At 43.4% G+C, this 72,089-nt stretch overlaps 1 protein-coding gene and 2 long non-coding RNA genes across 4 annotated transcripts; all 3 read left to right on the top strand.

Annotated features, from left to right (window-relative positions):
* Nucleotides 1–7,732: 7,732 nt before the first annotated feature.
* Nucleotides 7,733–10,745, top strand: LOC119338187. Its single transcript, XR_005163826.1, has 5 exons — nt 7,733–8,019; nt 8,996–9,406; nt 9,529–9,712; nt 9,791–9,879; nt 10,427–10,745. It is a non-coding gene; the product is annotated as an uncharacterized LOC119338187 (long non-coding RNA).
* A 22,839-nt stretch (nt 10,746–33,584) lies between these two features.
* Nucleotides 33,585–36,025, top strand: LOC119338842. Of its 2 annotated transcripts, none has more exons than XR_005164116.1 (6): nt 33,585–34,083; nt 34,198–34,249; nt 34,320–34,689; nt 34,782–35,067; nt 35,160–35,228; nt 35,638–36,025. It is a non-coding gene; the product is annotated as an uncharacterized LOC119338842 (long non-coding RNA). The 2 variants fall into 2 exon arrangements; XR_005164115.1 differs by having other exon boundaries at nt 35,160–35,222.
* A 1,447-nt stretch (nt 36,026–37,472) lies between these two features.
* LOC119340064 (heat shock 70 kDa protein BIP5-like) lies at nt 37,473–39,502 on the top strand. Its single transcript, XM_037611977.1, has one exon. It carries the CDS (start codon nt 37,473–37,475, stop codon nt 39,453–39,455), a length of 1,983 nt encoding a protein of 660 aa, XP_037467874.1. The 3' UTR covers nt 39,456–39,502.
* Nucleotides 39,503–72,089: the final 32,587 nt, after the last annotated feature.

Genomic DNA, 72,089 nt, shown 5'->3' on the forward strand with positions numbered 1-72,089 from the left:
GAAGCTTATACCAAAAACTTGTCCAAATGTGGCCAATTTTTTTACCACAGCATATTGGTGGCATGAAATGACACCATGCCAAGTTTCATGATTTTCAGGCGAGTTTTGAATTTCCAGGAATTTAAAAACCAAGTTTCTCAATGTTCCCGGCCGAGCCACGACGCTAGACGTTTGAATTTCATCCCATTTCTTGCATGGGACCTATAAATTCACCCAAGACACACATGTGGATTTTTCAACAAATTTTGGTGCACTAGAGCATGTGCTTGTAATTCAAATTTGAATTATGCACATTAAATGCCTGGAAACTCAATTAATGCATAAAAATGACAAATGAACCCGAAATAATTCCAAAATTAAAAACTACACTCATGTAGTTGCATGTTCACTGTACATAAATGTTCTGGCATACACTTCACCATCCTTTCCCTCTGTAACACCATTTTGTCTTTCAAAACATAATGAAAAAATCAGGTATACCACAAACAGTTTACTAGAAAGAATCGTGTGGGATGCGATATAAAATATCTTGGCGCACCGTCTTGTCTGGCTTACGCAGGAAGCTTCGTCATCTACAGTCCACCGCCCCCGCTTGAATCACACTTGCGCGCCAGTTTCTCGCGGCACCGAGCAAAATTTTTCTGCCACCGCAGAAATATCTATCTCCCCGCCCCTCCCTCCCACCAAAAGCCACATTTCCACTGTTCCTCCTTGCTTTCTAGTTCAAACCTTCACCGATGCTTACTGGTAGCTCAGCCTCCTCGTCGGCGACCCGTCTTCTTGCATCACTGCCTCCTCGCCGGCGACACTTCTTCTTGCAGTGCCACCTCCTCGTCGGCGACCCTTCTTCTTGCTGCATGACCTCCTCGCCACCGACCCTTCTTATTGCTGCGCGGCCTCGTTGATATGGTCACGTAATACACACCCGAACCACACCATCCTCCTCCTTCCCCGTCCCACATGCCCCGACTGACGGCGCGACACCTTCCGCCGAAATCACTGTCCCCCTCCTCCAATTAAGCGCCGCCCACAACCATTTTGCACACAGTATAATGTGGAGCTCAGAACATCTGGCAGCGGAGAAGCATCGCGGCTGCACACGCGCATGAGGTCGCTATGGCTGCCATGCGTGCCGACCGCCAGATCTTGAAGGAGCACCTCGTCTTTCAGGCCACCGTCGACACCGCCATGCGGTTGTCTACTTTAAAATACAATTTGTGTTGTTTTCTTGAGGCCACCGCTAGTGCCTTCTAGTGATTTGTCCTCTGTAATGTTAATATGCAATCTGATGTTCAGTTAACAGTTTGGTCCTCTAAAATGTAATGTTCAGTTAATAGTTTGGTTCAACAATTGCTACATTTCATAGTACTGTTCTCAAGCATTCTTTGTTTTGTTAATTGTCTTATCTTCTAGTACATGTTTCTATTCTGCAATGTCGTGCTCGATTAACTATTTTTGTTCATTTCGTCTGCTGTCCATTTAACTGTTTGGTTCAATTTTGCAATTTGATTTTCATTTGTTGTGGGTACAATTTTGTATTATTATGCATGTGAAATAAATCGAACTCAATACATATTCTACTGATAGTATGGCAACTCTCAGTTAACCTGATCAAGATCTTCCTTATGTGTGTTGCAGGGAAACAATGGGAGACAATGCGGTTTACCATCGAGGTTTGCTCATGCATGGTCCTTTCGCTAATAGCACATTATTGTGCACTTGCAGGGATCATTCTAATATTTAGGTTTCTTACAATTTGGTCTTGCACATGTAGGTCCTGCTGTCAGAGGCTTAGACCCACTGTTCGACCCATTTTGCATATGGGGAAATGAGATGTCCATGAATATGAGTCAAGCTAAGAAACTCAGAAGATTGTTAGTATGAAGAAACTTGCGATGAATAGCAGCAAGATCTTTGTTTGCACAATGAAAAAGACATCAGTCAACTATAGGATGATACTAACTCTTTTACCTTGTTTTCACCCCTTGCACCATTTCAAAATTTATAACAGCGATTTATGCATATCTTTGTTTTCAGTACTTTTCAAAGCAATTCACCGATGATTACCTCTCAAACCACCTGCATGGTCAAGAGGCGAGGAAGTTATCCATTCAACACCCATGGTACAAAATTGAAGTCTTCCTGAAGAGAACGAAGGTTGGGCGGGCAATTATCCATAGCCACTGGCCTAAAGTTGCAAGGACATTCAACATCGCTGAAGTCTCAATATTTGCCTTCCGATTCTGTAGTTTCCCAGATGAGATTCATCTGTCTATTTACTGTGAATGATGCTACTTTCCAAAGGTTTTCGATGTTGCATGTGAAACTTGGTGTTGTTGTGTAATGACGTAACTGAGTGCCGAGGCTATCTGATGTAATTTGATTATGAAATCCTGGTTGCCGTTATATGGATATGACATATCTGGTGTGTTTTATAAGAAATATCAATTTGATTACTACATGAATTATAAATAATAGGCTAATTACCCTGCTTATCAAGGTTTTCTATTGCAGACGGTTACTCAGACAGCACCATGGGTGATGAACTCAAACAACCCACACGGTTTCTAGAAAGTAGGCGTGTTCGATGAACTAACAATCACACATGGCTTGCTGCAGAGAACTGTTTGTGTTAGGCCACCTTGCACAAACGTCTCCACACAAAAAAACTATGTGTGACATACATACGAACGAAAATGTTTTTCTGGGATTCACCGTGTGGGATGTACATACGAACGGAAACGATTGGGTTTTGATGCCTGGCCAGATCGCACACAAGCTCATTTTGCTGCAGCCTGTTTGCTAGGAGGGCCCATCCCCGATGGTTTCTGGGTCGTGTGGGAAGGACCCCCCTATCGCCAACACTCACTTGGCGACAGTTCCAAACAACGTCGCAGAAAGGGGTTAAAAACCTTTTGTATAGCAGGTCTTTGCACCAGTGGGCGTCACATAGTCATATTTAGATAGTATAAGACGTGTAATATATACTCTGACAGAGCGCATGAATCTCGAGGAAACTAGACGGATGGCGGATGGTGTGCTGATACCTACCGCCACCGATTAAATTACTTATTCAACCATCACAACTTGTGAAGAAGGTTGCGGGAGCGATGCACAAAGGCTACTTTTGGTCCTGCGGGTTAATTAGTGAAAATGGCAGGGGGTATCTACAAAATGTTCAGCAACAACTGGACTGGGCCAGTTGGCACCACTTGGCCGCCTATGATTGGCTCAGGACTAAATTTGCACATTGTGTGCAAGTTCTAGGACTACGTAGTTCACTTTTGCCAGTTCTAGGACTAAACCATCACATGTTAGACAAGTTCTAGGACCTGTAGTGCCTTTTCCTCCTTTTCTATATTTACAACATGTATATCGTTGTATCATGACTCGTGGTTGTATGCCATTGAATATTTGGTGCATTTATCTATGATTAATAACGATATATAGCCTCCCTAGAGTGATCTTAGATATGCCTTTGCAGGTTTTGCTTTACGATCCAAGTAAGAGATTTGACAAGAACTGGTATTTTTCAATCAGAGAGGATTCTTCATCAATTTTGTGGAAAGTACAATATTTAACAGATGTTTGTTTAGTTATGTTTCCAACCAATGTATCATCGAGCAGTTTCTATTCCAAAACCATTGTAGTTTTCCCTTGAAAAAAGAACAGTTATACTTAATCAACAACAATGGTCACAGAGTAGCATTCAAAGATGTTCTTTCCTTTTAGGTTTTGACAAATATCTTCAGAATTGTACAGTCACTTCAAAAAAAAATTGTACAATCACTCACCTTATTAATCTTTTGATCTCCATAGATGCTATGTTTATCACCCAGTTTAATCTCAGACTACTATTTATTAAGTCGCCATTCATTGGCCCATGCTTTGTTGATCAATTCAGATAAAGTCCGTTGTTTGCTTGAATTTGTTATGTGAGAAGCTACAAAACTAGACAAGTTCTTCTTAATCAATTTGAACTGAAAATCAACCCCCATAATTCAGAGGGGAAAACTAGAATAAGTCGTCATTAGTATCGAGGTACTGCTCCATATGTCAATACTCTGATACCCTATTTTGTTGCAATTCACATATATCAAATCATGTGACACTAAGAATTGGTCATACAATACGATCGAATATTGATATCTATACTCTAGCCATGCACCCACAAGACCCTGCGTACTACTCTCTCTGTCCAAAAAAGCTTGTCCCTCAAATGAATGTATCTACCACCAAGTTAGTGATAGATACATCCATTTTGAGGGACAAACTTGGACAATCTTTTTCGGACGGAGGGAGTACCAGTGAAGAACCTATTCTCTTTGCTATTAGATTCTTGACCTTGGATATTTTAGTGTCGATTTGGGGTCCTATTTCATTTCAATGCTACTTTAATTGACTACAAAGAGATCCTGCAGCAACTCGCGAGGTGTCATCTAGTTATATGCACTTACTTTTTTTAGGGAAGAGCCATCATGGCAGTTTATATTTCATGTGAAAAAAGGGCTACATCGTTTGAAAGTACATCGAGCAAAAAGTCAGGAGCCTCATTCCAAACAATTGCTCGTGAGGGCTCCGACTTAGTAGCCAACAAATCTGCCGCCATATTGGCCTCCCTAGGACAATGATGAAAACTAATAGAAGTAAAATTACGACAAAGAAAGTAACATTCCTCATATATTGCTACTCCTGGGCCAAGAGAGTTTCCATCGTTGTTCATGATTTCGATCACCTCCATACAATCAACTTCGATCTCCAGCTTGTTGCAACCAACATTACTTGCCAGTATGAGTCCATCCTTCAATCCTCGAGCTTCAGTCGTTGCTGCATCCTCTACAAAGGGGATATTACTGCATGAAGCCGCACTGAAAGCACCATATTCATCTCGGATAATAGCACCCGAACCCCCTGTACCGTTGTCTACATCAAAGGATGCATCAATGTTGAGTTTGACAAAACTGCTTAGCGGTCTCTTCCATCCATATCTTCTGATCCAGCATGTACCCATCTGTTTTGCTCGCGCAATTTTTTTTGTTAGAATTGCAATAGCTTTTGCAGAACTTGCGGGCTCTTATTGTAACATTTCCCCATGAGTAAATCTCCTCCTTTCCCACCATATGTACCACACAGCCACTGCTATCAAATCCTTCCTGTTAACATTAGGTAGTGATGGAATATTGGTGCACGACATTAGCAACAGGTCACCAAGGACCGAAGCACCTTCCCTCTCAGTATTGCACAACTCAAAAAATGTGTCAGCCATATCCAATTTTTCCCATATGAGTTGGACACGCGGGCATTTAAAAAAGGCGTGATGTATACTTTCACAATCTGTAGAGCATGCAAAGTGGGCATTGCGAACTGGTAATCATGTGTCTGTTCGCAAGGATGCCACGGCAAGGAATTACACCATATAGCGCCCTCCATACGTGAATCTTAACTTTGGCCGGCACTCGAAGTCTCCAAAGAATCCTACAAACTAGACTAGTACTTGAGGACAACATCAAGTTTATTTGCCTCAACTTTCGTCCATGTTGGTAATCCCACTCCATATGATAAGCCGTTTTGACTGAAAAAATTCCACTTCTTTCGTAGTGCCATGAAACAAAATCCTCCATCATCCCCATAGCTAAGGGAATGTTTAGAATTCTTTGCGCGTCAATAGGCCAAAAAATATCTCTAATGAGCTGCTCATCCCACTGTCTTTCGTCTACATTGATTAACTCAGAGACCCTAGTAGTGACTATATTACCTCTGGGGTCATCACCTTCCTGCTTGGGCTACTAGGAACCCAGGGATCATCCCATATGCTAATTTGTGTGCCATCCCCTACTCTCCAAATATGGCCTCTCTTGAAAGTTTGAATACCACTCCACAAACTTTGCCACGTATAGGAGCTACCTTTCTTGAGAGGACAATTTAGGAGGTTACCATCAGCAAAGTATTTTTTTTGACAGAAAGACTGTAAGGGAACCCCCTACAGTATAATTGGTGCAACAAACCCAAATTAGAAGTACCATGCCTTGAACCTGGGTGGGTGGGAAGGCATCAGCCCCTTCCCACCACTAGGCTATGCCTTAGTCTGCATCAGCAAAGTATTTTGCTTTTAAAACTCTTGCACATAAAGAATCTGGCTCTGCTAAGTCTCCGGCATTGTTTAGCAAGTAAAGCCATATTAAAACGGTGCAAATCACTGACACTCATACCTCTTTGCTCTTTGGGACACACATTTTCCACCATGCAAACCAATGCATATGCTTCTTCATATCCTCATCACCCCACTAGTTATTGAGACATAGCAGTAGTTATCCCATTACATACTTGTTTGGGTAATTTGAATACTGACATGGCATACGACGGTAGGGCTTGAACAATGGCCTTTAATAATATTTCCTTTCCTCCAAAAGAGAGCATTTTTTCCTTCCATCCTCTAATTCTTTTCAGAACTCTATCCACCAAGTGCTGAAAACTGTCAGGTCTGTCCACCCCAACTAGGGGGGGGGGGGTAGACCCAAATACTTGTCTGTAATTGCCTCCACCCTAATACTCAGGGTTGTGCAAACTTCGGCCCTCACCTCCACAGGGTTACATGGACAAAAAAAGATACTTGATTTTGCCTCACTCACCAGTTGGCCCGAAGCTGCACAATAATCATCTAGTGCATGGCGAAGGCTAGTGGTGTTGGAGACGTCCGCTCTCATTAGGATGAGAGAATCATCAGCGAACAGAAGATGGGAAATCGATGGTGCATCCCTACATACTTTAACGCCCACCAAATTGCACGTTTCATCCTCATGGACAAGTAAGCTTGAGAGTCCTTCCGCACATAGTAAAAACAAATATGATGAGAGCGGGTCGTCAAAGACCCCGTGTAGGCAAGAAATAATCTGTAAGTGAATTATTAATCCGCACTTGGTATCTTACAGACTGAGCACACTCCATAATTAGAGCAACCCAATCAACAGAGAAGCCTAGTCGAAGCAGGATCCTCTCCAAAGAAAAAACCACTCGACCCTACCATAAGCCTTGTGCATATCCAGTTTTACCGCACAAGTACCATATTTACCTTTACTCTTCCTCTTAATAGCATGATAAGACTCAGAAGCCACCAGAAAATTATCTGTAATCAAGTGCCCCGGGACAAAAGCGCTTTGATTTGGTGATATGATTTCTGGTAAGAAATACTTGAGACGATTGGCCAATAATTTTGAAATTACCTTATAAGCCACGTTACACAAACCTATTGGCCGAAACTGTGTTATAACTTCTGGGCTGACAACCTTTTGGATAAGAACAATAGTCGTGTCGTTCCACCCTTCTGGAACTTTTCGGTTGTTTACCGCCAGCAACACTTCATCAATTAAATCCTCTCCTATGATATGCCATAACCTCTTATAAAACACAACATGTAGTCCATCAGGCCCCGGTGCATACATTAGCAAAAATACTTAAAACAAGAGAATGCACTGAAAATAAAATAAAAGCCCACAAAACCATTTTTGCCCAAAACTCGTAGCCGGCCTATTGGAAAGAAAACGCCCACTGCGTTTAAGCAAAACACCTTTCATCAGGCGGAAATAGCCCGTGAGGGGATGGGGCCCAATAATAGCCCGAAGGTCCATGTCGATCAGCTCTGCAGAGAGCCGTCCGATCAGATCAACGGGTCAGATGCAAGGCACCCGGAACAAAACAACCGAGCGGCCAGCCACACCCACACTGGCTATTTCCCCGATTCTCAGCAACGAGAGCCGACCTCGTGACGGCGCCGGCCAGCCAGGATCCATAGCGACGCGGTGGCGCCGTTCGCCGGAGTAGCGCGCCTCGACAAGAGGCCGCGCGCTGCTCCTTCGAACGGCGCTGAGCCCAGCGCAGAGGCGGGGTGTCGTCTTCCTCCGTAAGTACGGCACATCGGCGTCAACTTCCCGTGCGTCGTCCCGAGAGACCACGACATCCTGGTCCTCGTGCGGCGTCGTCGCGCGGGATCCCGGACGTGAGGCACCAACGCGGCGCCATCAGGTGAGGCCGAATCTTTTCCATTTGGGGATTTTCATGCAAGGGTTAGTGTTGGGCATTTCTAAGGTTATTAGGGTTTCGGTGATTTGGGGAAATTGGATAGTTCTTAAACAAACATCCACCATATTCTTCTAATTGCTACCCGATGCAGTATTGTCCTTATTAAACACCAATTTAACTTGAACCATCAACATTATCACATTAACCGTAGCTAATTAAAACATGGTCATCATTAATTAGCACTAACCCGATGCAATTAGGATAAGACGAGATCATTAGTTCACTAGTAAGGTCGTTAACCTGAAAGATCATTAACCTTGAACATGGATAATTAAGACTTACAAAACCATTGACATGTTAGCATGGATGATTAACAACCGAGGCATGTAAATACGATCTTGATCTCAGATTAGAACGTCCCAAACAAAAGCATTAGATGTCCCTTGCTGCCCGACAGTGAGCCCCCAGCCATATGTGAAGTTCCGACAGGGGAGAGGCAACAGTGGGGGTCCTAGTGGTGCAGGACGCCACAGGCACTGTCCCAGGATGGCCAGTGGTGGTAATCAGTCTTGGAATCCCCATGGCACCTTTTTAGGATCAGTTGTTATTGGTGGAACCTGCCCCTCCTTTTCCTTAATTACTAGGCGCTGGGACATGGGCAGGGAGTTGTTGGATCGGTGCCCCTGATCAGGGCGCACACGTGGGAGCTGAGCTCTGCCTTTTCTCTTGGCTTATTTGGACAGATGTCAATTCCAATACCTGTGACTCAAAACAGGCGAGTTACTCCCGCAATGCGCATGCCTCCTCTGTTGTGTTACTTGTTGGCTGATTCCCTTATTCACATTTTCTTTAATCTTAGTGAAGCGTAGTATTTAATTGTTTTCCCCGAATGAAGTATGGATACTCGTCTAATTTGTCTTTCCATCTTAGGATGTTTGGTCCTATCTGACAACCTTTATTTCCACTGAAACTTTTGCAGTTTCATCTTTAAATCTTGAGTTCATCAACTGAAGGAGATGTCTGTGGTTAGGTTACAAGGCGGCAGTCCAGAGCATTTGGGCAGTGGTTTCGTTGCTTACTGCAACGGATGTTCATGTCTAGTAATGACATCTTACCATGTTGTTAAATCAGCCTTCATTAATGGTCTTATGATTACGGTTATCTTTCCTGGTGGACAACCGCGCTTTCAAGCCGATGTACAAAATTTATCCGAGCCTGGGGATCTTGCTATACTTCAGTTTGATTGTGAGGGCTATATGTTTGAACCTCTGCTGTTCGCTGAAATATCTACCAATCCTGATTTATTTCCATGGACGGTTTATTTGCATGGATATTACAATGGTAAACGTGGACAACTTATCAGACCTTCGACATTACCTGGCCAAATTGAGTACGTAATGACGGTTAAATCTTACTTTTTGTGCATTTGCTGACTAATTTTTATTTGAACTGTGTTTTTTTTTGTGGTGGTTAAAATACATATTTGCTGGAACTAATTTGTTTGTATCTCAGCGGTATGTACGTAAATCAAGAAACTGGTGTTCATATGCTTTATGCAAATTACACCAGTAACCCTGGAATGTCTGGTGGACCAATTATTATGGGAGGTAGAGTCTTGGAGTCAACAAAGGGGCTGAGGCAGGAACGAGACTTGCTGTTTCAGTCCTGGGTGTACACCATGCTAGAGGATTGGACTGTAAGAGTTCCAGACTTCGTTTTTGTTGTTTTCTAAACTGTCTATAGGCAATTTTTAATCATGTGTAGTATTTGTCAGGGCGGAGCAGAAACAATTGCTGAGATGCTTGAAATGCTTGAAGAGCTTGACTATTAAAATAATCAATCTTGCAGCACCAAGTATTAAAGGTACTTCCTCCATTTTAATATATTTTTCATCAGTCAATCATCAATCACTATGTCCAATTCACTCCATTTCTTAACTTTTCTTGCATATCCAATTGTGTCCTTCATTGAGTTTATTTTCTTAAAATTCGAACTTGCTATATCTAAACAAAAACTGTGGGCGTGCTATCTCAATTAGTATGTGTGTATGCCAACAGTAGAAATTTCTTTTCTTAGATCATCACACGTACTGTACCAGTCTTGTATGCTTTGGAAGGAATTATATATCCTTCCTCACATTCACATCGACATTTAAACTTCTATGGCTGCTAATCAGTCACAAACATAACTTCACCACTCATTCAATCCTACCTGTAGAATGTTAATTCTATGGTTATTTATGTACCTTGATATAATTAGCATGGAGAGATAATTGAGTTTGTGAGTTCATAGTCGACCGCACTTTATGTTTGTGGTGTTTGAGGTCATAAATGTGTCTTTTGATGCTTGGTCTATATTTGTATTACTCTTATCATGTGTTCCTCACACTTTTTTTTTGTCAATTCTGAAGCCTTCAATGAAGTATCAGTTACTTGGAGTGAATGTTTGATACGCTGCTGGAGCCTCAGGGTGGAGTGAAAGATGGTTTATTGCTTCCATACATTAAGCCGTCGTTTATTTTGGAAGTTGTCTGAGTGCGATGTGTAATTTGTATCTCTATACGGTTGTTATTTAAGTTATTCTTGTCCGAGTGACTACATCAGACTATCAAGGATTGTTATTTGTTATGTACCAATGTGGAGTCACATAGGTTATTTGTGCCTGTAGAGTAAGAATTATATTAATGTGATGGACTCCTGTCTATAAGATTCGTAATGCTTGTTGGTGTATTTTTCTTTATATACCGTGAAATACTTACTGAAAAATGCAACTGCTGATATGTCTTGCTGACACCCAGATAGAAACGTCTGCGGTTAGGCTTTGGCCCATGCTGATTTTTGGGGTATACTCAACCTGTAAAAACTAAAAACAAAACTCAATAATGGTTTGTCTATTTCTAACATGATGAGAAAAGTTCTTATATCGAAGTCTCTAAATGTGCTACTTATCCATATTCGACTTTGATATTTAGAAAATCTTGATCAACTTTTCCAGAGCTATGTAATGAAAAGAGAACCAAGGGAGGTATTGATCAAGGAGAGGGTGTAAGGTTTATAAGCACCTGTTTGGCGTGTTAGAGCATCTCCAATAGATGTAGATGCAAAAATACCTACTTTCGCATCTCTTGAGGACCAAAACCTCTCTCCAACAGATGATGTAGATAAAAAAATGTACATCTCCGTCTCTTGAAGATGTAAACTATAAGACCTCACGGTGCAAAATAAAACTGATTGCTGCGCGTCAACTGCCTTTCATTTCATTTCCCTTCTCCCATTCCTCTTCCTCCTGGTCATTGAACGCACTGACGCCGCCATCTGACAACCACAACGCCACACCGCCGCCGCCCCACGCCACCTTCGGCCCCCCTCGTCGCTCCGACTCCTCTTACCCGTCGCCACTTCGCCTCTCGCCGTCGCCTCGATCCCCACCATCGTCGCCCTATTTTCACTGTAGTCGTCCCCTGATTCGCCACCCCGCCTCCCGCCGCTGCCTCGACTCCTTGCTGCGACCACCCCACTCCGCCTCCCCCACTGCCGCCTTGAGTCTCCTCCGGCCTTGCTCCGCCTCCGCCGCCGCTGCCCCAACTCTCCTCTGGCCTCGCTCCACCTCTCGCCGTCGCCCAGCTCCGCCTACCACGGCACCTCGACTCGCCTCCGGCCCCGCTCCACCTCCGTTGCCCCAACTCTCCTCCGGCCTCGCTCCACCTCCTGTCGTCGCTATGATCCCCACTGTTGCCGCCCAGCTCCGCCTCCCATGTCACCCGACTCGCCTCCGGCCCCGCTCAACCTTTGTCGTCGCTGCCCCGACTCTCCTCCGACCTCGCTCCGCCTCTGCCACCACCTCGATCCCCACTGCCGCCGCCAATATACATCTCAAATATACATCTTCTGTTAGAGTTGCTCTTTTGCATCTTCGTTTTGCATCGTCTGTTGGAGTTGACACTTTTTTGGAGATGCAAAAAGCATTTTTTGAAGATGTAAAGTTTTACGTCTCCTGTTTTACATCTCCAAATTTGCATCTTCTCTTGAAGATGCTCTTAGAAGAAAGATTGAGAGGAAGTAAAAAAATGAAAACCAGCAGTTCAAATCTTTATTGATGGTGTTCCTCCTTTGTCTGGCTACCTCCTCCTCCTTCAAGAAAGAAAGTTAGGGTTCGTGCCTCTCGCCGGCGCCGACGTAGGTCCGCCTCGTCTCCAGTGGCCCTCGGGCCATGGAGGCGCGGTGGATCCTGGCAAGGGCCGACGGGAGGACTCCGTTTTTAGTTGTTTTTTACAATATTGCTAGGGTTTGTGTCCTGCTCAGGAAGGCGAGACGACGGCGACTCCCTAAAGATGGAATAAAGGTCTCCCCGCCTAGCCCCCATTCCGGCGGTGCGTCTAGCATCATTGGTGGGCGTGTGGAGGTGTGTCACTGGCAGATCTATCTTTGGTGGATTTGCTCGGATCTCGTCGTCGTTCGTCTACGTTCGTGTGCTTTCGTTTGGATCCTTTCGATCTACGTTATTTTTCATCGGTGGTGGTTGCTGTTCTGGGGTGCTAGTCCCATGGGGCCTTAGCACGACGACTTCCCGACTGTCTACTACAAAAAGTTGTGCCCGACTCCGGTGATGGAGGGGCGATGACGGCGGCGCGTCTTCGGCTCGCTTCAGTACTTGTAGTCGTCGCTAGGTGGTCTACGAATCTGGGTGTAATTTTTATTTCTGGTGTTCGTTGTACTGCCATGATTGAAGATGAATAGATTGGAAGTTTTCCCAAAAAAAACTTTATTGATGATGTCTATATATAGTGTTACAACGGACGCATGCATAGGACGCAACGGTTGCTAATTGCCAAATGCCAACTGACATAGTACTCCCTCCGTTTCTAAATATAAGTCTTTTTAAAGATTTCATTATAGACTACATACGGAGCAAAATGAGTGAATCTACACTCTAAAATATGTCTATATACATCCGTATGTAGTTTGTAGTGGAATCTCTAAAAGACTTACATTTAGGAACAGAGGGAGTACTATTTAATTACAAAAGTGGGGAAAACGTTTTTTAGACAAACTCGCAAAGCTTTATTATTGACCCGTCACACTTACATGGACGAAAGAAAGTTCTCCCGGGTGGCCTAACCAAACATGGCGACTGGTCCCGAGAGTTAAAACATGCTTTGCTAGTTTGTGTGCTTCGACATTCGAAGTTCTAAATTCATGTTTAAATAAACAGGAAGTAAAACTACTAGAGTGTTCCTTGATCTCCCTCACTACTGCACCATATGCCAAAGATGTTCCTCGCTGGATCGCTTCAACTGCTGACTTGCAATCAGAGGCCACTTGAATTTTTTGGATATACATATCGTCAGCAAGAGCTAGAGACTCTCTAATGGCAAGGCTTTCGAGGATCTCCGGCTGGTCAATGTTTCTAAAAACAACGGCGGATGCACCCAAGAACATTCCGGTGGCATCTCTACAAATCGCTCCCACTGCACCAAAACCTCCTGCCCTAGGCACTGCTGCATCCACATTAAGCTTGGAGTGCCCCTCCTGAGGAGGTAGCCAGGTCGTTGGCTTCAGTTGAGCCTCAGCCCGTCCCCTGCTGGGAGCCTTGAAGGTGAGTTGAAGATCACAGAGGTAGCTTCTGATGAAAGCTTGTGTGGAAAAAGGAGTTTGGAAAATCCCTTCATGTATCAGCTTCCGGCGAGCGTGCCATATTGCCCAAAGTGTAATAACTAACGTGGAAAACTCTTCCTGTGGTAGCGACTCACTCATGACGAATGCTGACCCACAAATATAGGGGATCTATCGTAGTCCTTTCAATAAGTAAGAGTGTCGAACCCAACGAGGAGCAGAAGGAAATGATAAGCGGTTTTCAGTAAGGTTTTCTCTGCAAGCACTGAAATAGTAGGTAATAGATAGTTTTGTGATAAGATAAATAGTAACGAGCAAAAGTAAATAAAGTAAATAAAGTGCAGCAAGGTGGCCCAATCCTTTATGTACAAAGGATAAGCCTGGATAAACTCTAATAATGAAAAAGAAGCTCCCGAGGACACATTCGGAATTATCGTCAAGCTAGTTTTCATCACGTTCATAAGATTCACGTTCGGTACTTTGATAATTTGATATGTGGGCGGACCGGCACTTGGGTACTGCCCTAACATGGACAAGCATCCCACTTATGATTAACCCCTATTGCAAGCATCCGCAACTACAAAAAGGAGTATTAAGGTAAACCTAACCACAACATTAAACGTATGAATCCATATCAACCCCTAACGAAGCAAAGCATAAACTAGGGTTTAAGCTTCTGTCACTCTAGCAACCCATCATATACTTATTACTTCCCTATGCCTTCCTCTAGGCCCAAATAATGGTGAAGTGTCATGTAGTCGACGTTCACATAACACCACTAGAGGAAAGACAGCATACATCTCATCAAAATATCGAACGAATACCAAATTCACATGACTACTAATAGCAAGACTTCACCCATGTCCTCAGGAACAAACGTAACTACTCACAAAGCATATTCATGTTCATAATCAGAGGAGTAATAATATGCATAAAGGATCTGAACATATGATCTTCCACCAAGTAAACCAAATAGCATCAACTACAAGGAGTAATCAACACTACTAGCAACCCACAGGTACCAATTTGTGGTTTTGATACAAGATTGGATACAAGAGATGAACTAGGGTTTTGAGATGAGATGGTGCTGGTGAAGATGTTGATGGAGATTGACCCCCTCCCGATGAGAGGATCGTTGGTGATGACATTGGTGATGATTTCCCCCTCCCGGAGGAAAGTGTCCCCGGCAGAACAGCTCTGCCAGAGCCCTAGATTGATTCCGCCAAGGTTCCGCCTCGTGGCGGCGGAGTTTCGTCCCGTAAGCTTGCCCACGATTTTTTTCAGGACAAAACCCTTCATATAGCAGAAGATGGCAGCCGGAAGCCCACCAAGGGGCCCAAGAGATAGGGGGCGCGCCCTACAGGGGGGCGCCCCCCTGTCTCCTGGACAGGGTGTGGCCCCCCTGGCCTATTTCTTTTGCCCAAAAATTCTTATTAAATTTGAAAAGTTGTTTCGTGGAGTCTCAGGTCTTTTGGAGTTGTGAAGAATAGGTTTCCAATGTTTGCTCCTTTTCCAGCCAGAATTCCAGCTGTCGGCATTCCCCCTCTTCATGGTAAACCTTGTAAAATAAGAGAGAATAGCCATAAGTATTGAGATATAATGTGTAATAACAACCCATAATGCAATAAATATTGATATAAAAGCATGATGCAAAATGGACGTATCAGCGAACAACCAGCCCTTGGCACTGTCATCCATGTTCATGCACATGTGTTCCACAAGATCTGCGCTTGACAGTGCCCACATGCTCCTCGACATGGTGCAGTCTAGCATGGAATGACGCCAGTTGTCGGCTACACCACAAATAGCACATTCACTCATTGTAGACATGTTCCGATGCTGCAAGATGTCACTTGTTGGAAGAGAACGTTGTGCGAGGTGCCAAACAAACACCTTCAGTTTTGATGGCACTTGCATGCCCCAAACCGATGACCATCCTTTGTGTTCAGCGCTACTGTTGGATATATCTTCTAGTTCCTCTAGCCAAGCTTCTCTACCAGTCTATATACGAACAATCATGTTGTTGTTGGGGAACGTAGTAATTTCAAAAAATTTCCTACGCACACGCAAGATCATGGTGATGCATAGTAACAAGAGGGAAGAGTGTTGTCTACGTACCCTCGTAGACCGAAGCGGAAGAGTTGACACAACGTAGAGGAAGTAGTCGTACGTCTTCCCGGTCTAACCGATCCAAGCACCGTTACTCCGGCACCTCCGAGTTCTTGACACACCTACAACTCGATGACGCACCCCGGGCTCCGATCCAGCAGAGGTACGGGGAGGAGTTTTGTCAGCACGATGGCGTGGTGACGATCTTGATGTTCAACTGTCGCAGGGCTTCGCCTAAGCACCGCTACAATATGACCGAGGTGTAATATCGTGGAGGGGGGCACCGCACACGGCTAAGGAACGATCACGAAGATCAACTTGTGTGTCCTAGGGTGCCCCCCTACCCCCGTATATAAAGGAGGGAGGGAGGAGGTGGCCGGCCTCAAGGGGGCGCGCCATAGGGAGGGGGAAACCTACTCCAAGTAGGTTTCCCTCTCTTTTCCTTATCTTATTTGGAGGGGGAAGGAAGGAGTACTAGTATTAGGAAGTAGTACTAGTAGTAGGAAGGAAGAGAGGGGGGAGGAGAAAGGAAAGGGGGGGCCGGCCCCCCTCCCCAATTCGGATTGGGCTTGGGGGGGCGCGCCCCCCTCCCTTGCTCCTTCTCTCTTCCTCCTACATGGGCCCAATAAGGCCCATATACCTCCCGGGGGGTTCCGGTAACCTCCCGGAGCTCCAAACTTCTCCGGAACCTTTCCGGTGTCCAAATATATCCGTCCAATATATCAATCTTTATGTCTCGACCATTTCGAGACTCCTCGTCATGTCCGTGATCATATCCGGGACTCCGAACAACCTTCGGTACATCAAAATACATAAACTCATAATATAACTGTCATCGAAACCTTAAGTGTGCGGACCCTACGGTTCGAGAACAATGTAGACATGACCGAGACATGTCTCCGGTCAATAACCAATAGCGGGACCTGGATGCCCATATTGGTTCCTACATATTCTACGAAGATCTTTATCGGTCAAACCGCACAACAACATACGTTGTTCCCTTTGTCATTGGTATGTTACTTGCCCGAGATTCGATCGTCGATATCCAATACCTAGTTCAATCTCGTTACCGGCAAGCCTCTTTACTCGTTCCGTAATGCATCATCTCACAACTAACTCATTAGTTGAAATGCTTGCAAGGCTTAAGTGATGTGTATTACCGAGAGGGCCCAGAGATACCTCTCCGACATTCGGAGTGACAAATCCTAATCTCGAAATACGCCAACTCAACAAGTACCTTCGGAGACACCTGTAGAGCACCTTTATAATCACCCAGTTACGTTGTGACGTTTGGTAGCACACAAAGTGTTCCTCCGGTAAACGGGAGTTGCATAATCTCATAGTCATAGGAACATGTATAAGTCATGAAGGAAGCAATAGCAACATACTAAACGATCGTGTGCTAAGCTAACGGAATGGGTCATGTCAATCAGATCATTCAACTAATGATGTGACCTTGTTAATCAAATAACAACTCCTTGTTCATGGTTAGGAAACATAACCATCTTTGATTAACAAGCTAGTCAAGTAGAGGCATACTAGTGACACTCTGTTTGTCTATATATTCACACATGTATTATGTTTCCGGTTAATACAATTCTAGCATGAATAATAAACATTTATCATGATATGAGGAAATAAATAATAACTTTATTATTGCCTCTAGGGCATATTTCCTTTAGTCTCCCACTTGCACTAGAGTCAATAATCTAGATTACACAGTAATGATTCTAACACCCATGGAGTCTTGGTGTTGATCATGTTTTGCTCGTGGAAGAGGCTTAGTCAACGTGTCTGCAACATTCAGATCCGTATGTATCTTGCAAATCTCTATGTCTCCCACCTGGACTAGATCCCGGATGGAATTGAAGCGTCTCTTGATGTGCTTGGTTCTCTTGTGAAATCTGGATTCCTTCGCTAAGGCAATCGCTCCAGTATTGTCACAAAAGATTTTCATTGGACCCGATGCACTAGGTATGAACTCCTTCATCCAGACTCCTTCATTGGCTGCTTCCGAAGCAGCTATGTATTCCGCTTCACATGTAGATCCCGCCACGACGCTTTGCTTTGAACTGCACCAACTGACAGCTCCACCGTTTAATGTAAACACGTATCCGGTTTGCGATTTAGAATCGTCCGGATCAGTGTCAAAGCTTGCATCAACGTAACCATTTACGATGAGCTCTTTGTCACCTCCATATACGAGAAACATATCCTTAGTCCTTTTCAGGTATTTCAGGATGTTCTTGACCGCTGTCCAGTGATCCACTCCTGGATTACTTTGGTACCTCCCTGCTAGACTTATAGCAAGGCACACATCAGGTCTGGTACACAGCATTGCATACATGATAGAGCCTATGGCTGAAGCATAGGGAACACTTTTCATTTTCTCTCTATCTTCTGCAGTGGTCGGGCTTTGAGTCTTACTCAACTTCACACCTTGCAATACAGGCAAGAACCCTTTCTTTGCTTGATCCATTTTGAACTTCTTCAAAACTTTGTCAAGGTATGTGCTTTGTGAAAGTCCAATTAAGCGTCTTGATCTATCTCTATAGATCTTAATGCCCAATATGTAAGCAGCTTCACCGAGGTCTTTCATTGAAAAACTTTTATTCAAGTATCCCTTTATGCTATCCAGAAATTCTATATCATTTCCAATCAATAATATGTCATCCACATATAATATTAGAAATGCTACAGAGCTCCCACTCACTTTCTTGTAAATACAGGCTTCTCCAAAAGTCTGTATAAAACCAAATGCTTTGATCACACTATCAAAACGTTTATTCCAACTCCGAGAGGCTTGCACCAGTCCATAAATGGAACGTTGGAGCTTGCACACTTTGTTAGCTCCCTTTGGATCGATAAAACCTTCTGGTTGCATCATATACAACTCTTCTTCCAGAAATCCATTCAGGAATGCAGTTTTTACATCCATTTGCCAAATTTCATAATCATAAAATGCGGCAATTGCTAACATGATTCGGACAGACTTAAGCATCGCTACAGGTGAGAAGGTCTCATCGTAGTCAACCCCTTGAACTTGTCGAAAACCTTTTGCAACAAGTCGAGCTTTGTAGACAGTAACATTACCGTCAGCGTCAGTCTTCTTCTTGAAGATCCATTTATTCTCAATTGCTTGCCGACCATCGGGCAAGTCAACCAAAGTCCATACTTTGTTCTCATACATGGATCCCATCTCAGATTTCATGGCTTCAAGCCATTTTGCGGAATCTGGGCTCACCATTGCTTCTTCATAGTTCGTAGGTTCATCATGATCTAGTAGCATGACTTCCAGAATAGGATTACCGTACCACTCTGGTGCGGATCTTACTCTGTTTGACCTACGTGGTTCTGTATTAACTTGATCTGAAGTTCTATGATCATTATCATCAACTTCCTCACTAGTTGGTTTTGACGTCACAGAAACCGGTTCCTGTGATGTATTATTTTCCAACAAGGGAGTAGGTACAGTTACCTCATCAAGTTCTACTTTCCTCCCACTCACTTCTTTCGAGAGAAACTCCTTCTCTAGAAAGGATCCATTCTTAGCAACGAATGTCTTGCCTTCGGATCTGTGATAGAAGGTGTACCCAACTGTCTCCTTTGGGTATCCTATGAAGACACATTTCTCCGATTTGGGTTCGAGCTTATCAGGTTGAAGCTTTTTCACATAAGCATCGCAACCCCAAACTTTAAGAAACGACAACTTTGGTTTCTTGCCAAACCATAGTTCATAAGGTGTCGTCTCAACGGATTTCGACGGTGCCCTATTTAACGTGAATGTGGCTGTCTCTAGAGCATAACCCCAAAACGATAGCGGTAAATCTGTAAGAGACATCATAGACCGCACCATATCAAGTAAAGTACGATTACGACATTCGGACACACCATTACGCTATGGTGTTCCGGGTGGTGTGAGTTGTGAAACTATTCCACATTGTTTTCAGTGTAAACCAAACTCGTAACTCAAATATTCTCCTCCACGATCAGATCGTAGAAACTTTATTTTCTTGTTACGATGATTTTCAACTTCACTCTAAAATTCTTTGAACTTTTCAAATGTTTCAGACTTATGCTTCATTAAGTAGATATACCCATATCTTCTTAAATCATCTGTGAAGGTGAGAAAATAACAATATCCGCCACGAGCCTCAACATTCATTGGACCACATACATCTGTATGTATGATTTCCAACAAATCTGTTGCTCTCTCCATAGTACCGGAGAACGGCGTTTTGGTCATCTTGCCCATGAGGCACGGTTCGCAAGTACCAAGTGATTCATAATCAAGTGGTTCCAAAAGTCCATCAGTATGGAGTTTCTTCATGCGCTTTATACCGATATGACCCAAACGGCAGTGACACAAATAAGTTGCACTATCATTATCAACTTTGCATCTTTTGGCTTCAACACTATGAATATGTGTATCACTACTATCGAGATTCATCAAAAATAGACCACTCTTCAGGGGTGCATGACCATAAAAGATATTACTCATATAAATAGAACAACCATTATTCTCTGATTTAAATGAATAACCGTCTCGCATCAAACAAGATCCAGATATAATGTTCATGCTCAACGCTGGCACCAAATAACAATTATTTAGGTCTAATACTAATCCCGAAGGTAGATGTAGAGGTAGCGTGCTGACCGCGATCACATCGACTTTGGAACCATTTCCCACGCGCATCGTCACCTCGTCCTTTGCCAGTGTTCGCTTAATCCGTAGTCCCTGTTTCGAGTTGCAAATATTAGCAACAGAACCAGTATCAAATACCCAGGTGCTACTGCGAGCTCTAGTAAGGTACACATCAATAACATGTATATCACATATACCTTTGTTCACTTTGCCATCCTTCTTATCCGCCAAATACTTGGGGCAGTTCCGCTTCCAGTGACCAGTCTGCTTGCAGTAGAAGCACTCAGTTTCAGGCTTAGGTCCAGACTTGGGTTTCTTCTCTTGAGCAGCAACTTGTTTGCTGTTCTTCTTGAAGTTCCCCTTCTTCTTCCCTTTGCCCTTTTTCTTGAAACTAGTGGTCTTGTTAACCATCAACACTTGATGCTCCTTCTTGATTTCTACCTCCGCAGCCTTTAGCATTGCGAAGAGCTCGGGAATCGTCTTATCCATCCCTTGCATATTATAGTTCATCACGAAGCTCTTGTAGCTTGGTGGAAGTGATTGGAGAATTCTGTCAATGACGCTATCATCCGGAAGAGTAACTCCCAGTTGAATCAAGTGATTACAATACCCAGACATCTTGAGTATGTGCTCACTGACAGAACTATTCTCCTCCATCTTGCAGCTATAGAACTTATTGGAGACTTCATATCTCTCAATCCGGGCATTCTTCTGGAATATCAACTTCAACTCCTGAAACATCTCATATGCTCCATGACGTTCAAAACGTCGTTGAAGTCCCGGTTCTAAGCCGTAAAGCATGGCACATTGAACTATCGAGTAGTCATCAGCTTTGCTCTGCCAGACGTTCTTAACGTCGTCAGTTGCATCAGCAGCAGGCCTGGCACCCAGCGGTGCTTCCAGGACGTAATTTTTCTGTGCAGCAATGAGGATAATCCTCAAGTTACGGACCCAGTCCGCGTAGTTGCTACCATCATCTTTCAACTTAGCTTTCTCAAGGAACGCATTAAAATTCAACGGAACAACAGCACGGGCCATCTATCTACAAACAACATAGACAAGCAAGATACTATCAGGTACTAAGTTCATGATAAATTTTAGTTCAATTAATCATATTACTTAAGAACTCCCACTTAGACAGACATCTCTCTAGTCATCTAAGTGATCACGTGATCCAAATCAACTAAACCATAACCGATCATCACGTGAGATGGAGTAGTTTTCAATGGTGAACATCTTATGTTGATCATATCTACTATATGATTCACGCTCGACCTTTCGGTCTCCGTGTTCCGAGGCCATATCTGCATATGCTAGGCTCGTCAAGTTTAACCTGAGTATTCTGCGTGTGCAAAACTGGCTTGCACCCGTTGTAGATGGACGTAGAGCTTATCACACCCGATCATCACGTGATGTCTGGGCACGACGAACTTTGGCAACGGTGCATACTCAGGGAGAACACTACTTGATAATTTTTTTAGTGAGAGATCATCTTAAAATGCTACCGTCAATCAAAGCAAGATAAGATGCATAAAGGATAAACATCACATGCAATCAATATAAGTGATATGATATGGCCATCATCTTCTTGTGCTTGTGATCTCCATCTCCAAAGCTCCATCATGATCACCATCGTCACCGGCGCGACACCTTGATCTCCATCGTAGCATCGTTGTCGTTTACGCCATCTATTGCTTCTACGACTATCGCTACCGCTTAGTGATAAAGTAAAGCAATTACAGGGCGTTTGCATTTCATACAATAAAGCGACAACCATATGGCTCCTGCCAGTTGCCGATAACTTCGGTTACAAAACATGATCATCTCATACAATAAAATATAGCATCATGTCTTGGCCATATCACATCACAACATGCCCTGCAAAAACAAGTTAGACGTCCTCTACTTTGTTGTTGCAAGTTTTATGTGGCTGCTACGGGCTTAAGCAAGAACCAATCTCACCTACGCATCAAAACCACAACGATAGTTTGTCAAGTTGATGCTGTTTTAACCTTCGCAAGGACCGGGCGTAGCCACACTCGGTTCAACTAAAGTTGGAGAAACTGACACCCGCTAGTCACCTGTGTGCAAAGCACGGCGGTAAAACCAGTCTCGCGTAAGCGTACGCGTAATGTCGGTCCGGGCCGCTTCATCCAACAATACCGCTGAACCAAAGTATGACATGCTGGTAAGCAGTATGACTTATATCGCCCACAACTCACTTGTGTTCTACTCGTGCATATAACATCAAACCATAAAAACCTAGGCTCGGATGCCACTGTTGGGGAACGTAGTAATTTCAAAAAATTTCCTACGCACACGCAAGATCATGGTGATGCATAGCAACAAGAGGGAAGAGTGTTGTCTACGTACCCTCGTAGACCGAAGCGGAAGCGTTGACGCAACGTAGAGGAAGTAGTCGTACGTCTTCCCGGTCTAACCGATCCAAGCACCGTTACTCCGGCACCTCCGAGTTCTTGACACACGTACAGCTCGATGACGCACCCCGGGCTCCGATCCAGCAGAGGTACGGGGAGGAGTTTTGTCAGCACGACGGCGTGGTGACGATCTTGATGTTCAACTGTCGCAAGGCTTCGCCTAAGCACTGCTACAATATGACCGAGGTGTAATATCGTGGAGGGGGGCACCGCACACGGCTAAGGAACGATCACGAGGATCAACTTGTGTGTCCTAGGGTGCCCCCTACCCTCGTATATAAAGGAGGGAGGGAGGAGGTGGCCGGCCTCAAGGGGGGCGCGCCATAGGGAGGGGGAAACCTACTCCAAGTAGGTTTCCCTCTCTTTTCCTTATCTTATTTGGAGGGGGAAGGAAGGAGTACTAGTATTAGGAAGTAGTACTAGTAGTAGGAAGGAAGAGAGGGGGAAGGAGAAAGGAAAGGGGGGGCCGGCCCCCCTCCCCAATTCGGATTGGGCTTGGGGGGGGGCGCGCCCCCCTCCCTTGCTCCTTCTCTCTTCCTCTTACATGGGCCCAATAAGGCCTATATACCTCCCGGGGGGTTCCGGTAACCTCTCGGAGCTCCAAACTTCTCCGGAACCTTTCCGGTGTCCAAATATATCCGTCCAATATATCAATCTTTATGTCTCGACCATTTCGAGACTCCTCGTCATGTCCGTGATCATATCCGGGACTCCGAACAACCTTCGGTACATCAAAATACATAAACTCATAATATAACTGTCATCGAAACCTTAAGCGTGCGGACCCTACGATTCGAGAACAATGTAGACATGACCGAGACATGTCTCCGGTCAATAACCAATAGCGGGACCTGGATGCCCATATTGGTTCCTACATATTCTACGAAGATCTTTATCGGTCAAACCGCACAACAACATACGTTGTTCCCTTTGTCATTGGTATGTTACTTGCCCGAGATTCGATCGTCGGTATCCAATACCTAGTTCAATCTCGTCACCGGCAAGTCTCTTTACTCGTTCCGTAATGCATCATCTCACAACTAACTCATTAGTTGAAATGCTTGCAAGGCTTAAGTGATGTGTATTACCGAGAGGGCCCAGAGATACCTTTCCGACATTCGGAGTGACAAATCCTAATCTCGAAATACGCCAACTCAACAAGTACCTTCGGAGACACCTGTAGAGCACCTTTATAATCACCCAGTTACGTTGTGACGTTTGGTAGCACACAAAGTGTTCCTCCGGTAAACGGGAGTTGCATAATCTCATAGTCATAGGAACATGTATAAGTCATGAAGGAAGCAATAGCAACATACTAAACGATCGTGTGCTAAGCTAACGGAATGGGTCATGTCAATCAGATCATTCAACTAATGATTTGACCTTGTTAATCAAATAACAACTCCTTGTTCATGGTTAGGAAACATAACCATCTTTGATTAACAAGCTAGTCAAGTAGAGGCATACTAGTGACACTCTGTTTGTCTATATATTCACACATGTATTATGTTTCCGGTTAATACAATTCTAGCATGAATAATAAACATTTATCATGATATGAGGAAATAAATAATAACTTTATTATTGCCTCTAGGGCATATTTCCTTCAGTTGTATGCTGATCGAACAGAGTACCGGCCTGTACCGGCCTTTTGGGTCTTCCGCCCACACCCAGAAGTCCTGAACTAGCCTCGTGCAGATCGGTATTTTTAAGATGGCCTCAGCGTCTATAGGGATGAAAACCCGCCGGACCAAATCTTCCTTGTCCAACATCAACTCTTTTAGCATGTCATACTTAATGAGTGCTTCACAGTCATAAAAGGTGTCCAAGATAATATATTTATATGTGAACCCCTCCTTCCTTATCACTTCCTATTAATTGCAACGATGACCAAGGCTACATTCATCAACTCTCAACAATTTTTATGCCTCATACTTTCTATGTGTGAAGTTATCACTATCCATAAGATCAATATGAACTCTTTTATTCTTTCTACTTTCTCAAGATCATAGCAACATAGCAAAGCCCTTGACTCAACACTAATCTTTATTATAGATAGCTCACGGACTCGATTACAAAAAGAGATCACAATGCAAAGCTCCAAACTACTTGATATCAAAACTTCAAACTACTAGATCAAGATACTACTAAAAGGATCGAACTAAATAAAGCGGTAAAGATAGGAGGGTGATGGTGATACGATACCGGGGCACCTCCCGCAAGCTTGGCAGTTGCCAAGGGGAGTGCCCATTATTTCTTCAGAGGTGACGGAGGTGGTGATGATGACGGTGGATAATCGCACATCAAGCGTAAAAGCTCCTCCAACTTGCAGATAATGCCCTTGAGCCCAACAATATGATCTTTCAACAAAATATTCTCCTCTGTGAGGTACTTGTTCTGTATGCGGGCTAACTCAATCATATTGAAAGCTTTAATCTCTGTTGGAGTGAAAAGGTTAGGTAAAGGTTGAGGGATGTCTTCTTCTTTCACCACCGGAGCTTGAGCCTCCATGGCCTTCTTGATCCCTTCATCCTTGTTGATCTCTTCTGGTTCCTCTCTTTTCCACTCTATCTTCAATAGCCAAGCATCCTTGTCTTCGTTGTTGGAGGAGGGAGAATTCATGGTGCTCTAAATTTGCAACAGAAACAGCTCGAAACAAAAACAGAGGATATTTGCGTGATACGGTGGTCAAAACTTTCGGGAGTATATATAATGATATTTTACCGACCAAAATACGTAACATACAAGAAAACGGAGTCCGGGAGGCAAACGAGGTGCCCACGAGACAGGGGGGCACGCCCTACAGGTGGGGGCGCGCCCTCCTCTCTCGTGGGGGCCTCGTGCCCCTTTCGGACTACTTCTTTCTTCCTAAAATTCTAAAATAATCCAAAACTGATAAAAATTGCCATTAGAGTTGTTTTGGAGTCGGTTTACTTACCGTACCACATACCTATGCCTTTTCGGAGTCTGGAACGTTCTGGAAAGTTTCTCTTATGTATTCCTCAGGGGTTATGGTTTCAATAATATTAGTTTCAACATTGATAGGATTACCTAAAATATAATGTTTAATTCTTTGACCGTTTACCACCCTCGGATTTGTGCCTTCAAAGTTGTTGATTTTTATAGCACCAGAACGATAGACCTCCTCGATAACGTAGGGACCTTCCCATTTTGAGAGAAGTTTTCCTGCAAAAAATCTTAAACGAGAGTTGAACAATAACACAATACGTTAAACTCACGCTTCTATATCCTCTTATCATGCCAGCGTTTGACTTTTTCTTTGAAAAGCTTGGCATTCTCATATGCTTGGGTTCTCCATTCATCAAGGGAGCTAATATCAAACAACCTCTTCTCACCAGCAAGTTTAAAGTCATAATTGAGCTCTTTAACAGCCCAATATGCTTTATGTTCAAGTTCAAGAGGTAAATGACATGCTTTTCCATAAACCATCTTATATGGAGACATACCCATAGGATTTTTGTATGCAGTTCTATAGGCCCATAATGCATCATCAAGTTTTTTGGACCAATTCTTTCTAGATCTATTCACAGTCTTTTGGAAAATTAATTTGAGCTCTCTATTGCTCAACTCTACTTGACCACTAGACTGCGGGTGATAAGGAGATGCGATTCTATGATTGACATCATACTTAGCGAGCATCTTACGGAAAGCACCATGAATAAAGTGTGAACCACCATCAGTCATAAGATATCTAGGGACTCCAAACCTCAGAAAAATAACTTCTTTAAGCATTTTAATAGAAGTGTTATGATCAGCACTACTAGTTGGAATAGCTTCTACCCACTTAGTAATGTAATCAACAACAACTAAAATATGTGTATAACCATTGGAGGCAGGAAAAGGTCCCATATAATCAAAGCCCCAAACATCAAACGGTTCAATAACAAGAGAATAATTCATAGGCATTTCTTGACGTCTACTAATGTTACCTATTCTTTGACATTCATCACAAGATACGACAAACTTACGAGCGTCTTTGAAAAGAGTAGGCCAATAAAAACCAGATTGTAGTACCTTGTGTGCAGTTCTATCTCCAGCGTGATGTCCTCCATAGGATTCAGAGTGACACTTGCGTAGGATTTGTTCCTGTTCATGCTCAGGCACACAACGTCTAATAATACAATCTACTCCTTTATAAAGGTGTGGATCATCCCAGAAGTAATGTCTTAAATCATAAAAGAACATTTTCTTTTGCTGGTATGTGAAACTAGGCGGTATATATTTAGCAACAATGTAATTAGCATAATCAGCATATCAAGGAGGAGTACGAGAAGCACTGACAACCGCTAATTGTTCATCAGGAAAGCTATCATTAATAGGCAGTGGGTCATCAAGAACATTCTCTAGCCTAGACAAGTTGTCTGCAACGGGGTTCTCAGCTTCCTTTCTATCAATAATATGCAAGTCAAATTCTTGGAGCAAGAGAACCCATCTAATGAGTCTAGGCTTAGCATCTTTATTTTCCATAAGATATTTAATAGCAGCATGATCAGTGTGAATAGTAACTTTGGAATCAACAATATAAGGTCTAAACTTATCACATGCAAACACAACTGCTAAAAATTCTTTTTCAGTAGTAGCATAATTTCTCTGGGCAGTATCAAGAGTCTTGCTAGCATAATGGATAACATTCAATTTCTTATCGACTCTTTGCCCTAAAACAGCACCTACAACATAATCACTAGCATCGCCCATAATTTCAAAAGGTAAATTCCAATCAGGTGGCTGAACAATAGGTGCAGTGATCAAAGCCTTCTTAAGTGTTTCAAATGCTTCTACACAATCATCATCAAAAACAAAAGGAATATCTTTTTGCAATAAATTAGTCAGAGGCCTAGAGATTTTAGAAAAGTCCTTAATGAACCTCCTATAAAAACCAGCGTGACCAAGGAAACTTCTTATACCTTTTATGTCCTTGGGACATGGCATCTTTTCAATAGCATCAACTTTGGCTTTATCAATTTCAATACCTCTCTCGGAGATCTTGTGCCCCAAGACAATGCCTTCATTAACCATAAAGTGACACTTTTCCCAATTCAGGACAAGACTAGTGTCTTCGCATCTCTGCAAAACTCGATCAAGGTTGCTTAAACAATCATCAAAAGAGGATCCATAGATGGAGAAGTCATCCATGAATACCTCACAAATCTTTTCACAAAAATCAGAAAATATAGCCATCATGCATCTTTGAAAGGTAGCAGGTGCATTACATAAACCAAAAGGCATACGTCTATAAGCAAAAGTACCAAAAGGGCAAGTAAAAGTAGTTTTAGATTGATCCCCCGCTGATACAGGTATCTGAGAGAAGCCAGAATAACCATCTAGGAAGCAAAAATGTGTGTGTTTGGATAGCCTTTCTAGCATTTGATCAATAAAAGGTAAAGGGTAATGATCTTTCTTAGTGGCTTTATTTAACTTACGAAAATCAATTACCATCCTATAACCCCTAATAATTCTTTGCAGGATCAATTCATCTTTATCATTAGGAACAACGGTAATACCTCCCTTTTTGGGGACACAATGGACAGGGCTTACCCATTCACTATCAGCAACGGGATAAATAATACCTGCCTCAAGGAGTTTTAGTATCTCCTTTCTTACCACTTCCTTCATTTTGAGATTTAATCGTCTTTGAGGATCTCTAACTGGTTTGGCATCTTTCTCCATCGAAATTTTGTGTTGACATAATGTGGAACTAATGCCCTTAAGATCATCCAGAGTATATCCAATAGCAGCTCGGTGCTTCTTCAGAGTTTTCAATAATCTTTTTTTCTTCTTTCTCTGAAAGGTTAGCACTAACAATAACATGGTATATTTCTTTTTCATCAATATAAGCATACTTAAGATTATCAGGTAATGGTTTGAGTTCAAACACGGGATCACCCTTGGGTGGAGGGGGATCCCCAAGAATTTCAACGGGAAGGTTATGTTTCAGCATAGGTTCTTGTTTAAGGAACACTTCATCTATTTCTTCCCTTTCCTTCATAAACATATCATTTTCATGGTCTAGTAAATATTGTTCTAATGGATCAGTTGGAGGAACAACAATGGAAGCAAGACCAATAATTTCATCCTTACTAGATGGTTCCTCTTCACGGTGTTGTCTACGAAATTTAGTAAAGTTGAACTCATGAGACATATCACCTAGACCAATAGTAACTACATCCTTTTCGCAATCTATCCTAGCATTAACGGTATTCAAGAAGGGTCTACCAAATATAATGGGACAAAAGCTATCTTGTGGGGAGCCAAGAACAAGAAAATCAGCAGGATATTTAGTTTTTCCACACAAGACTTCAACATCCCTAACAATTCCCATTGGTGAGATAGTATCTCTATTGGCAAGTTTAATTGTGACATCAATATCTTCTAACTCAGCAGGTGCAATATCATGCTTAATTTCTTTGTATAAGTCAATAGGTATTGCACTAGCACTTGCACCCATATCACATAAGCCATGATAACAATGATCTCCTATTTTAACAGAAATAACAGGCATGCCTACCACAGGTCTATGTTTATCTTTAGCACAAGGTTTAGCAATTCTAGCAGTTTCATCACAGAAGTAAATAACATGCCCATCAATATTATCAGACAAGAGATCTTTAACAATAGCAATATTAGGTTAAAACTTTGATTTGCTCAGGAGGTGTATAAGTTCTAACATTGCTCTCACGAACAACAGTCGAAGCTTTAGCATGATCTTCTATCCTAACAGGAAAAGGAGGTTTTCAACATAAGCAGTAGGAATAATAGGATCACTATATGTAATAGTCTTCTCTTCGACTGTAATAGGTGCAACTACTTTCACTTCAACAGGAGGATTATATTTAAACCACTTCTCTTTAGGGAGAACAACGTGAGTAGCAAAAGTTTCACAAAAAGTAGCTACTATCTCAGAGTCAAGTCCACACTTAGAGCTAAATCCGCGGAAAGCATCGGTATCGATAAAAGATTTAACACAATCAAACTTAGGTGTCATACCTGACTCCTTACCATCGTCGGAACCCCAATCTTCAGAGTTGCGTTTAATACTTTCCAATAAGTCCCATTTGAAATCAAAGTTGCAAAAGGATTAGCTAGCAGTTTTTCTATCATACCCGAAGGAATATCAAAGTGAATATTTTCATAAGGTTCAGTAGGTTGAGGATCATCTATTGGCTCTTCTGGTTGGGGTGAAGATACTCCGAACAAGCCCCTCAAAGGATTAGTTTCCATAGTGACAAGTAACAGAAAATTTCAGCACACTATATAAATGTTTCCTTACCAAGTTCCACTCACCAAGAGCGCTACGCTCCCCGGCAACGGCACCAGAAAAGAGACTTGATGACCCACAAGTATAGGGGATCTATCATAGTCCTTTCGCTAAGTAAGAGTGTCGAACCCAACGAGGAGCAGAAGGAAATGATAAGCGGTTTTCAGTAAGGTTTTCTCTGCAAGCACTGAAATAGTAGGTAATAGATAGTTTTGTGATAAGATAAATAGTAACGAGCAAAAGTAAATAAAGTAAATAAAGTGCAGCAAGGTGGCCCAATCCTTTATGTATCAAAGGATAAGCCTGGACAAACTCTAATAATGAAGAAGGAGCTCCCGAGGACACATTGGGAATTATCGTCAAGCTAGTTTTCATCACGTTCATAAGATTCGCGTTCGGTACTTTGATAGTTTGATATGTGGGTGGACCGGCACTTGGGTACTGCCCTAACATGGACAAGCATCCCACTTATGATTAACCCCTATTGCAAGCATCCGCAACTACAAAAAGGAGTATTAAGGTAAACCTAACCACAACATTAAACGTATGGATCCATATCAACCCCTAACGAAGCAACGCATAAACTAGGGTTTAAGCTTCTGTCACTCTAGCAACCCATCATCTACTTATTACTTCCCTATTCCTTCCTCTAGGCCCAAATAATGGTGAAGTGTCATGTAGTCGACGTTCACATAACACCACTAGAGGAAAGACAACATACATCTCATCAAAATATCGAACGAATACCAAATTCACATGATTACTAATAGCAAGACTTCACCCATGTCCTGAGGAAAAAACGTAACTACTCACAAAGCATATTCATGTTCATAATCAGAGGAGTAATAATATGCATAAAGGATCTGAACATACGATCTTCCACCAAGTAAACCAAATAGCATCAACTACAAGGAGTAATCAACACTACTAGCAACCCACAGGTACCAATTTGTTGTTTTGATACAAGATTGGATACAAGAGATGAACTAGGGTTTTGAGATGAGATGGTGCTGGTGAAGATGTTGATGGAGATTGACCCCCTCCCTATGAGAGGATTATTGGTGATGACGTTGGTGATGATTTCCCCCTCTCGGAGGGAAGTGTCCCCGGCAGAACAGCTCCGCCAGAGCCCTAGATTGATTCCGCCAAGGTTCCGCCTCGTGGCGGCGGAGTTTCGTCCCGTAAGCTTGCCCACAATTTTTTTTCAGGACAAAACCCTTCATATAGCAGAAGATGGCAGCCGGAAGCCCACCAGGGGGCCCAGGAGATAGGGGGCGAGCCCTACAGGGGGTGCCCCCTGTCTCCTGGACAGGGTGTGGGCCCCCTGGCCTATTTCTTTTGCCCAAAAATTCTTATTAAATACGAAAAGTTGTTTTGTGGAGTCTCAGGTCTTTTGGAGTTGTGAAGAATAGGTTTCCAACGTTTGCTCCTTTTCCAGCCAGAATTCCAGCTGCCGGCATTCCCCCTCTTCATGGTAAACCTTGTAAAATAAGAGAGAATAGCCATAAGTATTGAGATATAATGTGTAATAACAGTCCATAATGCAATAAATATTGATATAAAAGCATGATGCAAAATGGACGTATCAGCGAACAACCATCCCTTGGCACTGTCATCCGTGTTCATGCACATGTGTTCCACAAGATCTGCACTTGACAGCGCCCACACGCTCCTCGACATGGTGCAGTCTAGCATGGAATGACGCCAGTTGTCGGCTACACCACAAATAGCACATTCACTCGTTGTAGACATGTTCCGATGCTGCAAGATGTCACTTGTTGGGAGAGAATGTTGTGCGAGGCGCCAAACAAACACCTTCAGTTTTGATGGCACTTGCATGCCCCAAACCGATGACCATCCTTTGCGTTCAGTGCTGTTGTTGGATACAACTTCTACTTCCTCTAGCCAAGCTTCTCTGCCAGTCTTTATACGAACAATCATGTTGTATGCTGATCGAACAGAGTACCGGCCTTTCGGGTCTTCCGCCCACACCCAGAAGTCCTGAACTAGCCTCGTGCAGATTGGTATTTTTAAGATGGCCTCAGCGTCTACAGGGATGAAAACCCGCCAGACCAAATCTTCCCGCCAAGCTGCCATGCTGTGGTCCAATAATTCGGCCACTGTCCTCGGCGGGTTAGCCATGAGAGATGTCACAGGTGTTGAGAAACCCTCCCTGGGGATCCAGCTATGAATCCAGATGTTCGTCGATGATCCATCTCCTATCTGCCTGATGATGCCTTGCTTCATAATGTTTCGGCCATCTATAATGGCACGCCATATTTGAGAAGGTCGTGACCCCAACTCGGCCTCAAGTATTGAGGTATTAGGGTAGTAAATCGGCTTTAGCAATCGTGCACTGAGCGAGTCCGGTTCCTGAAGCAATCGCTATGCCTGTCTTGACAGAAGAGCTAGGTTAAAAATCTCCATGTCACGGAAGCCGAAACCACCTAGGCTGCTCGGTTTTGTCATCACATCCCACGAGAGTCACGGTTTTGTTTTCGCGAGAGGCACGGTTGTGCTTTCGCGAGAGGCCTGGCCGTGCCTCTTGAAAACAAAAAAAATGTGTTTTCTGTTTTTTTTCTTCCGCGAGAGGCACGGTTTTGCTTCCGCGAGAGGCACGGTTGTGCTTTCGCGAGAGGCACGGGCGTGCCTCTTTTGGAAAGAGAAAAAACGCGTTTTCTATTTTTTTTTCTTTCGCGAGAGGCACGGTTGTGCTTTCGCGAGAGGCACGGGCGTGCCTCTTTCGGAAAGGAAAAATGCGTTTTCTGTTTTTTTTTCTTTCGTGAGAGGCACGGTTTTGCTTCCGTGAGAGGCACGGTTGTGCTTTCGCGAGAGCCACGGGCGTGCCTCTTTCAGAAAGAGAAAAAAATATGTTTTCTATTTTTTTTCTTTCGCTAGAGGCACTGTTTTGTTTCCGCGAGAGGCATGGTTGTGATTTTGTCAGAGGCACGGGCGTGCCTCTTTCGGAAAGGGGGAAAAACCCGTGTTCCTGGTTCGGTTTTTTTGTCGGTATTTTTAGTCCGGTTTTTTCGTGAAAAAAAAAGTTCGTCAAAACCTATCAACATGGGATCTAGTTTTGAAGATCTCGACGCGAGGAATCCAACGGCGAAAGCGGTTCGAGATTTGAACGCATGGTTTAAGAGATAAATCGTTTTGAATAAAGGGATCTACAAAAAAAGGAAAACTCCAAGGTTGTGACAAGTGACGCACATGCAGCGCGCCACTTGTCGCAACCTGGGGAAGTTGGAGTGATCTACTCCTTAATTGGTGATTTCGGGGAAAACGTGCGGTCAAAGGAGGAGTAACAGCCGAGACGGGCCGCACCTGATCCTACGGGCCATTAGTTTCCCAACATTATTATTTTACCTAAAAAAACTTTCGGAAATCCAGTCCAACCCTCAAAGGCCAAAGCCCACTCCACGGCCCAAACGCAATTGACTAAAACTAAACCTCCGCAGGAGGCACATCACCTCGCCACCAAGATCTCAGAAAAAAAAAAAGAACACGCCACCAGACTCCTCGCCGCCGCGGTGCTTCTTTCGACGCCGTCCCGCCGAAGCAGCGCGCTCTCCCGTTTCTCCCCGACTCCGTCCGCGGAAGCAGAAAGCCCCCGTCCCGCTTCTACCCGACTCCTTCCGTGGAAGCAGAAAATCCCCGTCCCGCTTCTCCCCGACGGCTGACGACTGCGCGTCCCCTCCTGACGGCGAGGCGGCAGCGCGGAGAAGGGGAGGGGCGGCGAGTCGGGTGCTCGGAGCAGGCACCCAGTCGCGGTGGAGCAGTTGCAGTCGACAAGGCCACGGCAAGTTTTCTCCCAAATCCCAAACCCCCAGGAGTGACAGCGCGTTAGGTTTTGCCCAACGACGGCGCCCTCGCCCTGCGGCTGCGGGCAGGGCACCCGCGACGCCGGACCACTAGACCGCCGTTGCACCGAGGTCGCAACCCTAACTTCCCCACCGGCCGCACAGCCAACGTTCTCGTAGTCCTTTGGTATGGCCAGTATGCCAAGTAATTCTTTTTTCTGTATCCAACACACAATTAATCTCTATGCTTTATCTGCTCTTAATATTTATCATGCCTTAGTCTGATCCGATTTTTTTGCAGATCTTAGCCAGACAGTAGGATGGATGGAAATGCTGAAGCTGATTCTACCCTTGTACGTTTCCTTGTTACAACTTAGTTCGTATCTTTATCCGAATGTTCATTCTTATTTCGTATATTTTCAGATTTTCGACAAAGAAACATTGGATAAAGTCTATGAAAAAGTGGCTCCATCGATTGTGAAAGTCTTGGTAAAACCATTTAGCACGGGATTTGTTGTCTCGTCCACAGAGAAACATAACATGGTAGCTGTTTGTTCCATGTTGTTAATTGAGCGCAAAGAGAAGATACAAGTCCGTTATTCTGATGGAGATACTGCTGTTGTTGATCATACTGAAAAAGTCTCTAACAGTGGCATGACTATACTGTATGCACGTAAAACTGGAAAGGCACGCCAGCAGTACAATTTGGAGTCTTGGAGGATATCATATGCCAAAAGATTGTGAGTCTTTTTCCTTACAAGGACGGCCTCATGATGTTCAAAGGTCACATAGGGTAAGGAAGTTTCTTCTTGTATTCTTTCTTCAGAACTTACCATACTCGACAATGGACCGATTAGATCCTCACAAATTTTCTATTATTTTCAGTTTAGATGATTGTACCTGTGAGGATTCCAGTGGGAACATTATTCCAGGCCAAAATGTCTTCTCATTCACTTGTCCTGTGGGGGGTTCTTACTCGAAAGATCCTGACACAGATTCTGATATTAAGAAACGATTCATGGTACTGACTATTGGTGCTCCTGTGTTTAACTTGGATGGTGAAGTTCTTGGCATGATTGATTGGTTTAGCCGATCATATGATCTGAAATTTGCAAGAAAATCATCTGAGTTTCGTGATGAACTTAATAAACCAGGACGTGTGAACTGGCAGGTAACACCCTATAAAACTATTATTTTTGTAATAATGTTGATTAGACTGAGTTTGTAATTATAGTGTTATACATTGACTTAATTAAATTACAGGGGGGGAGCCGTGGTGCAGGGCAGAGATTGTGAGAGCTTGCAAGTTGTCTTCCTACTTTCACGGTAAATGTATGGCAAACTTCAATAGTTGTAAGAACATTCTAATATTACTATATTTGTGGCGACCATCTTGATACATTTATTAAACTCAATTCTAGTTCTATATTGATTATGCTCTGTGAGCTCAACTAGGTTGTGAGGCACCCTTGGAGAGTTTGGTAAGGACAGCTACGTCGAGGTCGCTAACTAACTTCCTTTGCAGATGCATAATGCTAGTCATTGTAGCATTATCCATGTTCGTGCTCCCCTCATCGGGACAGAATTTGCTACTAGTCTCCCATTTTATGTTGTATCTGCCGTGCTAACCATGCTCCCAATTTGCACAATTGCCTAAACTTATACAAACAGTTGCTAACAGAATTAAGTGAATACTTGTCATTCCTTGATCTCATGTGTTGTTTGTGATGTTCTTCTCCAGCTGAGGCCAAATAAGAAGCTGGGTTCCTGGCACTCAACTGTTGGAGGGCGAGCAGTCCGGTGATCTATGAGTCAACCTGCAGAAGTGCCACGCATCAGTTGGATCAGTTGTCTTGGCATCGGGGATAACCTCAGTTATCTTTGAGTGACTGGTTGGTCCGTCCTAGTTTGTTAACTTGTGTTGAACCTTATTTCCTTCGTTGATTTAGGTCATGTCCTGGTTTATCACCCCTTGCTTGGTGTTGAACCTTATGACCTCCGTTGATTTAAGTCATGTCCTAGTTTATCAACTCCTTGCTGGGTGTTGAACCCTATTACCTGATTGTGTATGTGATATCCTAATTATTTACCCTCTGCTGGGTGTTGAACCTTGATAGTTGGTTGGTTTAGGTGCCTTCCTAGTTTATTAACCCCTTGTTGTGTGTTGAACAACCATAATTGTTTATTTTCTCTGCCTATAATAATATTATAAAGGGCTGGAGTGAGGCAAGCGGGAGCTCACTCGGTCCGGCCATAGCCTCGGCAAAAGGAACGCCCGCTTGCTGGTGGGCACGTCCATGTATAGTTTTTGCAGCTTGGCCTAAGAGCATCTACAGCCATCCGTCTCAAACACCTCTCGTACTCGTCCAGGCGGACAGCCTGGACACCCTGATTACTGACTGGTCGAAAAAGACGCCTCAAACTAGCCTTAAACGTTTGGGCTGGACTGAGAGTCACTGCTTTCGTCCTCGAAGACCATGGCGCTGAAATGTGCGGTGGCCGGCGGCGGAGACAGAGGGGGGCGAGGCAAAATGAGGGGGGGAGAGAGAGAGCGGCTCGGTCGGGTTCAGCCTAGTCAGCGAGCGGCGCGGGCCGATTCGGCCAGCGTGTTGCCTGACAGGTGGGCCCAGCCTGTCGAAATTACTGTCACACGCGTTTATACGCACCTCTGACCGTATTGCACTACTTAGGCCCTGAGTTGGTACTAAACTGCAAAACTTTTGAGTAGTGGTACCAATCCGTGAGTAGGTGCTGAAGTGTAGGTACCGAGATGACGGTGGCGGAGGCGCGGGCTGCCGCAGAGGAGTAAGTCATCCGCGCCTTCATTGTAAAGAAGCAGCATCGCCCGACAGCGGAATCGGGCAGTCCGGAGCTGATGGTGGTTGCGGAGCTCATGGCTCGTCCTTCTCCTAGTCGTCCTACTGCCCCGGTACAAGCACCATCGAGGCATAAGGTTTTTTTAGTTCGGTCTACGGCGCTAAAGTATTTATGTCCTCATCGCAAAGCACGGACAATTGCCTAGTAAGAACTTATAAAGACCTTTAGGGATCGGCTAGAGATGATTTCTCATCGACGTTTCCATGAGGCTCAGACGTTAATGAATATTTTTCATTATCAGAATCAGTTTTTTAGGGAAATGAATAAATAAAAAGCTTCCATGATTTTTTTAAGGGAATAAAAACCTTCCATGATGCCCACACTTTTTTTTTTGAAAGAAAGAAAGAAAGAAAGAAAGAACCATGATGCCCACACTTGAATATACAAAAGGCCGTGAAAGGCCCATAAACAAACTGAAAACCGAAAACTTAACACATTGACGTTCGTATATCATCGATCGAGTCGGGAACGACATACGTATCGTGTGCCTTCGCATCGACACGTCATGGCATCTTGTTAACCGTCAGATCGGCAGAACTCACGGCGGAGATCACCAGCGTGACGCGTCCAAGTTTAAATTGGAGTCGGAGACCGCCTCCGACTTCCTCCTTGCACCACAGACGCACGCAATAAATACGTACGACGGGCTCCTCTCCAAAGCAACAAACAGAGACGAAGCAAAACAACTTCCGGTCGGCAATGGCTCGTGCCGCGTCGACGTGGATGTTGGCCACGCTCCTCGCCGCGTTGCTTCTCCTTCTCGCGATCCCAGCTGGTTCCGCCGCTGCGCCCGCGGAAGGCAACACGGGCACCGTCATCGGCATCGACCTCGGCACCACCTACTCCTGCGTCGGCGTCTACCGGAACGGCCGCGTCGAGATCATCGCCAACGACCAGGGCAACCGGATCACGCCCTCCTGGGTGGCCTTCACCGACGGCGGCGAGCGGCTCATCGGCGAGGCCGCCAAGAACCAGGCCGCCGCCAACCCGGAGCGCACCATCTACGACGCCAAGCGCCTCATCGGCCGCGACTTCGCCGACGCCGTCGTGCAGCGCGACATCAAGCTGCTGCCCTACTCCGTCGTCGACCGCAAGGGCAAGCCGCACATCCAGGTGCAGGTCAAGGACGGCGACGTGCGCGTCTTCAGCCCCGAGGAGGTCAGCGCCATGGTGCTTACCAGGATGAAGGAGACCGCCGAAGCCTACCTCGGCGAGAAGGTCACGCACGCCGTCGTCACCGTGCCGGCCTACTTCAACGACGCGCAGCGCCAGGCCACCAAGGACGCCGGCGTCATCGCCGGGCTCAACGTCATCCGCATCGTCAACGAGCCCACCGCCGCGGCCATCGCCTACGGCATCGACGAGAAGGGGCCCGAGAAGAACGTCCTCGTCTTCGACCTCGGCGGCGGCACCTTTGACGTCAGCGTGCTCTCCATCGACAATGGCGTCTTCGAGGTCCTGGCCACCAACGGCGACACGCACCTCGGCGGTGAGGATTTCGACCAGCGCCTCATGGACTACTTCATAAAGCTCATCAAGCGGAAGCACGGCCGGGACATCGCCGGCGACCTGCGCGCGCTGGGGAAGCTGCGCCGGGAGTGCGAGCGCGCCAAGCGTGCGCTCAGCAACCAGCACCAGGTGCGCGTCGAGATCGAATCGCTCTTCGACGGCGTCGACTTCTCGGAGCCGCTCACCAGGGCACGGTTCGAGGAGCTCAACAACGACCTTTTCCGCAAGACGATGGTGCCGGTGAAGAAGGCCATGGCGGACGCCGGGCTAAGCAAGGCTGACATCGACGAGATCGTGCTCGTCGGTGGCAGCACCAGAATTCCCAAGGTGCAGCAGCTCCTCAAGGACTACTTCAACGGCAAGGAACCCAACAAGGGGGTCAACCCCGACGAGGCCGTCGCGTACGGCGCCGCCGTGCAGGCCAGCATCGTGAGTGGACACGTCGACGAGAACACCAAAACCATGATCCTGCTCGACGTCGCGCCGCTTACACTAGGCATGGAGACGGTCGGCGGCGTGATGACGAAGCTGATCCCGAGGAACACGGTGGTTCCGACGAAGAAGACGCAGGTGTTCACCACGTACCAGGACAAGCAGACCACCGTGTCCATCAAGGTCTACGAGGGCGAGCGGAGCATGACCAAGGACAACAGGCTCCTCGGCAAGTTCGATCTCTCCGGAATCCCGCCGGCTCCGAGGGGCACGCCGCAGATCGAGGTGACGTTCGAGGTGGACGTCAACGGCATCCTGCATGTGAAGGCGGCGGACAAGGGCACCGGCAAGTCGGAGAAGATCACCATCACCAACGACGACCGTCGGCATAGCCAGGAGGACATCGACCGGATGGTGCGCGAGGCAGAGGAGTTTGCCGAGGCGGATCACAAGCTCAAGGAGCGGGTCGACGCTCGGAACAAGCTAGAGACGTACGTGTACGGCATCAAGAACACTGTCGATGGCAAGATGGGCGATGCCATGGAGAGCGATGAGAAGGAGAAGATCAAGGATGCGGTGAGGGAGGTGAACGAGTGGCTCGATGACAACGCGGAGACGGAGAAGGACGACTACGATGAGAAGCTCATGGAGCTGGAAGACGTGTGCAGCCCTATCATCACGGCGGTGTACCAGAGGTCTGGAGGTGCACCAACCGAGGAAGACGAACATGATGAACTCTAAGCTTGTTAGATCTTTATAGCATCACTGGTTTTAATTATTATTTTCTATGTAGATATGCACGTTGCGTTGCATCTTCCTGTAATATAAAGTTGTGACATAGTAATTAATTCTAGTTTAGAACGTAATCACTGGTTAAACATGATTTGGTTTTATGCGTGCACTTTGTTTCAGTGGTTTATTGGAATGCATGTATACACAACTCTAGTGAATCTCTAGTTGTGTAACTGATCATGTTGTGTCCCACCACAAGGACCGTAACTACATTGGGGAAGACACAAGTGGGTCAACCGCAAATTGCAACACTGAACAACATAGCAAGTTCTCTTCCACACATGTAGCAGAGATTAATACGGAACCAACCATTGTCCAAAATTTATTGTCAAATTTGCTTCTTCCCTTGATTTTCTGCATAGCGAATAGACTAATTCTTTCAAGGCAAAATATTGCAAAATAAGGGCTGTCAGGCTCTTAAGTTCTTTTTGTGTAAGTCCCAATTATCCGCCCATACCTTTGTACAACGCATCTCCTGGTTAATAAAAATAATCAACATTTTCAATGTGATGAATTGACGACAACAAAGATTTCTAAGGGAGAGTAACGGTACTGGCTAGCTAATCATACGAAAGATTTTCATGAAAATTGATGCAAATTGTTGTCAATTTTATAGAGTAAGTGAGTCAGCAGAAAACTAGTGCCCCACATGGACGTTGGTTGGTATTAGCCGAGGACGCCTTATGACACCATGAGGTCATGAGGATAAACCACACTGTTATGCTACTATTTTGTCCTTACTACCTGTGTTAATTAATTGACCTAATATCATTATGGTAGTGCCCCAGAGGTTTAGAGGTGCAGCCCTATCATCACGGCGGTGTACTAGAGATCCGGAGGTGCACCGGATGACGATCGTGATTGAACTCTAGGCACGGAAGTTGTTTGATCTTTAGTAATCAGTAGTCTAATATTTTTTATATAAAAAATACATGTACATATGCACGTTCCTGTAATAGAAGGTTGTGTGATATTGGTTTATATAACTTAATCAGTGGTTTAACATAATTTCCTAATTTTATGCGTGCACTCTTTGTTTCAGTGAGTCATTGGAATTCATTTATGTGTACCTACTATTCCTCAATCTCTACATTTTAACAACACGAGCAAGGCATGCATAGAGTAAAATCACATCAACCTAAAGCCTACATATGGACCGCGCCGACTGAGAAGATTATCAACAACGGACAACAACACTAGTTACTCCACCACAACAACCTAAATTCAGAACCAAGCAGGGATACAAGCTCCATCGATCGGTCAAGGTCGAAAACGACCTTACCTACTATTCCGCGGCTCGATGGCTAGACCATGAGAGAGAGAGAGAGAGAGAGAGAGAGAGAGAGAGAGAGAGAGAGAGAGAGCAAGGACACTTGAACCGAGGAAGAGGTTTCCGCCATTGTTTGCTACTCTTTGTCTTTACTATATGTGTTAACTAATTGACCTAATATTGTTCTGATGAAGTAAAAAAGAGAAGCTACTGTTAGTATCATCTGTATTAAGTTTCACAATTTTAGATTGGCTCATCTTCTTAATTTCATTGGCACGTTAATGAGATTTATTCACATTGGTCACTTGTCCTAGATGAAAGGAACAAAATAATGCTAGCAGAGGAAGCCTAGCATTTTGTAGCATTTAGTCTTTGGTAAACTCCTAGTGATAGGAAACACCCTCAAGAAAATAAAATATCATCGTCGTGGGTAATGATATTTTAATATGATAAAAATAAGAAATAATGTAAGACATTCTAATTGATATTTATTTGGTTTACAAGGACAACATGGTACAATAGATGTGTTAAAGTTTAGGTGGCAAATTGCCAGAGCATTTATAGAAGTTAAAGGTGTCATTCTTCAAATAAATATGGATTTGATCCTTGGTTCCATTACTGTGAAGAACGAAACCAACAACGTGGGTGTCATTCTTAATGAAAATTTCAAATCATTAATTGTATGATTATTCAGTTGGTGAAGCACTTCTATTGCAGTTACTCCATCGCACCCTCATGTATCAGTTGGTAAATACTCCCTCCGTCCCAAAATACTTGTCGTAGAAATGCATAAAAATGGATGTATCTAGAACTAAAATATATCTAGATACATCCATTGCTTCGACAAGTATTTCCGGACGGACGGAGTAGTTTATAGCCCTCATTTGTGGTGTTGGGAATTTATAGGAGTACCAGTTATTGGAATGGTGGGAGGTAGAGGTTAACTAAGTATGTGGGCGACATCTGTGTCAACATGTGTTAGCCAACAATTATGTTGTCAAAATTGTTTCCTCCATTGCTTTTTTGCATACCAAAATACGTCAACAATCATCAATCCTAGGTACTACAAAAAGCAAGACTTTTGTGAAGGAAAAAACATTCTATTTTCTATAACAATGATACTTTTTTAGATGTCTTGAAAAATGGTACTTGAGACAAAATATAGTAGCTAAAAAAACTCCCAACGATTTCTTTCTTTATTTCAGGAGGAAAAGGGAGTGCTATTAGAGGAAAATAAATGAAGGTTAATAACTATCTTCTTTGTATTTGGACACTTCTCTAACTGACTCTCCTCCTGTTTATACCAAGACAACTGATTATTATTTACCCCCATTAATATCAATAATAGGAAGGATTTATAAAGGCCAACACTACTGCCATATTTCTTCATCTCCTTTAAATACACAACAATACTATCACCCACCCAATGCATTAGCCAAAATGTAAATTCACAGGAAGATGGTTCTATTTGGTAAGCAAATCACGTATGTAGGGAATTCAGAAACGAAATTCATTCATGCATGCCCTCAAAATCAAGGATGAACAATGACTGTTGTTGAATTCAAATTTCTCTAATGCTACGCTTTGTAAAAGCTAACCCATTCCAAATCATCATCATGCCAAGAAGGCAAGAATCATGTTCCACAACAAAAATCAAACACAACTCTTCACCACAATTCTGAAAATAAGAAGTTGAATCTAATCCAAGACGGCCAGCTTCTGCTAGTCTTCACCATGCCATCCTTCTTTAGGGAGATTTAGTCTGGACGGTCACGAGTCATCGATGCAACTCTCTCATGAGTAGCCTTAGTGCTCATCACACCATAATGCAGAAGAGTAAGATCTTGCATTTCAAATAAATGACACTTGAATAAAAACATTCTATTGTGGGCAACAAAACAAGAACCGATCAGGCACTTGTTGGAACACCGAAACAACATCACAATTAGCAACAACCCATAATACTAGCTCGGATTTACATATACTAGAAATATAAAGGAAACCAAGCAATGCTACAAGCTCCATTGACCAGTCTTCTCGCCATCCGAAGATCGAAAACAACTTTACCTACAATATATTCCTCAATCTCTACATTTTTACAATAGGAGCAAGGCACGCATAGGAACACTATGTACTACATTTTATAGTAAAATCACATCAACCTAAAGCCTACATATGGACCACACCAACTGAGAAGATTATCAAGAACGGACAACAACACTAGTTACTCCACCACAACACCCTAAATTTAGAACCAAGCAGGGCTACAAGCTCCATCGATCGGTCAAGATCGAAAATGACCTTACCTACTATTCCACGGCTCGATGGCTAGACCATCTGAGAGAGAGAGAGAGAGAGAGAGAGAGAGCAAGGACACTTGAACCGAGGAAGAGGTTTCCGCCATTGTTTGCTACTCTTTTGTCTTTACTACATGTGTTAACTAATTGACCTAATATTGTTCTGATGAAGTAAAAAAGAGAAGCTACTGTTAGTATCATCTGTATTAAGTTTCACAATTTTAGATTTGCTCATCTTCTTAATTTCATTGGCACGTTAATGAGATTTATTCACATTGGTCACTTGTCCTAGATGAAAGGAACAAAATAATGCTAGCAAAGGAAGCCTAGCATTTTGTAGCATTTAGTCTTTGGTAAACTCCTAGTGATAGGAAACACCCTCAAGAAAAGACAATATCATCATCGTGGGTAATGATATTTTAATATGATAAAAAATAAGAAATAATGTAAGACGTTCTAAATGTTATTTATTTGGTTTACAAGGGCAACATGGTACAATAGATGTGTTAAAGTTTAGGTGGCAAATTGCCAGAGCATTTATAGAAGTTCAAGGTGTCATTCTTAAAATAAATATGGATATTGATCCCCATTACTGTGACCAACGAAACCAACAACATGGGTGTCATTCTTAATGAAAATTTCAAATCATTAATTGTATGATTGTTTAGTTGGTGAAGCACTTCTATTGCAGTTACTCCATCGCACCCTCATGTATCGGTTGGTAAATAGCTTATAGCCCTCATTTGTAGTGTTGGGAATTTATAGGAGTACCAGTTATTGGAATGGGAGGTAGAGGTTAACTAAGTATGTGGACGACATCTGTGTCAACATGTGTTTGCCAACAATGATGTTGTCATATAGATGCGGCTCCACAACGAACTACAACCACATGTTAGTTCACAAGAATTGTTTGCAGGGAAGAGGCACGCATCACTAAAAGTCAGCATGCTTAGCATAAATGAATGTGGTAGAGTATCTTTTTATAGCGCGTTCACATGATTGTTCACCTGGTGAGACACTTCTATGATAGTTAAGCGCTCTCACACCCTCATGTTTCGGTTGGTAAATAGCCCACATTTGCAGTGTTGAGATGTTCAAAATAGTCAGATCTTTTAGGAGTACCATTTATGCAAGCATAAGATTCAAAGAAATTGATGCATGTTATTGACTTGTTGTGCGGCGAATACTTAGAGGGAAACTCAATCAATTTCCAAGGTAAATCTCTAGATGAGTTAGTCAATGATGTTGTCCCAGCACCATGGGAGACACAATTAGGTACGGTTGCACGCTTGCGCAAGTTATCCCGACGGTCAAATCTGCTTGAGATATGTTCGGTTCACATATCTTTATACATCTATAGTCGGTGAACAGCCTAAACTTGGTGCGGGAGTAGCAGATCAGACATACATATGCATGTCTTTTCATCGGGTCCATCTAGTATGCTCCGAGTTCTACATCTCTACAGAAAGGTCACATCTTACTCGGCGACGCCGCATCCCACCCCTTTCCGGTCCTTACTCTGAAGCTCGGTGTGGATCTTAAGTTATATTAGTGTCATATTCAGATAAGATTTATTCATTCTCCCATGTCTTTGTACATGGACCTTCTCGATTGATAGAATAATCAACATTTTCCAGGTGCTGAATTCACAATAGTGAAAACATTGCATGTAAGGGATAATATTAACGGTATTTGCTAGCTAAGCATAAGGAAGATTTTCATGGAAAACGATGCAAGTTTCAAACATATATACAGTGTTTCCTCTCTTGTGCGGAATTCATGTAGTAAGAGGCAGCTTGAAAACTAGTGTAGCCAACATATAGATGCTGAATGGTACTAACCGAGGACGCCTCAGGAGTCACGCTACCGTGAGGATGCAGTGCACTACATGAAGCACAAGTTGGAATGATCAGTTGAAATGATGCGGTTTTCATGAAGTAAAAATGAGATCACTAGTAATATCACATGTGTATCAAGTTCTACGTATTTAGATTGACATGTGTTACCATCTAGTTTATGTTCTCTTTTATTGGCACACTTGTGAGATTTATTCATAGTGGTTAATTTACCTAGATAAAAAAATAGCCAGCAAAGAAAACCTGGCATTTTGTTTCAATTATCTTAGGAGTATAGTGGTAAGAAGCACCCTTATCATTGTGGCAGGTAATAATAATAATAATTTAATATGGTAAAAATGAAGAAATAATTTTAAAACAATTTTAAGTGTTTTTTTTGTTTTACAAGGACTACAGGGGTATAATAGATATTTTGAGACTTTAGGTGGTAGAATGGTCCTATTACTTACAAAGTTCAAAGTGTTGTTTGGCACACTTGATGAAAATTGGAAATCATTAATTGCATGATAGTTCGGTTGGTGAGGCACTTTGGTTGCAGTTACACCATCAAACTCTCATGCCTTTGTTGGTAAATACCACACACTTGTTGTGTTGAAAATTTCAGATGAGTCCGCAAAAACTTTATGGGTACTAGTTATGCAAGTATAAGAAAGATATATGTTAGCATGTTCTTCACTTGCGATCATGAATACTTGGAATATGAGGTAGAGGGAAATTTAGTCCATGAGTGAAATTGTATACAAGTGTTAGCCGATGATGTTGTTGTCCCAGTACCACAAGGACCATGGCTATTTTGAAGAAGATACAAACAACCAGAGAATCGACTCTAGCCATGGTTAGGTTTCGAGCAATTGTTTGTGGGGATAATCACATGTCACAGAAAGTCAATGCACCACAGAAAGATGCACAAACTTGCTATCCTTTAAAAATTCATACTCAATGATATTCTTTATCAATTTTTTACCATTTTACCGATAACTTTTACCAAGACCATGATTATTGTGTGAGAACTTTGTGAAGCATATGTAGTATATTATTATATTTGCTTACTTCACAGTCGGCCGCAAATCTTCTATTTCTAAATAGTTGCCTCCCACTACCAATTTTTCCTGAGTTTTGGTGATGCCACATCACCTGATGACGTTGTTTTCTATTTTCCCCCGTATTTCTTTCCCAAAGCTATTACCACGTCATGCCGCTTCCTAGCTTCACCGATTCTGAACTGCTTCATTCCCTCTCTAGAAACCGCTCCATAGAGGCGATCAGAGGCGACCTTCTGTCATCCCTCTCGATAGCAGCGCCACCATGGGTCCTCGTCCTCTCCGTCTGCCGCTTCAGCGGCAGTGACGGATGGGGACCCTGGCAGTTTCTCTTTAGTAGGAGATAGGGTAGGCATAGTTTTCTACGAGAGGTGCTACGTCAATGGTGGAGACAGCGCTGTGTCAGAATAATATGCTTCTGCTCTTCCTCCATCTTGCTGACGTTCTAATGGGTGCCACCGAGGAGCAGGTAGCTCGGTCTTCTTGCCGCTCTCCAGATCCGGTGAGATTTGACCAAGGACAATAGGCTCATCGGCAAGTTTGACCTCTCTGGGATCCCACCGGCTCCGAGGGGCACGCCGCAGATTGAGGTGATGTTCGAGGTGGACGTGAATGGCATCCTGCACGTGAAGGCGGCGGACAAGGGCACCGGCAAGTCGGAGAAGATTACCATCACCAACGAGGACCATCGGCATAGCCAGGAGGACATCGAAAGGATGGTGCGCGAGGCAGAGGAGTTCGCCGAGGCGGATCACAAGCTCAAGGAGCGGGTCGACGCTCGGGAACAAGCTAGAGACATACGTGTACAACATCAAGAACACTGTCGACAGCAAGATGGCCGATTCCATGGAGAGGGATGAGAAGGAGAAGGTCCAGGATGCGCTGAGGGAGGTGAACGAGTGGCTCGATGGCAACGCAGAGGCGGAGAAGGAGGACTATGATGAGAAGCTCCGGGAGCTAGAAGACGTGTGCGGCCCTATCATCACGGCGGTGTACCAGAGGTCTGGAGGTGCACCAGCCGAGGAAGACGAACATGATGAACTCTAAGCTTGTTAGATCTTTATTATAGCATCACTGGTTTTAATTATTATTTTCTATGTAGATATGCACGTTGCGTTGCATCTTCCTGTAATATAAAGGTGTGACATAGTAATTATTTCTAGTTTAGAACGTAATCGCTGGTTAAACATGATTTGGTTTTATGTGTGCACTTTGTTTCAGTGATTTATTGGAATGCATGTATACACAACTCTAGTGAATCTCTAGTTGTGTAACTGATCATGTTGTGTCCCACCAGGACCGTAACTACATTGGGGAAGACACAAGTGGGTCAACCGCAAATTGCAACACTGGACAACATAGCAAGTTCTCTTCCACGTAGCAGAGATTAATACGGAACAAACCATTGTTTGTCAAATTTGCTTCTTCCCTTGATTTTCTGCATAGCGAATACACTAATTCTTTCAAGGCAAAATATTGCAAAATAAGGGTTGTCAGGCTCTTTAGTTCTTTTAATGGGACCAAACAACATGTGTGTGTCTGAATTATCCTCCAATACCTTTGTACAAGGCGTCTCTTGGTTGATAAGAATAAACAATATTTTCAATGTGATGAATCCACAACAATAAATAACTTGTAAGGGAGAGTAACAGTACTGGTTAGCTAATCATACGGAAGATTTTCATGAAAAATGATGCAAGTTTTTGTCAAGTTAATGGAGCAAGTGAGGCAGCAGAAAACTACTACCCCACATGAATGTTTGTTGGTATTAGCCGAGGAAGCCTTACGACACCATGAGGTCGTGAGGATAAACCGCACTGCATGACACAACTTGGAATTATTATGCTACTCCTTTGTCTTTAATAGTACAACTGCGAGGTCATGAGGATAATCCACCAACTGTGAGGCAAGTATGAGGCATCCGACCTAAAATCTAGTGTGAAACCGTACAACCGGCCTAATTCCTGCCTAACTCGACGGATTCTGGCATAAAGCGATGGATTATGAGATTTGACAAGTCTGCCATTTTCTTCCTAAATTTGGGCCATTATTAGGCAGATCTCGGGCTTGCCTGGCTCATTTAGCTGAAACCTGGCGAATGCCTCAATATGCAGCAAGAAACAGGCAGTTATTAGGCAGATCTCGGGCTTGCCTGGCTCATTTAGCTGAAACCTGGCGAATGCCTCAATATGCAGCAAGAAACAGGCAGGATTCGGTTCGTTCGTCTCTATGGACTCGCACCCTCAAAATACGTCAACAATCATGTATTGGTGACCAATCCTAGGTATTACGAAAAGCAAGACTTTTGTGAAGGAACAAACATTATATTTTCTGGAATAATGATACTTATTTTTAGATGTCTGGAAATATGATACTTGAGACAAAATTTAGCAGCTAAAAAAATTCCCGGCGATTTCTTTCTTTATTTCAGGAGGAAAAGGGAGTACTATTAGAGGAAAATAAATTAAGCTTAATAAATCTTCTTTGTATTTGGACGCTTTTCTAACTGACTCTCCTCCTATTTATACCAAGATGACTGATTATTGTTTACCCCATCAATATCAACTAGAGGGTGACGCGCGGTTTGCCGCGCCGCTCTTCGGTCATGAGTTAAGCCTCCCTCTTTTTACATCTTATTCAGTGGAGGCGATATCTGAGGTGCACAAAAGAATTAAATTACAATAACCAATCCACCAGATAAATCCATGCACAACATGAATCCTTTAACGAAAGTAATTATTGCTGATTTAAATCTTCAGTACAAATGTCAAGGTTGAGAAACAAACCCAAGCCAGGACTTACCGAAATATAGAAACTCTTACTGTTCACAAAAACTCTTAATTACTATTCACAAAAGCTAGCCTCAACCAATTCAGATTACAATTACCAAAACATAGACAATATTATATCATGCAATTTAGGTTCATATACCTGAAAAGTTATTCGCATTTGTGTAAACAATTTCAAGAGTATGACTGCAGAACAACACTTAAATTTATCATATATACCATTGCAACACTATAATTATTTCTGTAACATTCTTGGTTCACAACATATTTGAGTTTTTGAATGCTCTCATTTTGCCGGTAGAGGATAATTGAAAAACACAGAAGATCACAAGTTTCCTAACCATGATGATACGGCATAAAGACTCATAATAAGAGGGCATACCATTGTACGCAACCATGTAACTAATAGGTCCTAATAGCAGGGAAAAGGTGATGCCAAATATCTAACAGCAAGGCATCATTAATTGTTTCATGGTTAAAGAAAGCGAATACATGTTCTTGACCAAAAGGGGGGCAACAAAATTACTCGGTTCTCATAATTAGTCATTATTGGGAAGCAATACTATGCAATATTCAGACACTCTAGTTCTCTAATTTTGTTTCTTCAGGGTTGCTCGTGCGGCGAGCACCACAGGTCCTCGGGTATGTGGGAATTGCATGGGCAACACAACCAAAGAAATTAGGACAAAATATTCATGTCAAACAATGTCTGAAAAATTGTAAAAAGCAACATATAAATTAGGTTGGTTAACTATTAGAACAAACATGCATGCTACCATGTACCATGGGCAATTTCTTTGGTTCAACTACAAATATTTAAGTTGTTCAGCATAAACAAAACGTTGTGGAGTAATAGTTTAGCCGACAATGTGCAAATCTGCTACTATTGCTGATAGTGACACGACAATAAAAGTAAGAAACCTAGTATCAAAGATGTTGACAATAGAAAGTTAGGGAAGTTTTTGTACCAACTCTGAACTAATAGGCTGCAACTTACATGCCATGTGCTATATGAAAATATTAAATATAAGCAAATCTAATGTAAGATCGGATGATAGCATGTTTTCAAGTTTACTGAGCTTCAATTTCGAATTGTACCTTGTCATCTCCTTCAGGAAATCCGCACTTAGCCAAACTGCAATATCTAAATAAGCAGATAACTCAGTTAATCTAAATAAGCCAACGAAAGAGTGTATATAAATAATTATAAATTTATAAGAAGATAGGGTTATGAATGGGAAAATAAACATAATTGTTGGACAGTATTCACCTCTGACAGAACAAGTCAAGGGATGGGTTGGGATGCTGATGTCAAATAGGTGGCCGAGGTGGAATCTATTGGACCTGAGACACACCTGGAGTCGCTCCTCCACACGGCGGAGCAAGCATCCTCATATGGCTGGTTGAAGTTCCACAAAGATGAAAGCTTGAAGATCCAACGAAGATGCAGGGAACCGTGCGGCACCACTGGTCCAGGGTCACCGTTGACGTGACATGGGGAGCCGTGGAGGAATCGTCGCCCCCAAGCTATTAGGCCATGTGCCAGCCGACGGTTGCGCCTTCATGCACGGAGCTGAATGCGCAACTGCTGTAGGCAGCTGCCGCCACCGCATTGTTTTACATTGTACCATGAATGTATGATGAACCAATTGAACGCTATGTAAACCAATGCTAACATCCCAGTAACAATGCATGTTCTTTTATGTGACTATAAAGTATCAACGAGAACAATAGAGAAGCAGGGAAGTGGACTTCATGAATTTAGTCACAAACAACATGAAAAAAATAGCTTGGAAGGACATTACACTGTTGGAAATATGCCCTAGAGGCAATAATAAAATGGTTATTATTATATTTCCTTGTTCATGATAATTGTCTATTGTTCATGCTATAATTGTATTAATTGGAAACCGTAATACATGTGTGAATACATAGACCACAACATGTCCCTAGTGAGCCTCTAGTTGACTAGCTCGTTGATCAATAGATGGTCATGGTTTCCTGACCATGGACATTAGATGTCATTGATAGCGGGATCACATCATTAGGAGAATGATGTGATGGACAAGACCCAATCCTAAGCGTAGCACAAAGATCGTGTAGTTCGTTTGCTAAAGCTTTTCTAATGTCAAGTATCATTTCCTTAGACCATGAGATTGTGCAACTCCCGGATACCGTAGGAATGCTTTGGGTGTGCCAACCGTCACAACGTAACTGGGTGGCTATAAAGGTACACTACAGGCATCTCCGAAAGTGTCTGTTGGGTTGGCACGAATCGAGACTGGGATTTGTCACTCCGTATGACGGAGAGGTATCTCTGGGCCCAATCGGTAATGCATCATCATAATGAGCTCAATGTGGCTAAGTAGTTAGTCACGGGATCATGCATTACGAAACGAGTAAAGTGACTTGCCGGTAACGAGAATGAACGAGGTATTAGGGATATCAACGATCGAATCTCGGACAAGTAACATACAGATTGACAAAGGGAATTGTATACGGGATTGATTGAATCCCCGACATCGTGGTTCATCCGATGAGATCATCGTGTAACATGTAGGAGCCAACATGGGTATCCAGATCCCGCTGTTGGTTATTGGCTGGAGAACATCTCATTCATGTTTGCATGGTTTCCGAACCCGTAGGGTCTACACACTTAAGGTTCGGTGACGCTAGAGTTGTTATGGGGAAATAGTATGTGGTTACCGAAGGTTGTTCGTAGTCCCAGATAAGATCTCGGACGTGACGAGGAACTCCGGAATGGTCCGGAGGTGAAGACCGATATATTGGACGAAGGGTATTGGAGTCCGGAATTGTTCTGGGAGTACCGGGTGACGACCAGCGTGATCGAAAAGTGTTCCGGAGATCCCGGCAAGCGTTGGGGGGCCTTATGGGCCAAGGGGAGGGGGCACATCAGCCCACTAAGGGGCTGTGCGCCCCTCCCACCCCATCTCACGTAACGTGGAGAGGTGGGGACGCCTGACGAGGACATGTATTAGGGGTAGGGTAATAGGTCTGACCTAAAGACCCTACCCATGGACACCGTACACTTTGTACTGGGCCCCTGGGCTATATCACTGTCCAGATGTACCGCAACTTGAAAGTCACTCGGACGGCAACGACCACTCGGAGCACGGCACTCCACTCGACGAGCTCATTCCACTCGGCCGTGTAACTCACTCGGATATGCGAGGACCAATAGTCAGCATGACGGTTTTGTAGTGGGCAGACATTATGGCATTGATACTCCACATTGTAACATAGGAGGTGAGGGGGTGGCGCACTCTATATAAGCCACCCCACCACTAGACTAGGAGGGTCCTTTGGCTTCCACCTCTCTCTCTCTCTCCCTCTCTAGTCTCCGGACTTAGCTTAGGCATGGGAATCCGTTCCTCTCTCTCACACACACACATTGTAATCCCCGGATACATACTAAGATAAAACAAAGCCTCTCCGGAACACGAGACGTAGGGTTGTTATCTCCATCATGAGAGGCCCGAACTCGCTAAAACCACCGTGTCACTCATATGCATCTCGATAGATCATGCTCCTTTACCCTACCCCATTTCTATTGTCGGAATCGTTACCACGACAGTTGGCGCCCACCTTGGGGCATGGTGTCTATCGAGCCATGATGCAAATGGTTTTTTCTTCAATCTTCAACAACGAATCAACTACCATCGTTAAAGAAATTGGCCGCTAGAACTTTGGTCATCGCGCCATTCGTACAAACAAAATCCGAAAGTATCCATTTGATCTAGTCTTTTTACGGTACATTGTCTAACAACGAGTTTGTCTTTTCCTCCTATAGGATCAGACACACACATGCATGAATAAATCAGACAAGAGACGAGAAGGGCATCAATGCGGTGCGTGAGTCATGGCCATCCGTCCTCACGCACGGCCACCAGCGTGCCGGACTACACCTCCTGCTGACCAGCTTCCTCTTCTCAATCGACTTCAACCCGCCCGTCAGCCGGCTGCAACGAGCGCAGGCGCTCGATAGTCCGTCTGGCAGCACGGGCGCTCGGCCGTGGTCACTGTGACGTGCGCGCAGGCCTGGTACTGCAGCGGCCTCTCCGCGACATCCTGACACGACACGTTCCGGCGGCGTCCCTCGTGAAACGCCGCACGGCGACCCCTGCGATGGATGCACGGGCGGGACGCGGCACCAACGCCGGGGCTGTCCACGTCTCCGATCACGACAAGACGAGAGCCGCCGGATCGACTCAACGCCGCCCACGCGCGGCCTCGCAGGAAGACGCCACCCAGCACTCGGATTCGTCGCGGCCGCCTCTCGCGGTGGATCCGCGCCAAAAACCGCCGCTGTCGTGGCCGTCCAGGGAGCCTTCCACTTCCTTCTAATCTTTAATTCCTTCCAATTTATCTCGTGCATGCAGGGCATGAATGGCCGTGGGAAAGGAAAACGTCCACTACATGCATGGGCGGTTTTAACTCTTCCTTAATTACCGACTACATGCCCCCCTGGGCGCGCCCCCCTACCTCGTGGGGCCCCTGGTGGATCTCCGACGCCCATCTTCTCCCATATGAAGTCTTTCGATGAGAAAAAAATAGAAGAGAACCTTTCGGGACGAGACTCCGCCGCCACGAGGCGGAACCTTGGCATATTGGGCTATTAAAGAGCTCAACTATGATTTCAAACTTGCAGGTGAGAAGAGGTTATTTGATATTAGCTCACTTGATGAATGGAGAACCCAATCTTATGAAAATGCCAAGTTGTTTAAAGAAAAAGTTAAAAGGTGGCATGATAAAAGGATACAAAAGCGTGAGTTTAATGTAGGTGATTATGTATTGCTATACAACTCTCGTTTAAGATTTTTTGCAGGAAAACTTCTCTCCAAATGGGAAGGTCCTTACGTTATCGAGGAGGTCTATCGTTCTGGTGCCATAAAATCAACAACTTCGCAGGCACAAATCCGAAGGTGGTGAACGGTCAAAGAATCAAACACTATATCTCAGGTAATCCTATAAATGTTGAAACTAATGTTATTGAAACCGTAACCCCGGAGGAATACATAAGGGACACTTTCCAGAACGTTCCAGACCCCGAAAAGGAATAGGTATGTGGTACAGTAAGTAAACCGACTCCAAAACAATTTTTAAGGCAATATTTCTCTGTTTTGGAATATTTAGAAAAATAGAAAAATAAGTAGCAGTCCGGGGAGGACACGAGGCCTCCACGAGGGTGGAGGGCGCGCCCTACCCCCCTGGGCGCGCCCCCTACCTCGTGAGCACCTCGTGTGCCCTCCGGACTCCGTTTCCTTGCACGATACGTATTTTGGTCGGTAAAGATTCATTATATATACTCCCGAAGGTTTTGACTCTCGTATCATGCAAATATCCTCTGTTTTCGTTTCGAGCTATTTCTGTTGCAGATTTAGAGCACCATGACTTCTCCCTCCTCCAACAACGAAGACAAGGATGCCTGGCTATTGAAGATAGAGTTGAAAAGAGAGGAACCAGAAGAGATCAACAAGGATGAAAGGATCAAGAAGGCTATGGAGGTTCAAGCTCCGGTGGTGAACGAAGAAGACATCCCTCAACCTTTACCTAACCTTTTCACTCCAACAGAGATTGAAGCCTTCCAGATGATTGAGTTAGCCCGCATACAGAACAAGTATCTTACACAGGAGAATATTTTGTTGAAGGATCATATTGCCGGGCTCAAGAACATTATCTGCAAGTTGGAGGAACTTTTACGTTCGATGTGCGATTATCCACCGTCATCATCACCACCTCCATCACCTTCGAGGACATAATCACATGGGTATGGGAACTCCCTTTGGCAACTGCCAAGCTTGGGGGAGGTGCCCTGGTATCGTATCACCATCACAACTCTTATCTTTACCGTTTTTCTTAGTTCGATCCTATTAGTAGTATCTTGATTTAGTAGAATAAAGTCATGGCATGATCTAGTTTTGAGTTTTGCTTTATGGTCCTTCTTTGTAATCAAGTCCATGAGCTATATAATAAAGATTAGTGTTGAGTCAAGGGCTTGAGTATTTTGCCATGATCTTGGGTGATTAGAAGAAAAAAGAATAAAAAGAATCAAGAGTTCATATTGATCTTATTGAAAGTAATGACTTCACATAGAAAGAGTATGATGATTTAAAGTTGTTGGGAGTTGGCAAATATAGCTTTGGTCATCGTTGCAATTAATAGGAAGTAATAAGGAAAGAGAGGTTTCACATATAGATATATTATCATTGACATCTTTTATGATTGGGAGCACTCATTAAAATATGACATGCTAAAGAGTTGATGTTGGACAAGGAAGACAACATAATGAGTTATGTTCTCTTACATCTGAGATAAAGTATGTTGTCATGGTTCCTCTACCGTGTTGAGTTTGCCTTTCCCCCTCATGCTAGCCAATCTTCAGCACTAAGTAGAAATACTACTTGTGCTTCCAAATACCCTTAAACCAATTTTGCCATGAGAGTCCACCATATCTACCTATGGATTGAGTAAGATCCTTCAAGTAAGTTGTCATCGGTGCAAGCAATAAAAAATTGCTCTCTAAATATGCATGACTTATTAGTGCAGAGAAATAAGCTTTGTACGAACTTGTTGTGGACGCAATAAAAGCAACAGACTGCATAATAAAGGTTCACATGCAAGGGGCAATATAAAGTGACGTTCTTTTAAATTAAGATTTTGTGCATCAACCCTAAACGCGCATGACAACCTCTGCTTCCCTCTGTGAAGGGCCTATCTTCTATTATTATCCTCTACCCTATGCAAGAGTCACGGTGATCTTCACCCTTCCTTTTTCATTTTATCCTTTGGCAAGCTCAGCATGTTGGAAAGAACATGATATATATATCTAATTGGATGTGGGGGAGCGTGAATTATTATTGTTGACATTACCCTTGAGGTAAAAGGTTGTGGGGCAAAAACTATAAGCCCCTATCTTTCTCTGTGTCCGATTAAAAGTCTGTAACCACAAGTATCGCGTGAGTGTTAGCATTTATGAAGGACTAAGTGACAGTTGAGTATGTGGACTTGCTTTTAAGCTCTGACATAGACTCTTTTCGATGTTATGATAAATTGCAATTGTTTCAATGACTGAGATTATAATTGTTGGTGCCCGATAAGGTTTCTGATTCATACTTTGGCTTTGTGAAAAGATCATCACTAGAACATAAGTAATCATATGACAAAATTTATATAAGTTGCTGTTATGAAGTAATCATGATGCCTTCATGTCCGTATTTTATTTTTATCGACGCCTCTACCTCTAAACAAGAGGACATATTTATTGTTATCGGCTTTTCGCTTGAGGACAAGCGAGGTCTAAGCTTGGGGGAGTTGATACGTCCATTTTGCATCATGCTTTTATATCGATATTTATTGCATTATGGGCTGTTATTTCACGTTATGTCATAATACTTATGGCTATTCTCTCTTATTTTACAAGGTTTACATGAAGAGGGAGAATGCCGACAGCTGGAATTCTGGGCTGGAAAAGGAGCAAATATTGAAGGACTATTCTGCGCAACTCCAAAAGTCCTGAAACTCCACGGAATACCTTAGAATAAATAAAGAAAAATTGTCGCCAAAGATGAAGGCCAGGGGCCCACACCCTGCTCACGAGGGTGGGGGGTGCCCCCCCTGGGCGCGCCCCCTACCTCGTGGGGCCCCTGGTGGATCTCCGACGCCCATCTTCTCCCATATGAAGTCTTTCGATGAGAAAAAAATAGAAGAGAACCTTTCGGGACGAGACTCCGCCGCCACGAGGCGGAACCTTGGCGGAACCAATCTAGGGCTCCGGCAGAGCTGTTCTGCCGGGGACACTTCCCTCCGGGAGGGGGAAATCATCACCATCATCATCACCAACGCTCCTCTCGTCGGGAGAGGGCAATCTCCATCAACATCTTCACCAGCACCATCTCATCTCCAAACCCTAGTTCATCTCTTGTATCCAATTCTTGTCTCCAAGTCCGGGATTGGTGCTAGTAGGTTGCTAGTAGTGTTGATTACTCCTTGTAGTTGATGCTAGTTGGTTTATTTGGTGGAAGATCATATGTTCAGATCCTTTATGCACAATATTACCCCTCAGATTATGAACACGAATATGCTTTGTGAGTATTTACGTTTGTTCCCGAGGACAAGGGAGAAGTCTTGCTATTAGTAGTCATGTGAATTTGGTATTCATTTGATATTTTGATAAGATGTATGTTGTCTAACCTTTAGTGGTGTTATGTGAACGTCGACTACATAACAGTTCACCATTATTTGGGCCTAGAGGAAGGCATTGGGAAGTAATAAGTAGATGATGGGTTGCTAGAGTGACAGAAGCTTAAACCCTAGTTTATGTGTTGCTTCGTAAGGGGCTGATTTGGATCCATATGTTTCATGCTATGGTTAGGTTTACCTTAATACTTTTGTTGTAGTTGCGGATGCTTGCAATAGAGGTTAATCATAAGTGGGATGCTTGTCCAAGTAAGGGCAGTACCCAAGCACCGGTCCACCCACATATCAAATTATCAAAGTACCGAACGCGAATCATATGAGCGTGATGAAAACTAGCTTGACGATATTCCCATGTGTCCTCGAGAGCGCTTTTCCTATTATAAGAGTTTGTGCAGGCTTGTCCTTTGCTACAAAAAGGATTGGGCCACCTTGCTGCACTTTATTTACTTTTGTTACTTGTTGCTCATTACCATTTATCTTATCACAAAACTATCTGTTACCACTTATTTCAGTACTTGCAGAGAATACCTTGCTGAAAACCGCTTATCATTTCCTTCTGCTCCTCATTGGGTTCGACACTCTTACTTATCGAAAGGACTACGATAGATCCCCTATACTTGTGGGTCATCAAGACTCTTTTCTGGCACCGTTGCCGGGGAGTGAAGCGCCTTTGGTAGGTGGAATTTGGTAAGGAAAATTTTATTTAGTGTGCTGAAATTTTCTATCACTTGTTACTATGGAAAGTAATTGTCCGAGGGGCTTGTTCGGGGTATCTTCACCCCATCCGGTTGAGCCAAGAGTTGCTCCTCAACCTACTGAACCTACTGAATCTATTGAAGATGAAACTGCTTTTCAGATTCCTTCGGGTATGATGGAAAAACTGCTAGCTAACACTTTTGCAGGAGATGGAACAAAGCATCCTGACGAACATCTACGCTTTGTGGATGATTTGTGGACTATTTAAGCTTGCAGGTATACCCAATGATGTTGTTAAGAAGAAGGCTTTCCTTTTATCTTTGGAGGGAGACGCATTGACATGGTATAGGCTATGTGATGATACGAGGTCATGGAACTATAAAAGAGTGAAATTGGAATTTCATCAAAAGTATTACCCTATGCATCTTGTTCATCGTGATCACAATTATATATATAATTTTTGGCCTCGCGAAGGAGAAAGCATCGCTCAAGCTTGGGGGAGGCTTAAATCAATGTTATATTCATGCCCCAATCATGAGCTCTCAAAGTTGACAATTCTCCAGAATTTTTATGCTCGGCTTTCTGAAAATAATCACAACATGCTCGACACTTCTTGTGCTGGCTCTTTTATGATGAAGTCTATTGAATTTGGATGGAATTTATTGGATAGAATTAAACGCAACTCTAAAGATTGGGACCTCGACGAAGGTAAGGAGTCAGGTATGACACCTAAGTTTGATTGTGTTAAATCTTTTATGGATACCGATATTTTCCGCAAGTTTAGCACTAAATATGGACTTGACTCTGAGATAGTAGCTTCTTTCTGTGAATCTTTTGCTACTTATGTTGATCTCCCCAAGGAGAAGTGATTTAAATATCATCCTCCCATATAAGTAAAAGTAGCTGCACCTATTAAAGTTGAAGAAAAGATTGTCACTTATAATGATCCTATTGTTCCTACTTCTTATGTTGAGAAACCTCCTTTCCCTGTTAGAATGAAAGATCATGCTAAAGCTTCAACTGTTGTTCGTAAAAGCAATACTAGGACTTATACACCTCCTGAGCAAGTCAAAGTAGAACACAATATTGCTATTGTTAAAGATTTCTTGTCTGATAATATTGATGGGCATGTTATTCAATTCACTGGTGAAACTGCTAGAATTGCTAAACCCTGTGATAGAGATAAACATAGACCTGTGGTAGGCGTGCCTGTTATTTCTGTTAAAATAGGAGATCACTGTTATCATGGCTTGTGTGATATGGGTGCTAGTGCTAGTGTTATACCCATTGAATTATACAAAGAAATTATGCATGAGATTGCACCTGCTGAGTTAGAAGATATTGATGTTACAATTAAACTAGCCAATAGAGATACTATATCTCCAATGGGAATTGTTAGAGATGTTGAAGTCTTGTGTGGGAAAACCAAATATCCCGCTGATTTTCTTGTTCTTGGTTCTCCACAAGATAGTTTTTGCCCCATTATATTTGGTAGACCCTTCTTGCGTACCGTTAATGCTAAGATAGATTGCAAAATAATGCTGTTACTGTTGGCTTGGATGATATGGTCCATGAGTTTAATTTCACTAAATTTAGTAAACAACATCATGAGGAAGAATTGCCTAGTAAGGATGAAATTATTGGTCTTGCTTCTATTGCTGTACCTCCTAGTGATCCTTTAGAACACTATTTGCTAGACCATGAAAATGATATGTTCATAAATGAAAGAAGGGAAATAGATGAATTATTCTTTAAACAGGAACCTATTCTGCAACACAATTTGCCTGTTGAAATCCTAGGGGATCCTCCTCCACCCAAGGGTGATCCTGTGTTTGAGCTTAAACCGTTGCCTGATAATCTTAAATATGCTTATCTTGATGAAAAGAAAATATATCCTGTTATTATTAGCACTAACCTTTCAGAGCATGAAGAAGAAAGATTATTGAAAACTCTGAAGAAGCATCGTGCTGCTATTGGATATACTCTGGATGATCTTAAGGGCATCAGTCCCACTCTATGTCAACATAAAATAAATTTGGAAGCTGATGCCAAACCAGTTTGTGATCCTCAACAACGTTTGAATCCTAAAATGAAAGAAGTGGTAAGAAAAGAAATACTCAAGCTTCTGGAGGCAGGTATAATTTATCCTGTTGCTGATAGTCAGTGGGTAAGTCCTGTCCATTGTGTCCCTAAGAAGGGAGGTATTAGTGTTGTCCCTAATGATAAAGTTGAATTGATTCCGCAAAGAATTATCACAGGTTATAGGATGGTAATTGATTTCCGCAAATTAAATAAGGCTACTAAGAAAGATCATTACCCCTTACCTTTTATTGATCAAATGCTAGAAAGACTATGCAAACATACACATTATTGCTTTCTAGATGGTTATTCTGGTTTTTCTCAAATACATGTGTCGGCTAAAGATCAATCAAAGACTACTTTTACATGCCCTTTTGGTACTTTTGCTTATAGACGTATGCCTTTTGGTTTATGTAATGCACCTGCTACCTTTCAAAGATGCATGATGGCTATATTCTCTGACTTTTGCGAGAAAATTTGTGAGGTTTTCATGGACGACTTTTCCGTCTATGGTTCCTCTTTTGATGATTGCTTGAGCAATCTTGCTCGAGTTTTGCAAAGATGTGAAGAAACTAATCTTGTATTGAATTGGGAAAAGTGCCACTTTATGGTTAATGAAGGTATTGTCTTGGGGCACAAAGTTTCTGAAAGAGGTATTGAAGTTGATAAAGCCAAGGTTGATGCTATTGAAAAGATGCCATGTCCCAAGGACATCAAAGGTATAAGAAGTTTCCTTGGTCACGCCGGATTTTATAGGAGGTTCATCAAGGACTTCTCAAAAATCTCTCGGCCTCTGACTAATTTATTACAAAAATATGTACCATTTGTCTTTGATGATGATTGTGTAGAAGCATTTGAAATACTTAAGAAAGCACTAGTCTCTGCACCTATTGTTCAGCCACCTGATTGGAATTTACCCTTTGAAATTATGTGTGATGCTAGTGATTATGTTGTAGGTGCTGTTCTAGGGCAAAGAGTTGATAAGAAACTGAATGTTATCCATTATGCTAGTAAGACTCTAGACAATGCTCAAAGAAATTATGCTACTACCAAAAAGGAACTTTTAGCGGTTGTATTTGCTTGTGATAAATTCAGACCCTATATTGTTGATTCTAGAGTAACTATTCACACAGATCATGCTGCTATTAAATATCTTATGGAAAAGAAAGATGCAAAACCTAGACTCATTAGATGGGTTCTCTTGCTTCAAGAATTTGATTTACATATTGTTGATAGAAAAGGAGCTGAGAACCCCGTTGCAGACAACTTGTCTAGGCTAGAGAATGTACTTGATGACCCACTACCTATTGATGATAGCTTTCCCGATGAGCAATTAAATGTCATAAGTACTTCTCGTAGCACTCCTTGGTATGCTGATTATGCTAATTATATTGTCGCTAAATTTATACCGCCTAGCTTCACATACCAACAAAAGAAAAAGTTTTTCTATGACTTGCGACATTACTTTTGGGATGACCCTAATCTTTATAAAGAAGGAGTAGATGGTGTTATTAGACATTGTGTACCTGAGCATGAACAGGAACAGATCCTACGCAAGTGTCACTCCGAAGCCTATGGAGGACACCACGCTGGAGATAGAACTGCACATAAGGTATTGCAATCCGGCTTTTATTGGCCTACTCTCTTCAAGGATGCCCGTAAGTTTATTTTGTCTTGTGATGAATGTCAAAGAATTGGTAATATCAGTAGACGTCAAGAAATGCCTATGAATTATTCACTTGTTATTGAGCCATTTGATGTTTGGGGCTTTGATTATATGGGACCTTTTCCTGCCTCTAATGGTTACACTCATATTTTAGTTGCTGTTGATTATGTTACTAAGTGGGTAGAAGCTATTCCAACTAGTAGTGTTGATCATAACACTTCTATTAAAATGCTTAAGGAAGTTATTTTTTCGAGGTTTGGAGTCCCTAGATACTTAATGATTGATGGTGGTTCACACTTTATTTATGGTGCTTTCTGTAAGATGCTTGCTAAATACGACGTTAATCATAAAATTGCATCTCCCTATCGCCCGCAGTCTAGTGGTCAGGTAGAATTGAGCAATAGAGAGCTCAAATTAATTTTGCAAAAGACTGTCAATAGGTCTAGAAAGAATTGGTCCAAAAAACTGGATGATGCATTATGGGCCTATAGAACTGCATATAAAAATCCTATGGGTATGTCTCTGTATAAAATGGTTTATGGAAAAGCGTGTCATTTACCTCTTGAACTAGAACATAAGGCATATTGGGCTATTAAAGAGCTCAACTATGATTTCAAACTTGCAGGTGAGAAGAGGTTATTTGATATTAGCTCACTTGATGAATGGAGAACCCAAGCTTATGAAAATGCCAAGTTGTTTAAAGAAAAAGTTAAAAGGTGGCACGATAAAAGGATACAAAAGCGTGAGTTTAATGTAGGTGATTATGTATTGCTATACAACTCTCGTTTAAGATTTTTTGCAGGAAAACTTCTCTCCAAATGGGAAGGTCCTTACGTTATCGAGGAGGTCTATCGATCTGGTGCCATAAAATCAACAACTTCGCAGGCACAAATCCGAAGGTGGTGAACGGTCAAAGAATCAAACACTATATCTCAGGTAATCCTATAAATGTTGAAACTAATGTTATTGAAACCGTAACCCCGGAGGAATACATAAGGGACACTTTCCAGAACGTTCCAGACCCCGAAAAGGAATAGGTATGTGGTACAGTAAGTAAACCGACTCCAAAACAATTTTTAAGGCAATATTTCTCTGTTTTGGAATATTTAGAAAAATAGAAAAATAAGTAGCAGTCCGGGGAGGACACGAGGCCTCCACGAGGGTGGAGGGCGCACCCTACCCCCCTGGGCGCGCCCCCTACCTCGTGAGCACCTCGTGTGCCCTCCGGACTCCGTTTCCTTGCACGATACGTATTTTGGTCGGTAAAGATTCATTATATATACTCCCGAAGGTTTTGACTCTCGTATCATGCAAATATCCTCTGTTTTCGTTTCGAGCTATTTCTGTTGCAGATTTAGAGCACCATGACTTCTCCCTCCTCCAACAACAAAGACAAGGATGCCTGGCTACTGAAGATAGAGTTGAAAAGAGAGGAACCAGAAGAGATCAACAAGGATGAAAGGATCAAGAAGGCTATGGAGGTTCAAGCTCCGGTGGTGAACGAAGAAGACATCCCTCAACCTTTACCTAACCTTTTCACTCCAACAGAGATTGAAGCCTTCCAGATGATTGAGTTAGCCCGCATACAGAACAAGTATCTTACACAGGAGAATATTTTGTTGAAGGATCATATTGCCGGGCTCAAGAACATTATCTGCAAGTTGGAGGAACTTTTACGTTCGATGTGCGATTATCCACCGTCATCATCACCACCTCCATCACCTTCGAGGACATAATCACATGGGTATGGGAACTCCCTTTGGCAACTGCCAAGCTTGGGGGAGGTGCCCTGGTATCGTATCACCATCACAACTCTTATCTTTACCGTTTTTCTTAGTTCGATCCTATTAGTAGTATCTTGATTTAGTAGAATAAAGTCATGGCATGATCTAGTTTTGAGTTTTGCTTTATGGTCCTTCTTTGTAATCAAGTCCATGAGCTATATAATAAAGATTAGTGTTGAGTCAAGGGCTTGAGTATTTTGCCATGATCTTGGGTGATTAGAAGAAAAAAGAATAAAAAGAATCAAGAGTTCATATTGATCTTATTGAAAGTAATGACTTCACATAGAAAGAGTATGATGATTTAAAGTTGTTGGGAGTTGGCAAATATAGCTTTGGTCATCGTTGCAATTAATAGGAAGTAATAAGGAAAGAGAGGTTTCACATATAGATATATTATCATTGACATCTTTTATGATTGGGAGCACTCATTAAAATATGACATGCTAAAGAGTTGATATTGGACAAGGAAGACAACATAATGAGTTATGTTCTCTTACATCTGAGATAAAGTATGTTGTCATGGTTCCTCTACCGTGTTGAGTTTGCCTTTCCCCCTCATGCTAGCCAATCTTCAGCACTAAGTAGAAATACTACTTGTGCTTCCAAATACCCTTAAACCAATTTTGCCATGAGAGTCCACCATATCTACCTATGGATTGAGTAAGATCCTTCAAGTAAGTTGTCATCGGTGCAAGCAATAAAAAATTGCTCTCTAAATATGCATGACTTATTAGTGCAGAGAAATAAGCTTTGTACGAACTTGTTGTGGACGCAATAAAAGCAACAGACTGCATAATAAAGGTTCACATGCAAGGGGCAATATAAAGTGACGCTCTTTTAAATTAAGATTTTGTGCATCAACCCTAAACGCGCATGACAACCTCTGCTTCCCTCTGTGAAGGGCCTATCTTCTATTATTATCCTCTACCCTATGCAAGAGTCACGGTGATCTTCACCCTTCCTTTTTCATTTTATCCTTTGGCAAGCTCAGCATGTTGGAAAGAACATGATATATATATCTAATTGGATGTGGGGGAGCGTGAATTATTATTGTTGACATTACCCTTGAGGTAAAAGGTTGTGGGGCAAAAACTATAAGCCCCTATCTTTCTCTGTGTCCGATTAAAAGTCTGTAACCACAAGTATCGCGTGAGTGTTAGCATTTATGAAGGACTAAGTGACAGTTGAGTATGTGGACTTGCTTTTAAGCTCTGACATAGACTCTTTTCGATGTTATGATAAATTGCAATTGTTTCAATGACTGAGATTATAATTGTTGGTGCCCGATAAGGTTTCTGATTCATACTTTGGCTTTGTGAAAAGATCATCACTAGAACATAAGTAATCATATGACAAAATTTATATAAGTTGCTGTTATGAAGTAATCATGATGCCTTCATGTCCGTATTTTATTTTTATCGACGCCTCTACCTCTAAACAAGAGGACATATTTATTGTTATCGGCTTTTCGCTTGCGGACAAGCGAGGTCTAAGCTTGGGGGAGTTGATACGTCCATTTTGCATCATGCTTTTATATCGATATTTATTGCATTATGGGCTGTTATTTCACGTTATGTCATAATACTTATGGCTATTCTCTCTTATTTTACAAGGTTTACATGAAGAGGGAGAATGCCGACAGCTGGAATTCTGGGCTGGAAAAGGAGCAAATATTGAAGGACTATTCTGCGCAACTCCAAAAGTCCTGAAACTCCACGGAATACCTTAGAATAAATAAAGAAAAATTGTCGCCAAAGATGAAGGCCAGGGGGCCCACACCCTGCTCACGAGGGTGGGGGGTGCCCCCCCTGGGCGCGCCCCCCTACCTCGTGGGGCCCCTGGTGGATCTCCGACGCCCATCTTCTCCCATATGAAGTCTTTCGATGAGAAAAAAATAGAAGAGAACCTTTCGGGACGAGACTCCGCCGCCACGAGGCGGAACCTTGGCGGAACCAATCTAGGGCTCCGGCAGAGCTGTTCTGCCGGGGACACTTCCCTCCGGGAGGGGGAAATCATCACCATCATCATCACCAACGCTCCTCTCGTCGGGAGAGGGCAATCTCCATCAACATCTTCACCAGCACCATCTCATCTCCAAACCCTAGTTCATCTCTTGTATCCAATTCTTGTCTCCAAGTCCGGGATTGGTGCTAGTAGGTTGCTAGTAGTGTTGATTACTCCTTGTAGTTGATGCTAGTTGGTTTATTTGGTGGAAGATCATATGTTCAGATCCTTTATGCACAATATTACCCCTCAGATTATGAACATGAATATGCTTTGTGAGTATTTACGTTTGTTTCCGAGGACAAGGGAGAAGTCTTGCTATTAGTAGTCATGTGAATTTGGTATTCGTTTGATATTTTGATAAGATGTATGTTGTCTAACCTCTAGTGGTGTTATGTGAACATCGACTACATAACACTTCACCATTATTTGGGCCTAGAGGAAGGCATTGGGAAGTAATAAGTAGATGATGGGTTGCTAGAGTGACAGAAGCTTAAACCCTAGTTTATGCGTTGCTTCGTAAGGGGCTGATTTGGATCCATATGTTTCATGCTATGGTTAGGTTTACCTTAATACTTTTGTTGTAGTTGCCGAAGCTTGCAATAGAGGTTAATCATAAGTGGGATGCTTGTCCAAGTAAGGGCAGTACCCAAGCACCGGTCCACCCACATATCAAATTATCAAAGTACCGAAAGCGAATCATATGAGCGTGATGAAAACTAGCTTGACGATATTCCCATGTTTCCTCGGGAGCGCTTTTCCTATTGTAAGAGTTTGTCCAGGCTTTTCCTTTGCTACAAAAAGGATTGGGCCACCTTGCTGCACTTTATTTACTTTTGTTACTTGTTGCTCGTTACCATTTATCTTAACACAAAACTATCTGTTACCACTTATTTCAGTACTTGCAGAGAATACCTTGCTGAAAACCGCTTATCATTTCCTTCTGCTCCTCGTTGGGTTTGACACTCTTACTTATCGAAAGGACTACGATAGATCCCCTATACTTGTGGGTCATCAAACTATGGTTTAGAGAAACCTAACCTGTCGTTTCTTAAAAGTTTGGGGATGCGACGCTTATGTGAAAAAGTTTTAGGCTGATAAGCTCGAACCCAAAACGGATAAATGCATCTTCATCGGACACCCAAAACAGTTGGGTATACCTCCTAATTCAGATCCGGAAGCAAAAGTGATTGTTTCCAGAAACGGGTCCTTTCTCGAGGAAAAGTTTCTCTTGAAAGAATTGAGTGGGAGGATGGTGGAGACTTGATGAGGTTATTGAACCATCACTTCAACTAGTGTGTAGCAGGGCACAGGAAGTTGTTCCTATGGCGCCTACACCAATTGAAGTGGAAGCTAATGATAGTGATCATGAAACTTCAGATCAAGTCACTACCAAACCTCGTAGGTCGACAAGGATGCGTACTACTTCAGAGTGGTACTTAATCCTATCTTAGAGGTCATGTTGCTAGACAACAATGAACCTACGCGCTATGGAGAAGCGATGGTGGGCCTGGATTCCAACGAATGGCTCGAGGCCATAAAATCCGAGAGAGGATCCATATATGAAAAAAAAGTATAGACTTTGGAAGAACTACTTAATGGTCCTAAGTCTGTTGGGTACAGATGGATTTTAAAAGGAAGATGGACAATGATGGTAAGTGTCACCATTCAGAAAGCTCGACTTGTCGCTATAATGTTTTCCGACAAGTTCAAGGAGTTGACTACGATGATACTTTCTCACTCGTAGCGATGCTAAGAGTCTGTTGGAATTATATTAGCAGTTACTGCATTATTTATGAAATCTTGCAGATAGGATGTCAAAACATTGTTTCCTCGACGATTTTCTTGAGGAAAGGTTGTATATGATACAACCAGAAGGTTTTGTCAATCCTGAAAGATGCTAGCAAGTATGCAAAGCTCTAGCAATCCTTCTAAGGACTAGAGTAAGCATCTCGGAGTTGGAATGTACGCTTTGATGAGATGATCAAAGATTTTGGGTTTATACAAAGTTTATGAGAAACTTGTATTTCCAAAGAAGTGAGTGGGAGCACTATAAAATTTCTGATGAGTATATGTTGTTGACATATTGTTGATCGGAAATGATGTAGAATTTCTGAAAAGCATATAGGGTTGTTTGAAAGGTGTTTTTCAATGGAAAACCTGGATTAAGCTACTTGAACATTGAGCATCAAGATCTATAAGGATAGATCAAGAACGCTTAATAGTACTTTCAAATGAATACATACCGTGACAAGATTTTGAAGGAGTTCAAATAGATTAGCAAAGGAGTTCTTGGCTATGTTATAAGGTGTGAGCATTGAGTAACACTCAAGATCTGACCACGACAGAAGAGAGAGAAAGGACGAAGGTCGTCCCCTATGCTTTAGACGTAGGCTCCATAGTATGCTATGCTGTGTACCGCACCTGAAGTGTGCCTTGCCATGAGTCAGTCAAGGGGTACAAGTGTGATCTAGGAATGGATCACAGGACAGCGGTCAAGGTTAACCTTAGTAACTAGTTGACTAAGGAATCTTCTCAATTATGGAGGTGGTAAAAGAGTTCGTCGTAAATGGTTACGCCGATGCAAACGTTGACACTAATCTGGATGACTCTGAGTAGTAGACCGGATTCGTATAGTAGAGCTGTTATTTGGAATAGTTCCAAATGGAGTGTGATAGCTGCATATAGGAGATGACATGGAGATTTGTAAAGCACACACGGATCTGAAAGATTCAGACCCGTTGACTAATAACCTCTCTCACAAGCGAGATATGATCAAACCCAATGGGTGTTGGATTCATTACAATCACATAGTGATGTGAACTAGATTATTCACTCTAGTGCAAGTGGGAGACTGTTGGAAATATGCCCTAGAGGCAATAATAAACTGGTTATTATTATATTTCCTTGTTCATGATAATTGTCTATTGTTCATGCTATAATTGTATTAACTGGAAACCGTAATACATGTGTGAATACATAGACCACAACATGTCCCTAGTGAGCCTCTAGTTGACTAGCTCGTTGATCAATAGATGGTCATGGTTTCCTGACCATGGACATTAGATGTCATTGATAGCGGGATCACATCATTAGGAGAAAGATGTGATGGACAAGACCCAATCCTAAGCGTAGCACAAAGATCGTGTAGTTCGTTTGCTAAAGCTTTTCTAATGTCAAGTTTCATTTCCTTAGACCATGAGATTGTGCAACTCCCGGATACCGTAGGAATGCTTTGGGTGTACCAACCGTCACAACGTAACTGGGTGGCTATAAAGGTACACTACAGGCATCTCCGAAAGTGTCTGTTGGGTTGGCACGAATCGAGACTGGGATTTGTCACTCCGTATGACGGATAGGTATCTCTGGGCCCACTCGGTAATGCATCATCATAATGAGCTCAATGTGGCTAAGTAGTTAGTCACGGGATCATGCATTATGGAACGAGTAAAGTGACTTGCCGTTAACGAGATTGAACGAGGTATTAGGGATACTAACGATCGAATCTCGGGCAAGTAACATACCGATTGACAAAGGGAATTGTATACGGGATTGATTGAATCCCCGACATCGTGGCTCATCCGATAAGATCATCGTGTAACATGTGGGAACCAACATGGGTATCCAGATCCCGCTGTTGGTTATTGGCTGGAGAATGTCTCGTTCATGTCTGCATGGTTTCCGAACCCATAGGGTCTACACACTTAAGGTTCGGTGACGCTAGAGTTGTTATGGGAAATAGTATGTGGTTACCGAAGGTTGTTCATAGTCCCAGATGAGATCCCGGATGTGACGAGGAACTCCGGAATGGTCCGGAGGTGAAGACCGATATATTGGACGAAGGGTATTGGAGTCCAGAATTGTTCTGGGAGTACCGTGTGACGACCAGCGTGACCGAAAGGTGTTTCGGAGGCCCCGGCAAGCGTTGGGGGGCCTTATGGGCCAAGGGGAGGGGGCACATCAGCCCACTAAGGGGCTGTGCGCCCCTCCCACCCCATCTCACGTAACATCTCCCCTCTCGTTAGGGTTTTCCTATCCTCTCGGCGGTGGCGTTCCTCCGTAGAGAACACATCTCCCCTGCTCCCCCTCGCCGTGCCGGCAGCCAAGGCTCGCAAGGGTCTTAGGGCGCGACGCGGGTGGGGTTTTGCTAGGGTCTATACCGCCCGCGGACAGAAACCCCGGGCAAGAGGAATCAATGGCGACGACTCCAACAGGATCGGTGGCAACTTCCGATCTGGAAGAACTGATGGCGGAATTGGGGCTGAAAGAGGACGATCTGCAGGATGTTGTTATCGAGGAGGATGAACTGCCACGGGAGGCAATCCGATGGATGGCGCTGGCTAGGGTTCACACAGATAAACCCTATAGTCAGTACTGGTTCTATAGGAACATGCGGGTGGCTTGGGACTTGGCCCGGGAGGTGAAGATCAGGCCGCTTGAGGACAATCTCTACACAATGCAGTTTTCGTGTCTTGGAGACTGGGAACGGGTGATGGAGGAAGGCCCATGGCAGTACAAAGGGAAAGCCGTGATCATGGCTCCGTATGATGGGTTCACGAAACCCTCGTTGATCGAGCTAAACAAGATAGACATATGGCTCCAGATCCATGACCTCCCAGACGGTTTTTTCTCTAAGGTCAAAGCGCTGTCGGCTACAGTTGGTGATTTTATCTATGCTGAACCAAAATCCCAAGATTTTGAAGGAAATTTCGTCCGCGTCAGGATCAAGCTAGATGTCACAAAGCCTCTGAAAAACGCAGTGTCGCTGGTTATACGCAAGAAGGACACCTTGGAGAGGGTCATCTTCCGTGTGAGATATGAACAACTGCCAGATTGGTGCGCAGTCTGTGGTAATCTTGGACATACTTTCAAAGAATGTGGTGATGGGGTGCACCCCCCCAAAGCTCTTGTGTTCAAAGATCTCAGAGCAACTTGGTTCCGGGGACCAGGCAGAGGCCCGGGTGAAGGCTCAGGGGAAAGAGGGGGCCGAGGAAGAGGCAGATCAGGAAGGGGAGGCCATGGACGTGGTTCTTCACAACACAACCCTTCAGAGCAAGAGGAGCATGAGGGACGACATAACAGGGCTTTTGACGTTACAATGGAGGAAGCAGACAGGAACAGAAAGAGGGGTGTGACTACTGCTGAGCTGATAGGCTCGGGGACAGCCCCATCATCCTCGACCTCAGGGGTGATGCCACCCTTGCTACCGCCACCTGAGACACCACAGAGCCCACCACCGAAGCAAGAACCCAAGAGGAACAAGACGAGTCCAGCAACCACTGAGAATGCTCTGGTTAAGAGCACAGTTTCAAAAATCAATGATGCGCTTTTGGCGGGGCCCCTCAGTGGGTCGCGCCTAGCGCAATGAGTATCTTATCCTGGAACTGCCGCGGGGCTGGCAACCCTGCGACAGTCAAAGAGCTTCATGAAATAACGAGGCGGTTTGCCCCCTCTATACTTTGTATCTTAGAAACTCAAATAGAGGGTACGAGAGTAGAAAATTTAGTAGACACACTCGGTTTCAATAAAAGTTATGTAGTTAGTAGCTTTGGTAGGAGTCGTGGATTAGGAATCTTTTGGAATGGTGAAATAAAGCTGGAAGTTGTTGGCTATTCGAAATACCACATTGACACTTTGATCGATGAGCTTGTTGAAACTCCAGTTAGGGTCACTTTTTTCTATGGGGAGGCCTAGGTTCTGGAGAGATACAAGACTTGGGATATGCTTCGTGGTATTGCTGGTTCTCACAGTAGGCCATGGGCCGTGGTGGGAGACTTCAATGAGGTACTGCATAGTCATGAACATGATGGAATAGGCCATAGGAGTCAAGCTCAGATGGATGCATTCAGAGATGCATTGGACACATGCAGCCTTTCTGATATTGGCTACACAGGCTTGAATTGGACTTTTGAAAAAAGAGTAGCAGGAGGCACTTATACAAGGGTTAGATTGGATAGGTGTGTTGCAAATAATGAATGGCTCCTCAACTTCTCGGCCACCAAGCTTGAGCACAAAACAGCAGCCGGGTCGGACCACACGCCTATCCTCCTCCAGCTACGCGACGTGCATGCATGCAGAAGTGGGGCCAGACCTTTTAAATATGAGACTATGTGGGAGAGGGATGAGAATCTTTTTACTGTGGTAAGTAGCAGATGGGCAGATCAGGCAGGCGATACTGTGGATTCGCTTCACGGAAAACTGGGCGAGCTGGCGGGCGATCTTACCAGATGGGATAAAGAACACTTTGGGTCAGTGCGGTCAGAGATTCAGTATTTAAACAAAGTACTTCAGGAGGTGCGCTCTGCCAATGGGCGCTCTGGCCCAAGTCGGGAGGAGATCAAGGTATGCGACAGATTGATTGAGCTCTATCATCGCGAGGAGATCCTCTGGCGGCAGCGTGCGCGATTGGACTGGCTCGTTCACGGAGATAAAAACACATATTTTTCCATCTGAGAGCAAGCCGCAGAAGGAGGAAAAATAAAATAAAAATGTTGCAGAAACCAGATGGTCAATTGACAGAAAATGAACTAGAAATGGAGGAGATGACTATAGAGTTCTACAAAAATTTATACACGTCCGAGGGGGTGCAGAACATGGAATGAGTAATTGATACGGTACCAGTTAAAGTCACACCTGAAATGAATGACATGCTCACTGCCCCATATAGCCAGGATGAAGTGAAAAAGGCCCTTTTCCAAATGTTCCCTATTAAGGCCCCGGGGCCTGATGGGTTTCCGGCGCATTTCTTCCAACGCCATTGGGACGTGTGTGGCATGGACGTGACCAAAGTGGTATTGAGGATAGTGGAGGGGACAGAATCTGCTGAATGCATCAATGAGACAGTCCTAGTTCTAATTCCTATGGTAAAAAATCCAACACTGTTAT

The sequence above is a fragment of the Triticum dicoccoides genome, chromosome 7B, assembly GCF_002162155.2.
Source record: "Triticum dicoccoides isolate Atlit2015 ecotype Zavitan chromosome 7B, WEW_v2.0, whole genome shotgun sequence".
NCBI classification, from domain to species: Eukaryota; Viridiplantae; Streptophyta; class Magnoliopsida; order Poales; family Poaceae; genus Triticum; species Triticum dicoccoides.

What these genes read in the sequence shown, in the direction of transcription:
- LOC119340064 (XM_037611977.1), top strand. Translation starts at nt 37,473, where the DNA reads ATGGCTCGTGCCGCGTCGACGTGGATGTTGGCCACGCTCCTCGCCGCG.